This window comes from Poromitra crassiceps (genome assembly GCF_964638095.1).
Source record: "Poromitra crassiceps genome assembly, chromosome: 8".
NCBI lineage: Eukaryota > Metazoa > Chordata > Actinopteri > Beryciformes > Melamphaidae > Poromitra > Poromitra crassiceps.
Window position 1 is genome coordinate 58,090,767 of NC_139629.1, and position 72,089 is coordinate 58,162,855.

Here is a 72,089-nt window from a genome sequence, read left to right on the forward strand (position 1 = left end):
GACAGTCAGGTAGACAGGCAGTCAGTCTGAAAGACAGACAGACAGTGAGACAGTCAGGCAGACAGTGAGACAGACAGACAGTCGGTCAGTCAGTCAGTCAGGTAGACAGTCAGTCTGACAGAGAGTCAGTCAGTCAGTGACAGACAGACATCAGTCAGTCAGGTAGACAGACAGTGAAACACACAGTCAGTTCAGACACTGGCAGACAGTCAGGTAGACAGGCAGACAGTGAGACAGACAGACAGACAGACAGACGGTAGGTCAGGTAGACAGTCAGGTAGACAGGCAGTCAGTCTGAAAGACAGACAGACAGTGAGACAGTCAGGCAGACAGTGAGACAGACAGACAGGGTCAGTCAGTCAGGTAGACAGTCAGTCTGACAGAGAGTCAGTCAGTCAGTGACAGACAGACATCAGTCAGTCAGTCAGTCAGTCAGGTAGACAGACAGTGAAACACACAGTCAGTTCAGACACTGGCAGACAGTCAGGTAGACAGGCAGACAGTGAGACAGACAGACAGACAGACAGACGGTAGGTCAGGTAGACAGTCAGGTAGACAGGCAGTCAGTCTGAAAGACAGACAGACAGTGAGACAGTCAGGCAGACAGTGAGACAGACAGACAGTCGGTCAGTCAGTCAGTCAGGTAGACAGTCAGTCTGACAGAGAGTCAGTCAGTCAGTGACAGACAGACATCAGTCAGTCAGTCAGTCAGGTAGACAGACAGTGAAACACACAGTCAGTTCAGACACTGGCAGACAGTCAGGTAGACAGGCAGACAGTGAGACAGACAGAAAGACAGACAGACAGACAGACGGTAGGTCAGGTAGACAGGCAGTCAGTCTGAAAGACAGACAGACAGTGAGACAGTCAGGCAGACAGTGAGACAGACAGACAGTCGGTCAGTCAGTCAGGTAGACAGTCAGTCTGACAGAGAGTCAGTCAGTCAGTGACAGACAGACATCAGTCAGTCAGGTAGACAGACAGTGAAACACACAGTCAGTTCAGACACTGACAGACAGTCAGGTAGACAGGCAGACAGTGAGACAGACAGACAGACAGACGGTAGGTCAGGTAGACAGTCAGGTAGACAGGCAGTCAGTCTGAACGACAGACAGACAGTGAGAGAGGGATACTGTAGCCTACTTACGATCAGATTTTTTTTTTCACAAACCTTTGGCAGGTGCAAGCCCAGAAGAGGTCAACATTCAAACCGGTAAAACGTACCTTGGTCCCCCTCCTTCCCCTGGTGACAGACAGCTGAGAGAGAGCCTGCATGGCCCTGCTGGGGATAGTCACCCTGGCAGAGTTTAAAGAGCTCAGCCAGGCTCAGCTCTCCAGCACCAGGTGGAAAATAAGAATGTGCACACACAGATGTCTCAGATGAACAGGTCTGGCTGTCCTCTGTCCATACAGAATAGTTAATTGATGTTCAGATGTTTAGACAGACTGGCAGACAAGACAGGCAGACAGAAAGACAGACAGATGTCTATTTAGAATATTCATATGTTTACAATATACAATAGTTCACTTTTTGTTGTTCTTCTGTTGTATCAGTAATTGAAGCTAGCCCTTTCAAAGTTGCTGGACACGTAGGAGACAGTCTAAAGCCTACTCTCAGCAAAGGGTAGGCTAATCGGAGCTACGCTGAGCGAGCTGTGGTCCCGCAGAGTTGAAAAAAATCAGAAAACGCACGAAATTACGAAATCCAGCAAAATGTACATCTCTTTTTGGGCCAGGGACACAGTTCCACTCAACCTGGAGCCGTAATTTTGGGGTGACAGAGAAGAGGCAGAAGAGCACTGGCGCACTGAATAGGCCTGGTTTCAGAGAGAGACAGAGAAGGGTGACAGGGGAGAGGCAGAAGAGCACTGGCGCAGAATAGGCCTGGTTTTCAAAGGCGCAAAGCGCTAAATTTACGCCAGGTGCGAAGATATCAGTACGCCGAGATTTAAGGCCGACACGCCCACTTTGGCCCATTCTGGGACTGCGCCACGCCCATTCGGCCTAAAGCGCATTTGGCAGCGTAAAGCCATATTGATATCGTCCCAAAACAGGCGCAAGGCACGTTTTTTTGCGGTTAAGGCACGTTTTAGCGCCGAAGGCCTGTGGGAGAATAGGGGGCTCTACCTCCATGACACATTTCAGCCCTGTGCCCCTGCCATCCTATCCTGCTTTTCGAAAATTGCCCACCCCCCATGTGCCCTTCACACACACTTGACCTCCATGCCAAATTCCAGCCTCTAGGGTGAAAACTGTACCCGCTAAAGGGTGGTGAACTTTTTGTGGACCGACCAACTGACTCACAGCTAAAAAGGAAGCAGCCAAGTAAAATCCAGTTAAAGCAGCTACGAGCAACTTTTTCGATTGTTATTAAACAGTATAAATTTAATATCAATGCATCACATCTTACCTCTAATAGTCGACGAGACCAAAGCCGTGTGTATCGGAGATTGCTCCCTTGGATGATTATTAAGTCTGTGTCTGTCTAAACTCGCGTCAACAGGGGGCTCTCTCTCTCTCTCTCCTTACCGCCGGCCCGGCTACCCGGAAGTGAAACGCGGAAGTGAAACCCGGAAGTGAAACGCAACTGCCTGCCTACCCCGTTCGCGCTGCCTAGCAACGCAGCATAAACAATGTGAACGCCGCGCAGACTCTCGCGAACATCTCTCGTTATATTCTAACAGGTTTTTTGGAAGTTATTTTGTGGTTATGGCCGAAGTGGCTGCTGCAAACCGTTTCATTTCACTTCCTGATCTTCCCTGGCCACAGACAGACTACACTGGCCGATTCACTCGGGGTTCAAGCGAGACTACTCTGCGTTGGTCTCGTCGACTATTAGAGGTAAGATGTGATGCATTGATATTAAATTTATACTGTTTAATAACAATCGAAAAAGTTGCTCGTAGCTGCTTTAAAGAATTGTCTGTTAAAATCAGGCAACATTTTGCTTTCCCTATTTCATAAGGCTAAAATGCTGCTGACAAAAACAACAATACTGTGCCATTCAGCACTATAAACAGACTTAAATGGCCAACATATTTGGAACACCAGTATAAAAGAGCAGTCACATGTTTAAAAAACATACAGCCCCTGTTCTGAATCTGATTACACTGTTTTGTGACTGTCAATTCATGCACAGCTTTTACATTATAGCTTGAAGGAGCAAGGTGTAATACACACAGTGCAATGTGACCAGATCTGCCTCACCACATCTGGAAGTGTCTGGCTCACAGCCAACTCATATTTGTGAGGAAGCATCGCCATCTCCCCACAATTTGGAAAATGTCAATAGATCAATTATTTTTTACATCGGGTGTCATTGGTCCTACTTAAAGGGATAGTTTGGATTTCTTAACATGTTGTTGTATGAGGTACAAGTTTGTAGAAATGGAGAGCTGTCTGCTGAGTGAACAGGGTCATGGCAAAAACCTTTTTTTATTATTAATAATAATAGTGATAATAACAAAACAAAAAAATGCTTCCATACTGCTCACCTGGCGTACTCCAAGTCTCTGCAAGCCCTGAGATGCCAAGTTGACTTGAAAATACATCATTTTACACCTTGTTTTGAGCTCTGTAACCCAGGTGCTCAAGTAATAAGGAGAGCAGCTACTATAGCCTGCTACAATGCCAATTTCAGCTAAAACTGCGTGTAAATGATGTCTTTTCAAGTCAACTTGGCATCTCAGGGCTTTGGAGACTTGGATTACGCTAACTGAGCAGTATGGAAGCATTTTGTTTGTTTTGTTTTGTTTGACCTCTTTGCTCATGACCCTGTTCACACTCAGCAGACAGCTCTTACTTGCCTGCCGTGGCCTGTCTTCCAACTGGGACCGCACAGGCTGCATTAGTACACTGACTGTATGCAAGTACCTCATACAACCCAACATCAAAAAATCTGAACTATCCATTTAAAAAGGCAAGATGACTAAGATCTGAGATAAAACAAACATGTAAATGCAAAGAAAATTATTCAATGTCACCTGATTGACTTTTGGACTATTCATCTCACCAGGTGTGAATTTCACAATGCCCTTTTTTATTATGGTTAATATTATGGATCAAATTTTGTGATTACCAGTTCATGTTCAGAAATACATCTATTTACTGAATTATTCTGGAGCCCGGGAATGACATGCACATTCTTAAAATGAATAACATTTCCCTTTAAATATGCAGAAGGACTTACAGGCTTATGGTCAATGAAGGCCAACTTGGAGTCCTCAATGGTGTGCCGGTACACTTTTCTGCCAACTCTGTAAACAGTTGGTGGAAGCATTGTGGGTAGCTGTCTCAGGGCAAGTTCCCCCTTGGCATCTGTAGGAAAACAATTGTATATGTTGGCATATCTGTGATTTGGTCATTTAGTAGCCAAATATAATAAAACCTATGCTAATATTGACATTTGCAAACTCTGCTGGACAACAACAATTACCCAGTGTTAATCCGTCTAAAGGAAATGTGAGTTTCCCTTCCCGTCTCGCCAGGTGCAGGATCTTCTGTGCATATACAGGCAGCCATGTTTCAAAAAGTTTTGGTGCAGCCTCTCCATGCAAAGCCAGAAAGTCCTGTGCAATCTAAAGAATGGAAAACAAGTTTTAAAACACAAATTCCATATGGCAGTTGCCATACTAACAAAAGATGTTATAAATAATGCATCCTCATTATATGTGACCTGCTCTGACCAAATCAGTCGCTTGTCGCGCTGGCTGTTTGTCTAGAAAACGCGATTTTATCAGAAAATATTTATTTCTGTTGTTTTGGGGTTTCATCAGATTATAGTAAAATAAAGCCTTGGCTTTCATTCTCTGTAAAGATTATTGTGAAATTCGACCGCTAAATATACTTTTGAAGCTCTTGAAGGTAGTGACAAAACTGAAAGTAAACTGCGCTGCTCTGAGCCTGCTGCTCTCTGCTGCGCGTGCAGCCTCACGTTGCCAGTTAAACGGGTGTGTCAGTACTTGCAAATGGTAGGCTATATTATAGACTACTCTAGGATTTAAAACGCTGTTTCTAAAGTTTGTCAGGGTTGTATTGTGGAGTTCTGTTATTGGTTTGTTATTTTAGACTAGTTTAGGCTGTTTATGTAACGTTTTAACCTCTTAAAAATCTGCCTCTTCGGGGGTTATGATAACGAACATGGCAACCCGTCTGCAGTCTCTCTCTCGCTCTCTCTCTCTCCCCTTGCTCTCTCTCTCTCCCCGCTGCAACGGGAGAGGTAGTCTCGACGCCAGACCCATGAGAGTTCTTACGCTGATACACTACGTTACTGCATGCTGCAGATCTCTCTCTGGGTCTGGGACACTTTCCCTCAGAGGGCTGGTTATGGGAGGGAACCGTTCACTTGGCCAGTCATATGCCAGTGATGGCTTCAGTCCTCTCCAATCAGTAACGACTTTGCGATAAGACAACACGGGAGGCGCAGCCCATTTGCTCTCTCATCGGTGCTACGACCTGTCACTCATTCAATTTCAACCCGCCTTCAAAACCAGCAGTGGCTGTTAACTGGCACAGACTCACTTATGTAGTATGCGGAGCGCAGCGATTCAACGTAATATTTGAGTCTGGGGAGAGACTACGGGAGAGGGGGAGAGCAGCTGCGTAATTTCTGCATCCAGTGAAAGTCTGTCTGTCTGCCTGTCTGTCTGTCTGTCAGATTGATAGACTAATACTAGTCAGTAATCTGCGTGATAATGTTGCTTTACTTTTAAATTCAATTCACAGATGGCATTAGACTGAGCTAATTTCAGATTATTTGCCTCATAGCCTACTTTCAGCTGTCTGTCTCTCTGTCTCTACTCCAGAGCAGAAACGGGTCCGCTATAGATTCTTTGTTGCTGTTATTTGTAATAATTATTACAACAATTACAATTATTACTATTAATGTACAATTATTATCCTGCATGAATGTAGCCCTAATTACAAAAAATAATGTGGGTGGGGCGTCAGAGGATCTTCTGTCAGTTGGGTGTTACAGAACAGTTTGTATTGATAATAATAATACTAATAATAATAATAATAATAATAATAATAATAATAATTGATAGGACTTATATACCGCTTTTCTATGTAGCCTACTCAAATATGCTTATACATGAATATTTCCCTGGGGTTAAAGGCTGCATTACAGTAAAGTGATGCCATTTTCTGAATTTACCAGGCTGTTCTAGCTGGTCTATTAGTTGCCTTTACATAGGCTACTTTGTCATGATATCCACTGAGGTGTACTGATATGTTATGTGTACCTGTTCAACCAACAAAAGTATCTATCTATCTGTATATTCGAATAGAAGACCAGGGGCCAAATGTAGTGTTCATTTGGGCGTAGAGCTTTTTTGGGCTTACACAGATTTCTACACATACAGTACATGCACAGTTTTATACATTTGGCCCCAGAAGTGGTTTATAGGGAAAGTCTCATCAAATCTGGCAAATTTATTTTCTAATCTAATATTAGAAAGTCCAGTTTCCAGGATTTTCCAAGTGGTTTCCAGGACCTTACCATGACCTACCCCAGATCATAACACACCACCATGCAAATGTACAGCCCACTCCAACCGGAGGTGGTTTCCAGACTTTACAAGTAGTTTCCAGGACTTTCCAGGTGGTTTCCAGGACTTTCAAGGTGGTTTCCATGACCTTCCCATGACCTTACCTGCATCATAACACACTGCCATACAAATTTACAGCCAAATTTAACTTGGGGAAGTGGTTTCCAGGACTTTCCAGGACTTTCCAAGTAGTTTCCAGGACTCTCCAGGACTTTCAAGGTGGTTTCCATGACCTGCTCATGACCTTCCACGGATCATGACACACACTGCCATACAAATTTACAGCCAAATCCAACCTGGGGAGGTGGTTTCCAAGACTTTCCAGTGCTTTCCAGGTAGTTTCCAGGACTTTCCAGGTGGTTTAAAGGACTTTCCAGGTGGTTTCCATGACATTGCCATTACCTCCCCAGGATCATAACACAGTGCCATACAAAATTTCAGCCCAATCCCACCTGGTGTGTGGGCATGCACATGCAGACAACTTCAAGAAAAGATGTTTATGTCTCAGAATTAACGTCAAACTTTGAGGCCGTTTTTCTCAAAAACACAGTTTGGAAACAGTCGCGACATAAAGGGGTGTATCTCCCTCAATTGTTGGACTACAAAGATAATTTTGATATCCCCAGAAAGCTGAGAGTCTCCTCTTTCCAACGGTGTATACAACTCAAAATGTCTTTTGGGGTCAATGTGACTGATTTTGTCAGAGCAGGTCACATATGTAAAATTATATTCCACTAAACATACCATGCCCGGAGTGGTTAGATGTGGGAACTGTTCGAGGATCTCGTGTATATTAGAGTTATTTCCCCTTATCCACTTGGCCCTGTACACGACTGTATCCTGCATGTACGCCTCCACCTGGGTGCGGGGCTGAGAATTGAGTCTCAGCCATTCTTTTAGCTGTAACAGCACTTTCGGAGCTCACCCAGGCTAAGTATAGCCTAGCATAGCCTAGCACTCCGGAGACTGTCGGACAATGTGCCTCATATAAGCTGCTGTGATCATCTTCAAAGGATTGCCGTACTGGAAACAACAATATTTCATCTCTCAAAGAACTCACTGCCATCGAGTCAAATTGCACGGAATGTCACGAGCAACGTGAGTACACTATCATTAGCTCCCAGGGATGCTGACTCACTGCTACCGAGTCAAACTGCTATGGCTACTATCCTAGAGCTAGCTGATGCGGCTAGCCTGCCAGCTCCGGAGAAAGCCCTTGCTAACATCGCTAACCAAACTGCGAGCCCGAAGCATAAACAAAGACATATCCCAAAGAGATTAGTGATTTCCGAATCCACAATTACTCCACAAAGCCCAGAAATCAGCTCAGCAACAGGCTGGCCCTCCCTAAATTCCAACCTGCGGTGCTCGGCTCGGCAAGCTAACGACCGGACACGGGCTCTCCGCACGAGAGAGGAGGGTTGTCAACTGCTCAACCACAAACCCCAAAACGAGCGGTCATGGACTACTGTCACGAGAGGAGGAACAGCCCCCCCTCCTCCGCTAATGGAATTGCAACTTGAGAATCGTTTTGGCCTGCTTCGATCACCTCCAGCTGACATAGCTGCCCAGCCCCACCATGAGAAGGAAAATCAGGCTAGCGCTAGCACAAGGCCTCAGGGAAGAAACAGTGCCTCAAAGCCCAAGGACACTCAAGCCATAACAACCCTGATAGTAGGCGATTATACAGTGAAAAACATCAGGAGTTGGAGAAATTCCAAAACATACTGCTTCCCTCAAGACGCAATCTCTGACATAACAGGAAAAATCTCAGAGCTACTAACATCTCACAAAGCTGTGACCAAGCTGATCCTGCAGATTGGAACAAATGTTATTTATAAGCAAGAATCAGAGAAACTTAAATCTGACTTTGCCAATCTGCTGAATATGCTAGCCTCTCTAAACATTGAGGCTTTTATCAGTGGCCCTTTACCATCTCAGGGCACGAACCGCTCCCCACCCCAAAGACCCCCTCGCTTCATAGCCAGCACCCCCTGCTCCTCCCCACCCCAAAGACCCCCTCGCTCCTCCCCACCCCCAAGACCTCCTTGTTCCGACCCCCCACCCTCAAAACCACCTCCCCCTCCCACCCGCTCACCTTTCCCTCAATCTCCCTGCCCGCCCCAAAGGGGAAAACTGAAGAAAAAATAATTTCCTGCCCCAAAAACAAGGTCACACAGCATCATGAAACGATCAAATGTCTAGCTATCCCCACCCTGATTAGCTACAGAACAAACAAAGATTATCTCTCAGCACGTCCTGTTCCAGGATCAAGCCTAGTATCTGTTCTCCAGGGACACTCTGAAAAGCATTTACAAAATCAACCCAGCAATGCAACTATCAAGGCTGCACTGCTAAATATTAGGTCACTTGTAAGCAAGTCGCTTCTAATAAACGATCTGATTACGAGTCATAAACTGGACCTCATGTTCCTCACAGAGACCTGGCTTGATCTAAACAACAGGGAATATGTTCTTAATGAGTCAGCCCCACCTAACTTTAACTACATTGACGCCCCCAGAGTCGGTAAGAAGGGGGGAGGAGTAGCTATTCTTTTCTCTGATGTTTTTCAATGCAAGCAGGTATCGTTTGGCGACTTTTCATCGTTTGAATATCTGGCCGCTGTTCTGAAGTGCTCTCCCTCTATTTTACTACTGATTATATACAGACCACCTAAGTACTCTAGTAGTTTTTTCGATGAATTTTCAGAACTCCTTTCTATAATCTCCATAGAACATGACTGTTTAACTATTGCAGGAGATTTTAATATTCATATTGACAACCCCAATGATAATAATACCAAAGAATTGAATAACCTCCTTGACACTTTTGACCTGTTACAACATGTCTCTGGGCCCACTCACAATCGAGGCCATACCCTAGATTTATTTATCACCAAGGGCTTTGAGTCATCGTTTCTTTCAGCTAGTGATGTTGCTCTGTCTGACCATCTCTGTATTTTTCTTGAACTCAAGATCACCCCTATCGCTCTTACTCGGTCAAAAACCATCAAAAAGTGTCACATCAACGAGAGCACTAGCACACGGTTCATGGAGGCTTTCTCGCTGGCCCCTTCCCTCTCCTCAGCCTCTGTCAATGATCTCCTAGATAACTTCAATTCTAAAACCCTAAAGGCTATTGATGCTGTAGCTCCCATTAGATCTAAACTAATCTCCGGTAAGAAAAAAGCACCATGGAGAAACGCTCCCTCTGTAAATAACAAAAAAAGAGATTGTAGGAAAGCCGAGCGCAAATGGCGGAAAACTAAACTTCACATCGATTATGACATCTATAAAAATAGTCTTCACTCCTACAACCAGGAACTAAAAAATTCCAGAAAATTCTTCTTCTCCGACATTATCAGCAAAAACACCAATGACGCTCGCACTCTTTTTGCCACTGTTGACAGGCTGACAAACCCCCCCCCCACAAATTGCCCCTGATCTTCTATCCAATGTCAAATGCAATGAATTTGCGACCTTCTTTAGGGATAAAATTATAAACATCAGACTAACTATTTCCACATCAAGAACAAATGTGGCTCCGCCGCATCCACAGAAAAGGTGCTCAATTAACATGACTCAGTTCAATGTCATTGACCACAAGAAACTAGAAGAAACGATACGAGGCCTTAAATCCTCATCGTGTTTTCTAGACACCCTGCCAACAAGCTTTCTAAAAAATGTCTACAGTTGCCTGGCGACCGACATACTGAAGATAATTAATACCTCTCTTCTTACAGGCATTTTTCCAAAATCTCTAAAAACTGCAGTTGTTAAGCCCCTGCTAAAGAAGCGTAGCCTCGACGCCTCTATAATCAGCAACTACAGACCAATATCAAATCTTCCCTTTATTAGCAAAATACTCGAAAAAACTGTCTACCAACAACTCAATACCTTTCTATCCTCCAATGACCTCCTAGATCCCTTCCAATCAGGCTTCCGACCCCATCATAGCACCGAAACTGCGCTTATCAGAGTTATAAATGACATCCGAATGAACACTGATTCAGGTAAAATCTCAATCTTAGTGTTACTAGACCTCAGCGCTGCCTTTGATACGGTTGACCACAAAATTCTACTGGACAGACTGGAAAACTGGGTCGGGCTTTCCGGCACGGTCCTAGAGTGGTTCAGATCTTATCTGCAAGACAGGAACTACTTTGTCTCCATTGGCAAGTACACATCTGACCAAACCAAAATGACATGTGGGGTACCCCAAGGATCAATTTTAGGTCCTGTCCTATTTAACCTTTATATGCTCTCTCTAGGCCTATATATGCAAAAAAACAAAATAGCTTACCATAGCTATGCAGATGACACCCAACTTTACATAGCCCTCTCATCGGATGACTATGCCCCCATAGAGACACTGTGTCAGTGCCTTGCGCAAATTAATGATTGGATGTGCCAGAATTTTCTCCAACTTAATAAAGACAAAACAGAGATAATTGTCTTCGGCAAAAAAGAAGATAGGCTCAAAGTTACTGCTCACCTCGAATCCCTATCTTTGAAGCCAAAGGACCAGGTAAAAAATCTTGGCATTATTATTGACTCTGATCTAAATTTCAACTCCCACATCAAGCTTATAAGAAAATCTGCCTTCTATCATCTAAAAAATATAGCAAGGATTAGAGGCTATATGTCCAAACAAGATCTTGAAAAACTAATTCATGCTTTCATTTCTAGCAGGCTAGACTACTGCAACAGTCTTTTCAATGGTCTTCCCAAAAAAGCTATTAAACAACTACAGCTCATTCAGAATGCAGCTGCTAGAGTTCTAACAAGAACCAAGAAAGCTGAACACATTACACCAGTTCTCAAATCCCTGCATTGGCTGCCAGTAAATCTTAGAATAGACTTTAAAATTCTGCTAATAGTTTACAAATCTCTCAACAGGTCAGGCCCACACTACATCTCTGAAATGCTTCTACACTATGAACCATCCAGATCCCTGAGATCTTCAGGCACTGGTCTACTAATTGTCCCGAGGACCAAATCAAAACATGGTGAAGCCGCGTTCTCCCACTATGCCTCTCATAACTGGAACAAACTCCCTGAACACATTAGATCTGCCCCTACTCTGCCTATTTTTAAATCCAAGCTAAAGACCTTTATGTTTACTCTTGCCTTTAACTGCTACTAAACTACTGCCTCTCTCCAGCCCGGCAGAATAAACCTGTATTCGGCCTGTAATTTTTTTTTTTTTTTTTTTTTTTTTTTCCTGTACATTTCCAACAAATGGACTGTACATGTAATAATAATAATCTGAAATGTTTGCATGTTGTGGGTGTGTCAAAAATGACATGTGGATAATCAGTGGTAAAATTGTAGCCAGAACCAAGTTAGCCGATTGTAACTGGTAAAGCTATACCACTTTTGCAGCAGGACCAAGTTAGCCGATTGTAACTGGTAAAGCTCATTATGTTCAAAAGTAAGGTCCATGTTAGGCACATTGTAACAAGACCAAATTGGAGCAGAACCAAGTTAGCCGATTGTAACTGGTAAAGCTCAAAATGTTTGATGCATTTTTGAAATTCCCACAACATGTATTTGTGGGTGTGTCAAAAATGACATGTGGATAATCAGTGGTAAAATTGTAGCCAGAACCAAGTTAGCCGATTGTAACTGGTAAAGCTATACCACTTTTGCAGCAGGACCAAGTTAGCCGATTGTAACTGGTAAAGCTCATTATGTTCAAAAGTAAGGTCCATGTTAGGCACATTGTAACAAGACCAAATTGGAGCAGAACCAAGTTAGCCGATTGTAACTGGTAAAGCTCAAAATGTTTGATGCATTTTTGAAATTCCCACAACATGTAACAAACAAACAACCAAAAATAAGACTGAAGAATGCCTTGTAACTTATTTAAAACAGAAATAATGTTTCATGTTTGTTAATTTGAGTATATATTCTAACTAAAACTGTCGGCTGTGTTTTTTATATATGCATTGCTTTGCTGCTTGTTTTTTCAATTATTTTTTTTGTAAAGCACCTTGAATTGCCTTTGTGTATGAAAGGTGCTATATAAATAAATTTGACTTGACTTGACTTGTTCGGCTCGCTCTTCGGATATGGTAGATTCTATAAAAAGTACACATAAGAATATTGGCAATAACTACATTATATTGTAATGTAAACAGTGACTCACGTCATCGCACCGGCCGCAGCTGATGGGACTGATGAGCGTCAGGTGCGAGTGATTGGCAGCCGTGGGTCGCTGACAAAAGGAGAGAGCCTGACACTTGCTTGTGGTTCTGGGAGCGCGCGGATGTTCTGTGTGGGGCTGTGTTCAAAGCGGGTGGGGCATTCGCAGCTGTTTAGGGCTGCCGGTGCGAAGAAAGTATATGTCAGCGTGGGTCCAGTCTTGTCCATGTAGGAAGGAGAGGGTTAGTTAGGGCTCTTCTATAGGAACGTCAGCTCCACCGTCGCGCCCCAGCAATTGTTCCGCCTTCGGCCTGCCGCCGTTGGCGTCTGCTACGCTACCTGTGCAATCACAGACTTGATTGCTGCATCGCCCAGCGAAGCTGTTTCCTCCCGGGGAGTTGGACGGTGCCTACTGCCTTGACCCCGGGGGGGGGGGGGGGGTCTCGGTGACCACAAAAGTTACGTATCTGTTTTAACCTTTTGTGTATCGTCCATTCAATTAATGTCTTCATGAATGAACTCCATTGTATTTTCTATTGTATATTTATCCCATGCGTTTTATAGAGGGAATAGAGGGAAACTGAGTGGGGTTGAGGAGCTTGTGATAAAGGGGGGGGGCTATAAATTGTGCTCACTCTTATTTTCCCTACTAGATGTGTCATGTGAATGTGCTTTTACTAGCTGAGATGTGCTCTTATCCTGATGTGTTTGCATCCTTTGATGGTGGTGTGTACATTCTGTGACCAGTTCTGTGTTAAGGTTTACATATCGTATGTGTGCAGTGGCTTGTAGTGACATTCTCTTAAGCAGTGATATGCTCGTATTTGCAGTGGCGTGCTCCTACTCGCAGTGAGGTGTTCTTCAGCAGGAATGTGCTTTCACTAGCCGATATATGCTCTTATTCTGATGTGTTTTGCATCCTTTGATGGTGGTGTGTACATTATGTGACCGGTTCTGGGTCCCCCCCGGAAGACAGCAATTCTTTCTGCACTTAGTGACCCCCAAACTCCCTGTTTTAATGTGTGCCTTAAATAAAGATTGTTATATTGTACCTGTACTCCTGGTGGTTGCGTGGTTGTTTTCCAGTACTGACATTTTGATCCTCCAATCTCATTTTGGTATATCTGGTAGCCTTGGCCGGCTTAAAGCTAATCCAAACAAGTACTTCACTGGTGGCAGCTGTGGGATCTTTACAATAAAAATGTCATTACCTGGAGAAAACGTAATTCCCCCTGGTGAGGCGGGTACAAGTCAAAATGCCCCCTCCTTGAGTACCAACGGTGCAACTCCACGCCCAGTCTTTATGCCAGAAACCTTCACTGGCACTGGGAGGGAATGGTCGGACTGGTCTGAGCAGTTTGAGATGGCTGCTGATGTAAATAATTGGGACGGCTCGCTGAGGCTAAAATTTATGAGTCTCCTATTGTCTGGGCGTGCTCGTGAGGTGTATAGTGGGCTATCCGCCGCAGCTAAAGCTAACTATACCTTGTTGAAGGATGCTATGGGGAGGTGCTTAAATCCCTGTGATAGTGATGATTGGAGCCGGGCCAGCTTCTCCTCACGGAGGAGGCTCCATAATGAAACTGTCCGGGAGTTTGGTATATCTCTGCGCCGGCTGGTTACTACAGCCTACCCCTCTGCAGACCTTGATACACAGGACTTATTGGCAAAGGACCATTTTATCACTCATGTGGGCAGTGGAGATTTGCGTATTAGTCTCCGTAGTGCCAAGCCTGCATCGTTAGAGGCTGCAATTAATTTTGCTTCAGAACTTGAGCTCATTAGGGGCCTGGAAGATGGCCATTTGGCCCAAGATGCTAAAGTTCGGGGGGTCTCAGAACCGAAGCCTAAAGATGATGAGCGAATGGAAGCTTTACTTGGGGTGGTGGAAGGGTTGAGACAGGAGTTTAAATCTTTACGGGCTACTGTGCAGGATTTAAAAACAAACCCAGTACACTCCCCGGCAGCTGCACTTGGTCAGCTAACGCATACGACACTACAGCTAGACAGGAGGCTAGAGAACAGGGTGGTGGCTGTTGGGAGTGTGGATGTAACCGGCACATACGCCGTAACTGTCCGTACCTGCAGGGAAACTAGAGGGGGCGTGCACAGCGGATCCAATGCCCGCCCCCCTCTCATCAGTTTCTAGGGTCCCTGAAAGGTCCAAGGAGGCTCCGGATACCTCGCAGCCAAGATAGGTGGGTTTAGTTATCATGTGCTCGTAGATACTGGAGCATCACGCTCTGTCATACCTAAACAGACCTGGCTTTCAATCACCAAGGGGGGGTCAGATTTACAGGAGTATGTGGGGGAGGCAAGAGCAGCAAATGGGGGGGGCAATGCTAATTCTTGGAGGCTGGCAGACAGTGTGCCAGTTAGACTCATTGGCCTTGATTGTTGATTTTCTGGTGTCTGACATACCATCTGAAGAAATCCTGCTTGGCTTTGATTTTTTGTCCAAATATGGTGCTGTGGTTGATCTTGGGGCAAAGACATGCCGGATAATGGGGAAGACAGTCCCCTTAGTAGATCTTAACCCAACACTACAGCCTCAATCTGTTGTTGTTCGGTGTGATACGATAGTGCCACCACGGAGTGAGGCTATTGTTTCAGGCATGATTAAAAGTGCATGGGGGGACTACGCAGCGGGCATGTTAGAACCATCATCAGCTCTACCTAAGCATTGTGATTTATTGGTAGCCCGTGTCGTTTGTAAAGTAGACAAGGGGGCACTGCCAGTGCGGGTCATTAATGTGACTAACGATGCTTTGACATTAAAAAAGGGCATCAAAGTGGGCACACTCTTCACTGATATAGAGGTTGACGAGGTGGGAGAGAGCAGTGAAGGAGGGGAAGATGTCTTACAACCCTGGACCGTCGATAGCCTCATGAGTCACTTTGGGGTGGGGGAGAAGGGACTCTCTGCTGAACAAATGGAGGCAGCTAAACAGCTATTAAACCGGAGTCTCTCTGTCTTTAGCCGGGGCGAGACCGATTTGGGCAGGACTCATAGGACCCTGCACGAAATCGATACAGGTGATGCTAAGCCCATCAGAGTACCTCCACGGAGAGTTCCCCTCCACTTACAGCAGGAAGTAGCAGATAATCTGAAACAAATGCTCGATGGTGACATCATTCGGCCTTCTTGTAGTCCCTGGGCAGCCCCTGTAGTCCTGGTGCGTAAGAAAGGGGGCGGGCTCCGATTTTGTGTTGACTACCGGAAACTTACTGATGTCACTAGTAAGGATGCGTACCCCCTCCCAAGGATAGATGATGCACTTGATAGCCTCAACCATGCCCGTTGGTTTTCCACTCTCGATTTAGCTAGTGGTTACTGGCAGGTGGAAGTTGACCCCAAGGACCGCTGCAAAACTGCTTTTACCACACGCCAAGGGTTATATGAATTCAATGTTCTGAGCTTCGGCCTTTGCAATGCGCCCAGTACATTTCAAAGGTTAATGGATTTAATTCTTGCAGACTTACAGTGGGTAACCTGTCTGGTATATTTAGATGACATCATTGTGTTCGGGCGTACGTTTCAGGAACATCTGGCTCGTCTTGACGAAGTGCTTATGAAACTTCAACAGGCCAATTTGAAAGTAAAACCCTCTAAATGGAACTTGTTCTCTACTCGTGTCAATTATTTGGGGCATGTTATCTCCGCTGAGGGGGTGATGGCAGACCCTGCTAAGGTGGTTGCTGTGAGGGAGTGGCCTGAGCCAAGGAACCAGACTGAGGTTAAGAGCTTTATAGGACTAGCCTCTTACTATAGGCGCTTTGTGAAGGGTTTCGCAGACATCGCTCGCCCCTTACATCGGCTTTCAGAGGCAGGGAGGCGGTTTCAATGGAGTGAAGATTGCCAACAAGCATTCGATCAGCTTAAAAGCAGTCTTATTACTGCCCCTGTGTTGGCCTACCCAGACCCAACGAAGACATTTATTTTAGACACTGATGCCAGTAACCTTGGAATTGGGGCGGTCCTATCTCAGGAAGGGGGAGGTCATGAACAAGTCGTTGCATATGCCAGTAGGGCACTGACTAAAGAGGAGCGCAAATATGCTACCACAAAAAAGGAGCTTTTAAGCATGGTCGTATTCACAAAATATTTTAAACATTACCTGTTGGGTAAAGAGTTTGTGTTACGCACTGATCATAATTCTTTACGGTGGCTGCATAACTTCCAGGGGCTGGAGGGGCAGTTGGCCCGCTGGATTGAACAGCTGGCTAACTTCCAATATAAGATTGTACACCGCCCAGGCAAGCTACACGCAAATGCTGACGCTCTTTCGAGGTTGCCTGCCTGTTTTGATTGGGCGTCGCCAGCTGTTAAAAAGACAGGGCAAAACATCCCCAAAGTGTGTGTTGTGCAAGAGACGCCTCAGGTCCCCCCTAGCGAAGAGAGAGAGATGGATGAGCTTGCCCAAGCCCAAATGGATGACAGTGAATTACGGCAGTTAATAGAGTGTAAAAAGCGGACAGATGAGTGCCCTATGATAGAGGCTCCTGAATTACAGAAGTATGGCCCTGTGTGGAATCAGCTACACATACAGGGATCTAGGTTAGTGAGGTTTCCTCCTGCCCATTCAGATGCGGCATCTCAAATACAAGTAATCCTCCCTCGTTCTTTGGTATCCAAGGTTTTGGCACAGTTACATGATGATGCTACAGGCGGGCATTTGGGAGTGCAGAAGTTACAGGGGAAGGTAAAAGATCGTTTTTATTGGCCGGGGTGGTTTGGGGACGTTAAGCAATGGGTGAGGGAGTGTGCGGATTGTTCCTCTCGTAAAACCCAGGGTAAGGCCCCATGTGCTCCCTTGCAACCCTCAGTGACATCCAGACCTTTCGAAAGGGTGGCGCTGGACATACTAGGCCCCCTCCCAGAAACCCCTGGGAAGAACAAGTACATCTTAGTGATTGGCGATTATTTTTCAAAGTGGACCGAGGCTTTTCCCCTCCCCAACCAAGAAGCTGGTACCATTGCTAAAGTGTTGACAGAGGAGTGGGTGTGTCGTTTTGGGGTCCCCCGTAGTCTTCATTCAGATCAAGGCCGAAATTTTGAGTCTACACTGTTTAAGGAGTTGTGCAGGCTCTTGCATATTCATAAGTCTCGTACAACCCCTTACCACCCCCAGTCAGATGGACTTATAGAGCGCTTCAACCGTACTCTGTTGTCCATGTTGTCATTGTTCATAGAAGACAACCAGCTGAATTGGGACACTCTGCTGCCCTATGTGATGTTGGCATATAGGAGTAGCGTTCATGCCAGTACCGCATTTACCCCCTACAAAGTTTTATTTGGTAGGGAAGTTGTTCTGCCGGTAGACATCATGTTAAACCTAGAAACACAGGAGCACTTTTCTTCAGTGAATGATTGTGTTCAAGCTTGGCGAGACACTGTCTACAGTTGTAGGGGCAGTCAAAATACATCAAGCCAAGGCATCAGAGAGACAGAAGAACTTGTATGACTTTAGGGCCAATTTCCAGTTCTACTCCGAGGGAGAGTTAGTTTGGGTGCGGAATAAGGCTAGGAAACGAGGACTTTCCCCCAAGCTACAAAGACGTTATAAAGGTCCCTTTAGGGTGGTCGAGAGAGTAACAGATGTCCTCTATAGACTGGTGTTGGTAGAGGGAGGCCCTGAGTGTGTGGTGCACTTTAATAGACTTAAGCCCTATAACTCTCCCTTGGCAGTGCAAAGTGAGCCAGTGTCCAGGAGGGCTGACGATGACCAGTGGGAGTCTCAGCCAGCCAGACCCTCTGGACGACAGCAGCCGGAGACCCCGTTTGGTGCAGGCTGGGTCCATCATCGCCGCTCAGCTGACCTGGGGATGTCAGGAGGGGAGAGGTTACCACCGGGAGGCGTTGTGACCCAGGGCCCCGTGTCTTCAGGAGCCAGGGGAGCAGAGAGGACTCCACCCAGAGACCGTCACGACAACCACCAGGGTCATGTGTCTTCAGGAACCAGAGGAGCAGAGAGGACTTCATCCGGAGATCATCACGACAACAATCAGGGCCCCGTGTCTTCAGGAGCCAGAGGAGCAGAGAGGACTTCACCCAGAGGTCACCACAACAACCACCAGAGTCATGTGTCTTCAGGAACCAGAGGAGCAGAGAGGACTTCATCCGGAGATCATCACGACAACCACCAGGCCCTCCTGTCTTCAGGGGCCAGAGGAGGTCATCCTGAGTCCCTTGCATCAGTGAATCCTCCCACTGAGGATGCATTTGCGGGCTACTCCAGGCAAGAAAGGAGGGCAGCGCTCCATGATCGGAGTGACTCCAGTGGTCAGCCCCTACGTCATCGGAGGCCACCTGCTTGGTCTCGTGATTTCCAGATGTCATGGGAGTGACTCGAGGGCGAGTCTTCCATATGGGAGGGGGGAGTGTAATGTAAACAGTGACTCACGTCATCGCACCGGCCGCAGCTGATGGGACTGATGAGCGTCAGGTGCGAGTGATTGGCAGCCGTGGGTCGCTGACAAAATGAGAGAGCCTGACACTTGCTTGTGGTTCTGGGAGCGCGCGGATGTTCTGTGTGGGGCTGTGTTCAAAGCGGGTGGGGCATTCGCAGCTGTTTAGGGCTGCCGGTGCGAAGAAAGTATATGTCAGCGTGGGTCCAGTCTTGTCCATGTAGGAAGGAGAGGGTTAGTTAAGGCTCTTCTATAGGAACGTCAGCTCCACCGTCGCGCCCCAGCAATTGTTCCACCTTCGGCCTGCCGCCGTTGGCGTCTGCTACGCTACCTGTGCAATCACAGACTTGATTGCTGCATCGCCCAGCGAAGCTGTTTCCTCCCGGGGAGTTGGACGGTGCCTACTGCCTTGACCCCGGGAGGGGGGGTCTCGGTGACCACAAAAGTTACGTATCTGTTTTAACCTTTTGTGTATCGTCCATTCAATTAATGTCTTCATGAATGAACTCCATTGTATTTTCTATTGTATATTTATCCCATGCGTTTTATAGAGGGAATAGAGGGAAACTGAGTGGGGTTGAGGAGCTTGTGATAAAGGGGGGGGGGCTATAAATTGTGCTCACTCTTATTTTCCCTACTAGATGTGTCATGTGATGTGACCCTCTGTGTGTAGTGTGACAGGGTTTACATATCGATGTGTGCAGTGGCTTGCAGTGACGTTATCTTAAGCAGTGATATGCTCATATTTGCAGTGGCGTGCTCTTACTCGCAGTGAGGTGGTTTTCAGCAGGAATGTGCTTTTACTAGCTGAGATGTGCTCTTATCCTGATGTGTTTGCATCCTTTGATGGTGGTGTGTACATTATGTGACCAGTTCTGTGTTAAGGTTTACATATCGTATGTGTGCAGTGGCTTGTAGTGACGTTCTCTTAAGCAGTGATATGCTCGTATTTGCAGTGGCGTGCTCCTACTCGCAGTGAGGTGTTCTTCAGCAGGAATGTGCTTTCACTAGCCGATATATGCTCTTATTCTGATGTGTTTTGCATCCTTTGATGGTGGTGTGTACATTATGTGACCGGTTCTGGGTCCCCCCCGGAAGACAGCAATTCTTTCTGCACTTAGTGACCCCCAAACTCCCTGTTTTAATTTGTGCCTTAAATAAAGATTGTTATATTGTACCTGTACTCCTGGTGGTTGCGTGGTTGTTTTCCAGTACTGACATTTTGATCCTCCAATCTCATTTTGGTATATCTGGTAGCCTTGGCCGGCTTAAAGCTAATCCAAACAAGTACTTCAATATTGATATTTTGCTTCACCAACTTATTTTTCAGTTCAACCATTACCTGGTATGTATGCCCTTTCACGAGCGTCTCCTTGGCGCTGCGGTGGTCTCTGTGGCATGCTCTGCGGCGTGCTCTGTGACCTGCTCACGGATCTCAGCCTCTTTCTAGTGTTCCAAAGCCTCTCTTCAAGGAATCCAGTGGCTGGACGGTGGTTCCGGCCTTGAGTGTACCATATTTCCTGGCAAGAAATGAAAATCTTTGGTGAATAGAGATGAGGCACATTCTGATTTCGACAGCGTGGCCACAGGGTGTGGCTAAGCCATCTAGAACAGGGTTTGTCTGTACGTCTATCTGTCTGTCCCCAGAAAAGTAGACCAATTACAACTCCCACTGCTTGGTGCATGACAACAGCATCAAACAGCATGGAAGTCAAAGGAGGCACTCACAATTTTCAGTCCACCAGAAATGTTAATATCTGCACAAATATGAAAGAATGACAAAAAGTCAACTCGGACACTCATGGACGCCGCGGCTCATTTCCCGGCTGGCCGTCGGCTCTCACTCCCCAGCTGGGATGCGGTTGTCGAGATGGTTCGCTACTCTGGGGCTGGGACTTGTGTGTCTGTAACTGACAGTTTCAGATTTATCCAGTAAAATAAATTCTTTATGACAATTTGCACACGTTAATCCCACGTGCCCGACGTACAGCCAATCACAATGCGTGCGCGATCTGATCTGGTAGGCGAGCAGATCTTACACCCACACCGGATGCGATGTAGACGTGTAGTAGAATCGTTGATTTTAAGAAGTGACCAATGAAATGCATCGTGATTCACTGAAATATACGTGGGGAAGGCGAAATATATTGTGGGTTTCATAGGATTTTCTTTTAGCCTGGACAGTGTAGTTTTCAAAGTTGAACTTCAGACATGGCTGACGAGGCTAGTGAAGCAAGTGCCATTCGTCCCGAGCACGACAGCTATTTAGACTGAGGATGAAAATAATGACTTCAATTCAGATTTATTTATCTCGTGTTTCAATCTGCTAAGCCTCAAGGTTTTAGTGAATGTTGGCAGTTCTGCCACGTTTCAGACAGTAAAATAGCTGACGAGCTGAATGGAGTATGAGTTACTTGAGGACGAAGACATCAATGGAAAAGACTATTCAGACCCAGATGATGTGACTGTTGGCATGCTAGCAAAGGCTCTGAGTGACAGTTTTGGCGAATTTGCCGTTGTATTTCAAGATGACTGCAAAACGGGGATCGCTAAACATTACTGGGGCTACAGTAATTGTCAACGTTCACTAAAACCTACATTTCTCAGCCTCTATAGTAGCTAGAAACATGAAATAAAAGGCATTTGAGAGCTCTGGCAAATATAATCATTTCTAATGAAAAGGCCCATGTCAGAATCTCATTTCAGGTATTCAAAGATTTTTGTTTTACATGAGTGATTGTAATGTGTAGATGAAACACCAGGTTATGTTGAAAATCAAGCACTTTTCAAGGAGGATATTCAAATTCAAGCATATTCCTAACCTTGAAAACATGACTGTTAAAATCAAGCATTTTCCAAACTTTCAAGACTTTCTACGAACGCTGAAACAAAGGTTTTAGGGAACGCCGACCTTTCCGTCAAATTGTTCACAAACCTCAGGGATAGAGGGGGTGGTTTCAAACATGCATTAGGTTTAGAATGCCGTTCCAGAGCGCGCGCTTGGGTATCAATGGGTTAAGCTCCTTGACACCATGGAACAACAAGCCTCTTTTTGTCTTTTCCATTTTCTACTTTACACAAAATATCTGATAAGCCCCAGCACTTTAAAATGACTATAAAGGTCACTAATAATTGCATTTATCAAACACATTCACGTGTTCTTCAAAAAACAAATGTTTTTCTATTTAACATCATTATGAGGTTTATCAAAAACTACTCACACTGCCACTGCCTGATGAGTCTTTCAAGCAGGGAAATCCCTGAATCAAAGCTGAAGCCATGGCCTTTTTGGTCTCAGAGGTAGGACTGTAAACATAGAAAAACACAATGACATACATCTAGGGCTGTCCCTGACTCGGCGGTTAGTCGAAGGCATCGACTACGTAAATACGGCGACTTGCATAACGTGCGTAGGTATTAAGTGAAGAAAAGATCATTAATACACTAGATAGCTCAGTTCCAATATCAGATTTCAAAATAAAAGTTTTTAATGGCTTCTGTGTTAGTCTTGTGTGGTATGGCTTTTCGGGGGAAATCTGACCGGAAGTCATATTGTTATTGTTGTCGCTAGCGGAAGCCAGCCGGCTAACGTTAGGTAGAGAAGATGGCTGCGCCCGTTAAAGCATGGATTGTTTATTCCCAAGCGAATGGACAAGCTGCAGCTACAAAACATCGCCCACGATCATCTAAAGCAATGGTTCTCAACTGGTCTAGCCTCACGACCCACATTTTTCCTCAGTCAGTAAAACGACAAGCTAGCATGGCATGTTGGTACCAATGGATGCCTTAGGTCTTCTAGCTTCATATGGTACCAGTATCTTCACTCTGGATTTAAAAATGAGCCCGCTACAGCCTCTGAAAGACAGTAATGTTGTCCGCGGGCGCCATCGTCCTCAATGAGTAGAAGAACTTTTTTTCTCATGCACTTTTGGGTCCCGACGCACCAGTTGAGAAACACTGATCTAAAGTTAATCGACTAATCGAAAAAATAGTCATTCGATTAATCGAGAAGAAAATAATCATTTGGGACAGCCCATACATCGCGCAAGTAAACAGTCAAACTAGATTTAAAGTAGTACAAAAACAGTATACACTGCACAAGTTTGTGTCAGACCCCAGTAAGAATAGCTGTAGCATTTTCTGCAGCTAGTGGAGATCCAAATAAACTAAACACTACTGAACGTGTGTTGATGCGTGTAGGTTTAAGTTGGTGGCCTGTCTTTAAAGAGGACATGAAACATTTGATCATATGACTAGTTCATTTGCATTTCACCTCAGACAAGACAGGACACTGCTTTCAAGTCTGAAATGTATGAGATTTGCTAGAAAAATGAACATTTCAGCTTTTCACCAATTATGGCGCTGCTTGATGATGTCACTACACTACCTTTACAGTACAGTATAAGGATTTTGATTTTTTTTTTTTTTTAATACCAACACTTAAATAGCCGGTACTCCACTACTGCACTCTACTGTACTGTACAGTCAACCTAGTGACATCAAGCAACGCCCGGCGAAATGTTGTTCATCTTTCTAGCAAATCTATGTAAATGTCAGACTTGAAAGTTGTGTCCTGTATTGTCTGAAGTGAAATGCAAATTAACTAGTCATATGATCAAATGTTTCATGTACTCTTTAAAGGAGAATTTTTGTATTTTCCTACAGAGTTCATACACCTTTCCAACATCAAATTCAAGCAAAAAACAATCTGTTTTTAAATACCCGTCTCCAAACTTCTCCATGAGGTGTGACACCAAGATTCGGACGAGGCAACGTCTCTGCTTAATTGTGATGATACTATCCTCATCAAGGCTCTCAAGAATCAGCTTGCCGTCAGGTGAGACTGTGAGAATCTGGCGGATATCCTGAGAAAATGACAAGAAGAGACAGCATTGCAGATACGTTTGTTATTCTTTAGTGTTGAAAAAAAAAGTGAACCTCAAGTCTTAAAAAGTGGAACTTACAAATTGGGGAATTATATGTATAGTTTGTGGCATCATCCGGTCCACTGGCGCCATTTGTTCCTCCGTGGGGAGTGGAGGTGTGGGAGCTGGTGGGACATCAGGGCTTGTAGGTGGGGGAGTGGGTGGCACACCAGGTCCAATCTATGCAGAAAAGCCAAGTTAATGACAGAGGCAGTTACCTAGAATTGCAGGCTGACCTGTGACAGGGACCATTCACCATCAGGAATGTAAACTCATGGATAGTGAACAAGGTGACACAAACTATATTTAGAAATATGTGTATACCCCAAAAAGCTCTAAATAAATGTCACCCAAATTCACAGTTGAATTATCCTTTTTTGCAACACCACACTAGTGGACTCAGAAGACTGCATACTGCAGACTGCATGGTGTGAGAGATGTATACCAGGACGCACATTCTCACAGCCCAAAGATTTATAAATTGGGAAACCTGTGTGGAAAGTGGTGCAGCGCACTTTTCGTGTGTACACACGGTTTATACATTTGGCCTCTCAGATATAAAACCACTTAGAAACCCTTCACCCAAGTGTCCTATTTTTTTTTATGAAAAAGGTGACTGTCACCTAAAGGTAACTAGTTTGCAATCTCTGGACCCCATGCAGATCTGTGGCAAATTAAAAAAGACAAAACAGAAACGTAACTACTCAACTTAACATAACTGTGGCTGTGGCTAAGACTATATATTGAGCATATAGACACTTTAAGAGATTAAACCAAAATTAAGTACTTACAGTATAATTTATCGCATCCCTGTAGTCCGGTAGTTCATCCCATCCCAGTCGTCATTTATAGAACATCCCAGTAGTCACTTAGTTCATCCCATCCCGGTAGTCATTTATCGAACAAATAGTGATCATCATCGTGCGTTGGAGGCAAAGATACTTTTTATGGAGCATTAATGGCTAACTACTAAAGAAATTAGGGAAAAAGTGTGTCTTGTCAAGCTAGAACCTTTCATCAATATAAACCTACTGTATGTCAAAATACTATTTACAAGTGTCATACACCCATTTGGTGACAGTCAGCTGATTGTCTAAAAAGGTCTATAGCGCAGGGAAATGTAGAAACTGTCAAGTCAAGTCAAGTCAAGTTTATTTATATAGCCCTAATTCACAAGCATGTCTCAGAGGGCTTCACAGAAAGTATGTCTAGCTAATTCTAGCTGACACAACAGTAGCAAGAATATACAGAATAAAGATAACATTTGAACAATTGATGGAGAAATATATAAAATATAGAAATGAAGAGAGAGCAGAGGAGAGAGAAGGGAGAAGAGCAGGGGGAATGTGAGAGAGTGATGGGGTGGGGAGGGAATGGGAGATGTTGGAGGGTATAGGAGGTGGGGAAGGAGCAAGAGGAGAGGGCAGGAGAGGGGAAAGGGGGGGAGGGGGGGTGTGGGGGAGAAGAGAGCAGGGGGAGGGAGGAGGTGGGGAGAGAATGGGAGATGTGGGGGAGGAGAGAGCGTAAGGAAGAGTATGGGAGTATAGAGGAGTATGGGAGACTATATGGAGAGAACAGGGAAGGGAGGGCTAACTGACACAACATTAACAAATTACAATAGTAATAATAACATATCGAGCAATTATATGATAGAGAAATATAGACACACATCTTGCAAACGGACATATGTCAATTTCTTAGCAAACAAACTATGCCTAATTTAATTGGCTGCAAGCCTTTAGTAGTGAGTCCCTTTGCCAAATAAACACATGTTCACATATAGAGCTTATGGGTGCCTCGCTTTAGGGGAGAATGGGTGCCATGCTTTAAATGGTGGCGAAATATTGGAGGGGTTAGAGTGGGTGCCATGCTTTGGAGTAGAATGTGTACTATGCTTTAGAGTAGTGGGGGAGGGGGGAAGAGAAGAAAGCAGGAGAGTGGAGGAGGGAGGGAGAGCGGGGGGATGTGGGGGAGGAGAGGGAGGAGGTGGGGTGAACATGGGAAATGTGGAGTAGGAGAGAACAGAGAAGGAGAGGTGGGTGGGTGCAGGGGAGGGAGAGCGGTGCCGCGTCTATGTGCCGACAGGCCGCAGTGCCGACAGGTCGCAATGCCGATAGCCCACAAGCAGAACCAGCTGAGCGAGGCGGCGTGCAGCGTGTCGGTGGAGCTATACCTCTCCCAGCCCCCACGCCAAACTTAACCTCCCCCCATGCCTAAACCTAACCTCCCCCAGACCCTAATCCAAAACCTAACCTCTCCCAGCCCCCACGCCAAACCTAACCTCCCCCCATGCCATGCCTAAACCTAACCTCCCCCAGACCCTAACCCAAAACCTAACCTCTCCCACCCCCACGCCCAAACCTAAGGTCGGCATTGCGGGTGGTCGGCATAGCAGGTGGTCGGCATAGCGGGTGGACCCCGGGAGAGCAGGGGGAATGTGAGAGAGGGGAGAGCAGGAAGTGGCAGGGATTCGGGAAAAATAGGGGAGAAGGAGAAGGAGCAGAGGGGAGAAAGAGGAGAGAGCAGGAGAAGGGAGGGGGGGAGCGGTGGGATGAGGGGGAGGAAAGAGCATGGAAAAAGAGGAGGTGGGGGGGAATGGGAAATGTGGGAGAGGGGAGAACAGGAAGGGGGAGGAAGGGAAGGAGCGGGGGAAGGGGGAAAGAGAAATCATGCTCTCTGTATGACTTGACTGCATGCAGCGGATGATGATCAAGCAGCTCTCTCACATCAACAGCTGTCAAACCTTGAGTGGGAATCACACTGTATGCAAACAAATGCCTCTCAAACCATTTTGTTTCCCACTTCTGTACAACAAGCTTTATTGTTGGTGTGTGTGCTGTTTGCTCCAGAACTAAAATGGATTTGATGAGAGCAAACTGGGGCTCTCCATCTGGGTTGTAGGACAGGAATACAGTCATGCCTGCTCGATATGCAGTGCCCTTAAAGGTAACCCAAGCCGGCACATACAATTCGCTGAAAAGGGGAATACCTGTTAGACCACTTTGGATGTCTTTAACTCCCTCAAAGTTGGCCAGAAAGGTAGTGTGCCCTGGACCAACTTCTGCATTGTGGCTCAACACAGTTCCACACAGCAAATTGTAGCACTGCATTATCTGATGGCGAAATGCCATGGTTTTGCAAATGTTTCGGAAGTTGCATGTTACGTGGCTGACCCTTTTGAAAAATCCATGTTTAGCCTCAAATCTCATTGCCCAGAACTGCATCAAGGGTCCGAGTTTTCGAATCGCTCTTGGGTAATGGAGCATGAAGTGGTGTTTTGGCCGCAAATGTAGGTGAGGGTAGAGCTCCAGGAAGAGGGAGCGATGCTCTTCAATGATTTTCCTCAAGTACAGTGTTGCTGCAACAGTAAGAGAAGGAGAGAAGATGAACTCCATGCACAAGAGTAAGAGTAGGAGAAGTTTCCATTCCTTGTTTTCCATGGGGATCAGGTCACCTATCATTGTCGGCAGTAACCTAAGTAGGCACCACATTTGAGCTCCTGACTGTCGCATGGACCCATCAATGTTTCTGAGATCATTCTTACTTATCACAGATGGTTTGTTGCCCTTATCACAAAATCTGTAGTCGAAGCTTGTGATTCTGTAGTTGAGCTTGTCAAGTGTGAGATGCTTTTGCTCGATCAGCGAATTCAACACAAGTTTGACTTCATATGGCCCCACCCCTTCCAGGATATCATGCATGATGTCAGGGGCTACATTGTCCATCACATGATAAAAAGACAAGTCATTCAGGACACTGTCTCTCTTCAGGCCTGTCTGGGAGGGGTTGGCTGTACGCAAATCTGCCTCATGACTATGGACATCACGTAATAGTGCAGGATCTTCCAGTGTCAGAAACCTCAGGACATCTCTATGTGCTCTGCACATCCGACACACATAATTTCCAGTGAAGCTTTCAGTGTAGCCAAGAATGGCATTCAAGCCCAAATTGTCTCCCACTACCTGGACCACTGTGAACTTAACAACACCTTGACAGTTGGGGGTATTAACAGTGATGCCATCCCTCTCAAGACACCTGATCTCTTCCACGATAGGGCGCAGCACTGCATCAAGGCCATAGGTCTTCGCGTCATCGGATTTGTACACTGCTAAAAGGAAGTGCGACTGCAAACTTGATAGCAGGTCTGGTGGCAAGCTCTTCAATATGAAATATATAAATCCTAACTTGTGAATCCCGGTCTCGACCCAAGCGGATTGACAGCCTCCACGTCATCCTGGTAGATCAGAACTGGGATCGAAACCTCTTTCAAGAACAGTGGGTGTGTTTTACAAAACTCCCCATCAAAGACATCCTGAAGTGCATCACCCTCTCTCTGCTGCCATTCTCGCATGGACTGTAAAATCCCAGGAATTTCAAGTATCTTGGCTAGAAGGCGATGTAGCGGAATACGCTGATATGAATCAGGAACTGCGACTTGCCGGACAGTGCCGGTGGCAGAGTCCCTTTGCTGAACATAGGAAACCCCAGGCAAAAACTCCTCAACTGGCTGAATGAAGTTTCCAGATTTAGCAAAATACTGCAGCTGTTTATAATCGGTATCCAGTCCTTTGAAAGGCTCAGCTGCTTCCAAGAACTCCAGCTCGAGCTCTTCTACCTGTGGGCTTTGACCAAGACCAAACTGACGAAATAAAGACATAGTCTTTGATTGCAGTCTGCTCACAATATCGCCAATTAAACTAGAGGTCTGTTGAACCACAAAGTTTATGTTAGAGAATGTCTGGGAAGATTTAGATCTGAGATGAGCTAAAAAAAGGGCTACCCGGTTGGTAATGCCCTCTTGCTGTAGTTCATCCCATTCATCCTCAGCTTCCTCATCTTCCTGTACTGGCTCCTCTTCAGCATTCTGTACGTCAACAGGCGGGGCCGGACCTTCAAGGGGCCCATCAAGAGTCTGTTCAACTTGGTTTTCATGCTCCTTTACTACGTGTCTTCTGTAAGACCTGATGTAAGAAAATGTTCTACCACAACCACTTTCACTACATTGGAAATATGTTGACGAATGGTTTACATGGTGTATTGCGCGTAAATGTTTAAAGAGATTCTTAGCCTCCCCTGGAATTTGCCTTTTGCATTTAAAGCAAACATACGCCATCTGCCCTAAGAAATTTTAACAAATGATCAGCAGGAATAATTGTGTGTGTGAGGGGGAAGGAGTTTAAAAAATGAATCCTCTCACGTCTGCAGTGATCTTAACTACTTACAAGTTCTCTAAATTTTTTGAGGAACTTGAGCCTTGGGCCAGCTTTTGGGATCACTTGGTTGATGGTCGCCTCATCTAAAAGAAGAAAACTCTCCTCATCGATTCCCTCATCTGAGAGACAAAAAGACAAAACGCAAAGACATAATTTTTACAACAGTAAAATCCCAATGACCAGGGTCTGAAATTAACACTTGCTAGCAGCAGCTAGAGGTTGGGGGCTATGGGTAGGGGCGGGGTTGGAGGAGTGGCTAGTGGTAGGGGTGGGGCTAGGGGGAGTGGCTACCGGTAGAGGTGGGGGAGTGGCTAGGGAATGGGGCAGGGCTAGTGTAGGAGCGGAACTATAGGTAGTGGCTAGGGGTTGCGGGAGTGGATCATCATCAGTATATAAAAGGGTGTCTGTTTCTCTATCTGTCCCACTGATGACATCATCAGTGATGTCATAAATTCTAGAGCCCGACCGATACTGGATTTGTTAGGCCGATGCTGATACCGATATTGGGGAGTAAAAAAATTCCGATATCGATATATCGGCCGATATTCTTTTTCCCCCCAGATTTTTTATATAATTTGTATCCCCCATTAGTGCTAATTTTTTATTTGTTTATCTAGGTTGCTGCTCCACCCTCTGCCGATCTGGGGAGAGCCGAAAACTGGCTCCACGCTTCCTCCGAGACATGGGCAGTTAGCCAGCCGCTTCTTTTCACCTGACAGGGGAAGCTTCACCGGTAGGACATAGCACGTGGGAGGATCATGCTATTCCAACCAGTTCCCCTCCCTCCGAACAGGCGCCCTTAACTCATTGAGTGCCAATGACGACTTTAGTCGTCAATTGCTTTAGTGACGTAAAGTGCCAAATTGCGTTTTTTGACGGTGGGACGTGGATCTAAGCCTCTTACATCGCCTCTTACAATATGGGAGCTATTGAATGTGTGTAACCTATTTTACAGAACCCTTAGGTGGCGACAGTGCTCTCCAGATTACAGAAAGGCGATGAAAAAACAAAGAAGAAGTCGTTGGGGAAACGGAAATCGCATCGCATCCGTATGCATCCATATGCATGAAGCATACTGTAACGTTAGCTGTGCCTGCAGCAGCCAATCTGCTGCCACAATTGAGCCCCATCCGTGTCCGCTGCGATAGCCCATCCATATGATTTAGTTGCCGACACGGCGACACCAGCGTCTTTCTGAAAAGTTACATTATTCTCAACTGGCGACACGCTGTAAAAAAGCAGGGGGATGCAGCGCACTTTTCAGTGCAGATCAAACTCAGAGCAAACCGCAGCAGAGACACTCCTCCCACCACGGAGGAGGAGGAGGAGGGGGGTGGGGCACGCAGGGCACTACAGCATACAACCATTGACAGTACACACAGACCCAGGCAGCAGGCTCGATGCATAGAGAGCAAACAAGCTAGAATAGGCTATCTGATGCCCACCAGCAGTAAATCAAGACCAGCAAGAAGGTGTAGGGTCTGCGCACGCAGGGGCCAGCGCTGCTGGTTGCAGCTAAAAAATATTATTTGGCCAAACAAAATTCCTTTGTTTTCACTCTTTTATTGAAGGAAATTATTTTTGAGGTGTCATTATATCAGAAAATATTAGCTTCAGAGTCAATGATGTGCTTGAATGTTTAATTTCACAAAAGGCTCATTATCTCAGCTTCTAGAAAAAAAATGCTGTTTTTGGTTAAAGCAAGCTATCTTCTCCGGCTCATAACTAAAGAACGGAAAATGGGATCAATAAACTTTTTTTTGCAGATGATAGAAGAGAGTCTCCTCGTTCTTTGTGCGTGTTCGGTGTTTACATAGTAATATCACACAATATTCTGTGGGCCTCGAGAAATCACTGAAAACGCTCTGAAACTCTGGCACTGGGAGCGTCCGTTCTCCAAAAGTGGCTGGCACTCAATTAGTTAACGACCAGAGGAGGCACCACATCAGCAACCAGAATATTGCATGTTTTGGTGAAAGGGTTCCTATATGAAGGAGGCACGGGGAAAACATCAAAACTCCACACAGAAAGGCTTTTTTGACGACCCCACCCGGGCGGTGGGCACTCGAGAACATGTGGACGGGCACGCATTCTTTCAGCATTCACAGCGTCCCAGGTGGGAATCGAACCCAAGACCTTCGAGCTGTGAGACGACAGCGCTTACCACTGCACCACCGTACCCCCATCGGCTGATATTCTTACATTCTTACATTATATTACACGATTTTTTTGCAATGATCCCTCAAATATCAAACACTTGACAAAGATATGAGTTGACATGAATTGAGATATGTAATGTAGGCAGGATATTTTACAGCTTATTAATAAACTTTATTGTCCAAAATGACATCAATGCAATGAAACAGTAAACTTAACTGGGAATTTAATAATTATAAATAACTAGAAATACAAAAACACAATAGAACAAATAGTTAAGAAAAAAGATCAAATATACACAACATGCTGTCTATAACTTTTTTTTTAAACGGCAACATCGGCCAAAACGATATATCGGTGATCGGCCGATAACATTGGCGAACCGATATATCGGTCGGGCTCTAATAAATTCACTCACAAACACAAAGTCCCAGTGATGACATCATCAGTGATGTCATAAATTGTGACATCATCAGTGAGGTCAGAGGCATTGTGACATCTGCAATGCACACGCTAAATTTATAGCTAACCTGTTCGGATCTATGTTCGCAATGGCATCCCAAGTATCATCATACTATTATGGGATGCGATGCGAACAGTTGTATTATGGGATGTGCGTTTCCCAGGCAACGACACAGGTTGCTCCTAAAAGCAATATGCTTATTGTTTTAAATGATTTGGCATCTTCTATTATTGTCAACACTGTCAACACCAGTATTGTTGTATTGTAATAATATGCCATAAAGGTTTATTGAGATCCTAAAAAACAAAAAACAAACAAAAAAACTACTTTTTTTTCTGTATAATGGTAGCGGAAACACTGCATCAATGATGATTTCATCGGTCTGAGGCTCACGAGAGAGACTGAGGCAACAACCATTTTTAACAAATTTTTCCTCCTAATTTGGATTATTTATCTATTATACATAATGGGCCCTATTCTCCCACAAGCCTTCGCCGCTAAAACGGGCCTTAAACGCAAAAAAATGTGCCTTGCGCCTGTTTTGGGACGATATCAATATGGCTTTACGCTGCCAAATGCGCTTTAGGCGGAATGGGCGTGGTGCAGTCCCAGAATGGGCCAAAGTGGGCGTGTCGGCGCTAAATACCGGCGTACTGCTATCTTCCGACCTGGCGTACATTTAGCGCTTTGCGCTTTTGAAAACCAGGCCTATTCAGAGTGCGCCAGTTGCGCGGAGCGCTCCCCTCTGGCTCTCTCCCTCCCCTCTGGCTCTCTCCTCTGTCACCCTTCTCTGTGTCACTCTCTCCCTCTCTCCTCAGTCTGCCAGGCACAATACCGACTGTCTCTGACTCCCTCGCACAGAGTCCCATAGAAAAAATAAGCTGTAAATTCACTGCAATGTGAATGTCCCAACATGCATTGTGTTTCTCCATTTCGCTACTAAATAGCAACCAAATGAGCCGAAAACCTATATTAAGGGAGGATCTAAATAATGTGTAATGGTAAGACAACCTCCAATTGTAGAACATTTCAATATTGGACCAAATAAAACATCGAAATGAAAACACCACCCTATGTGAAACATATATGTCCTACTGGGGCTATAAATATCCCTTGTCGATTTAACGTGATTTAGATAAGTGACAGCGGAACGCGCTTCGGAAGCTTCTACTGTCATCTGCTATACTGTGATGTCCGCTCCAATAACTTGGCCCTACTCCACATTTAGTTTTACAATAAAAACACATTTATGCAATGACTTTACATAATGTAGGCAATATTTATGTGCATCATCCTTCCTGCAGCAGGCGAGAGAAAATGATATCTTTCTGGACAAACTTTCACCAATCTAATAGGCTATATTTTTCTAGCTGATGCATTTAGAACATTATTTTCACTTTGATCTTGCTATAGTGTAGCGTATTTACATGCTTGCAGTATTTAAACTGCAGTTAGATTGGTTTGAGAAGCATAATAATATGGAATAATAGCCTATAATGGAGACAGACAAGACTGGATGAAGGGAGGGGGGGGGGGGGGGGGCAGAGCGCTTGGCTTTCGTCTGGTTTTGCGGGACCAGTGGAATTGGAGCTAAAAAGGCAAGCGTGCGATTCGTTTATTGCAGTTATCCAATGAGCATGACGGTGCATAATTTTACGCTTAAAAGGCGTGGTTGTAATGCTTTAGGCTGCGTGTAGCGCCAGCACGACGATATCAAGTGCGCTGGTCCACGCCCACTGATTTGCGCTGCGCCAGGCGCTCGGCCTAGAAACAGTGCCGATGCAACGATAGGGGGCAATATGTACAACAGTGATGTTCCCTTAGATTGGGTTGTTGTATACAGAATAGACACATAATTTGGATCATTAAATTGAATGTGGCAAATGTATGTTTCTCCATATTTTGTGTAAAGCCATACATGGAATGCATGATAGGGAGAACAGAGTTTATAATAACGTTTCATTTGGACCAAAACTAAAAAATAAATAAAATTTAGCATTTTTATTTTTGACCAGAGTGAAATGGTATATGTTCTCTGATTCTAAATATAGCTGAATCACTTGGTTTGACCAAGTAAAACAATCCTTACAAGCATTTTACGAACTGTCGATGGGAAAATGAATGGCAGATGAAATCCCTTGGTTCGTATGCCTGGAGAGGGAATGACTTTGGCTCCACTCCGTTCTCTTCTGAAACAGAGAACGTGAAGTGCAGTGGGCTGCACTCTTTACAGTGAGTGTGATATGGTATACTTTCAGCGCAATGCACAGAGTTGGAGGCAGTCAAGCAGAAGACAGACTTGTTTTTATGCCATTTGATGTGCAATCTGAAAAATAGACTGGGTTCCCATATTGTTTGATGTGTAATGAGTGAACGGTGCCTGGCTGATATTAGCTGTCTTTAACCTGGTCACACACGCAGCCCTGCTCCCCAGTGCTTCACAGACTGCTGTTTTGTCAGTCTGACGACCGCTGCCAATGCAGCGAGGTGTTTTTGAAGCAGATGCGACGAGAAGCTGTGATGTGTATTTCCTGGCTGCCGGACAGCGGACTTTATGAGCCTCCCCACAATGAATCACGATGCATTTAATCGATCACGTGTCTTGAAAACGACATCTGACCCGTCCTACTCTGCCTCTGATTGGCCCTTATAGCGATCATCACTCGGGTAGTTTGAGAGAGAGAGAGACCGACCAATGTGGAGTTTGGAGGGGGAACTACGTCAACATCTGTTGTGGCGGTGCGCCATAAATGTATTATGAATGGGAAACACTGATGTGATGTCATCAGTGATGATGTCATAAGTACGGCAACCATTTTAGGGCATCCTCGTCCGTCAGAGTATAGGCTATCGTTCCTCAGTCTAAGCGTTGACAACTGACAACGCTTAGACTGAGGAACGATAGCCTATACTCTGATGGACGAGGATGCCCTAAAATGGTTGCCGTACATAAGGGCGCACACACACACACAAGGAGGCATTGTGACAAGACTGATCAGTGATGTCACACACACACACAAGGAGGCATTGTGACAAGACTGATCAGTGATGTCATAGGGGGCACACACACTGATGATTAGGGCTGCAACAACTAATTATTGATAAAATTATTTTTCATGGGCTAATTGTTTAGACAGCTCTTGTCCATTAAAGCAGCACTTTTGTGCACTAATAGTCAATTTGGGACATTTGTTTTTTTTATAAAATCAGCGCATTTATTTTGATCCGATTAAATCGATTAACCAAAGAAATAATAGACAGATTATCAAAATAATCGTTAGTTGCAGCCTTACTGATGATGTAATCACTGATATAATGAGGCACACAAACACATACACATGGAGGCATTGTGACATCACTGATGCAATAACATTTAGTGAGAGCAACACACACACGGGCGTGCCAATAGGGCAGGCGAGGCCGAGCTTGGGCTAAAGAAATAACAATTTTCCATAAGAATATTTATAAAAAATAAAATAGAAACCTTACCTTTAAAACTATCTATCAGGTGTTGGAGTTGCCACTCCGCCAATGTGCCCCTGACAAAAACGTCCATTGGCCCAACCTGAAACAAACAAAGGGAGCTACAGTACAACAATAAAATAGCTATTTGAATGCCTGTTATGATGCTGATACGAGGGATTTTTAAGCTGATACCTATAACAGACAAATATCTTGTTTTTTGGAGCCACTGACCAAAACAAAACCTGGACGCTTTATTTTGGGTAAAGCATGGGTTTTTATATGGATAAAGTGCTTTGAATGCGGTGATGTTTGGTCACAACAAGCTTGACTGGCTGAGCTAACGTTTTCCAGCAACAGCTAAACAGTCCGCCATGTACTGTGTGCACCAACATAATAAACACCGGCCCGCAAACCGTTCTCCCATATTATAAATTACAAAGTGTATGCCCTGCCACCCAGGCTAACTAACGTTAGCTTACAGCTATGCCAAACAAATATTGGCTAGCCGTAAGCAGACAGTAGGCATTGACATAGCCAGCCTAACTAGCGTTAGCTAACAGAGAAACAATGGCATGTTAGGCTACTACTGGTACGCTAGTTATCTTAGCCGTTCCCTCGCAAAACAGCCAACACGTCTAACGTTAGTTGCATGATATAAGAGACTTTAATTTGTCTTTAAAACTAACGTTAAGCCCGCACGAGCCTTTAGCTGAAATGTAAATAGCTAGCTACGTTAACCAAACAAAACGAGGGAAAATAAATAACGCTAACACTAGTTATCTCAGCCGTTCCCTCGCAAAACAGCCTATACGTCTAACGTTAGTTGCATATGCTAGAAGAAACTTTAATTTGTCTTTAAATCTAACGTTAAGCCCGCACGAGCCTTTAGCTGAAATGTAAATAGATGGCTACGTTAACCAAACCAGCTAACGCTAACTAGCCTTGATAAAAAGGAGGGGAAAAACAGGCTACTTGATATTAGGTAATATTAGCTAACGTTACACAGACAATGATAGTTCGCCCGTATGGGAATTAGCAATGTAGGTCTAAAAGTGTACACAAACCTTTTATTTGATATTATCCTGCTTCCTCGAGGATCACGACGACATGCAGCCAAGTCAGCCAGTCTGGACTCTGGGTGAGCAGCATGTTCCAACTGTCTGTGTCTCTCTCTGTGCCCTGGGCAGTGTTGCCAGATGCAGCGTTTGGTTTCCAGCCCACAGAGCCTCATACACTGTTCAAAAACAGCCAAAACTCACGCCCAAACTGGCAACGCTAGGTAGTGGGTAAACCACACTGAAATAATCAACACAGTGGGTAGATGAGGGAGGGGAGGTCTTGTCTGTGACGTCAAAATCGTCATGAGGGCTGTCCAATATTTTGATTCAGCGCATGGGTTGCACAAATATGACAAATTCCATGTATAATAACTCATAAAGGGTAAAAAATTGCATAACCACATAGTTGGGTATAATAATAACTAATTTGTTCTTAGAGTGTAAGGTAGGCTTTTTGTGATTAATTACAGTTGTTAATTACAGCTACAGTGCTGCGTGTTTTGGTTTCGTGCGCGCGTGGGTGTGTGTGAGACAGAGAGAGAGAGAGAAAGAAAAAGAGAGAGTTTTAGTGATGGGGCAGGGAGAGAGACCCGAGGGTACCCTCGCGGGCCCCTCGGGCCTGGCCAATACGGGCTGGAAACTGGCTTTTTTTTTAAATGAATTGCTCCGAGCTGCCGGGGCCGGGCTGGGTTCGGGCCGTTTCAATAATAAAATAAAATTAAGATGTATTACTCGCTTCATTTTACACAGCAGAGTGAGACCAAGAGGAGGAGGAGCGCACAGACATGCACACACCGTCTCCACACACACACCCTCACCGTGACGTTAGTCTGCCACTCCAGTCCACAATCCACCTCATGACATGTTTCAGTCAGCATGCTGTCACTGTCAGCGTAAAAACCAACAACAAAACAAGCCGCGTGTGTCCGTGTCGTGAGAGAGAAATAAGATGGCCTGCATGTCACGGGCCCGCGCAGCTCTAACAGCTGCGGGCGCTGTGACTGACGCTCTCAGAGCCGAGTGCTGTCACACTATCAAACAGTGAAATCTGGGTCAAATATTTTAGTCCTCATGATTTTGGAAAACTGGCTATACACTATCATTTGCCTTCAATATGTTTACATTATGCGATCGCATCTGGGAGGAGTTTTTCTGTCTCATTTGGTGTGTGATCCTAGCTGGTGGCAGTCACACTTAGTTGACTGCCTCAGGCTATCTATCGGACGTTAACTAATCGATTTGTGTGATTCATGTCTACATAATCAATATTACCTGTGTCTGGGTATTTGCGTTTCAACCATCTCCACCAACATCTTCCCTCGAGATAGTGCCATGATTGGATCCAGGATCAGTTTGCTGTTAAATTGTGCGTTTCCGTGACATCTGAGTGTGCAGCTTTTCCCGGGACTTCTGATAATCACAGTAACTTTGAGGCGCGAAAAATAGAGTGATGCAAAATAAAGGGCACCGGACAGTAACTAAATTTCAGCACAGCTAAATAAAAGAGGAGTACAGTGATATTGGCCTTGGTTTCACTAGGGCTTTTTTGAGTTACTGCAAATACGACCCCTTATTTTCTCCAAAACACAACACATTTGAGACAAGATATTTTTCCACATGACAAAGGATGTCTTTAATGTCACAAAAATGATAATAACTCATTTTTGACAAAAAATGAGTTACTGGCTTTCTCCTTTGTAGGGCAGTATATAATTAAGTATAATTAGTTACTATATTATTATTATTATAGTTTAATCTGTCCCACTATCTTGTCCCCCCTTTTTTTGACTTGATTGTGTTTTTATTTAGTTTTGTTTATTTATTTAATTATTTACTAAATTACCATTATTGTAATTATTGTAATAATTGTAATTATTCTATTATTATTATTGTTTAATCTGTCCCACTATCTTGCCCCCCTTTTTGACTGAATTGGTTTATTTTTGTTTGTTTGACTGTTTAATTTATCCCATGTTTTGTTTATTTATTATTATTATTATTTACCAAATTACCATTATTATATTGACCTATTTCCAGTCCTGAACTATTATTACTGTTATATGATTACTATTTTCATTACTATTATTATTATAAGTATAACTATGGTTATTATCATTATCATTATTATTACTGACATTTCTATCATGATTGATTACCTATGATTACGGCTTCCATTATTATTATTATGATTTGTTTAGGTACGGTTATTATATTATTATTATTATTATTATTATTATTATTATTATTATTATCATTATTATTGTTTAATATGTCCCATTATCTCCCCCCCCCCTTTTGACTGGATTGGTTTATTTTTGATTGACTGTTGCACGTGTACATATTGAATATCAAACATAGGCCTACATATTAAAAATAAAATAATGCTTTTATGATGATTTTGAACGTCGGTTCTCCTTTGCGCTGTTTTCCTCCCTCCGCTTGTGCTCCGCTTATAACCCATATTATATAAATGAAAGCCCTAATGAAAAAATAAAAAAATTAGTGAAAGCCCAGGTCGTTATATTGGTCGCGCAAGGGCAGCGTGTTGGGACGGTGGAGCAGTTGCCTTGAGCGTCAAAGATTACTTCTATGGGTTTACATTAGCCACACCCTAAGTCGTTATATCTGTCGCACAAGGGCAGTGTGTTGGGACGGTGGAGCAGTTGCCTTGAGCGTCAAAGATTACTTCTATGGGTTTACATTAGCCAAACCCTAAGTCGTTACATCTGTCGCACAAGGGCAGCGTGTTGGGACGGTGGAGCAGTTGCCTTGAGCGTCAAAGATGACTTCTATGGGTTTACATTAGCCAAACCCTAAGTCGTTATATCCGTCGCACAAGGGCAGTGTGTTGGGACGGTGGAGCAGTTGCCTTGAGCGTCAAAGATTACTTCTATGGGTTTACATTGGAGTTTAGTTGGAAAGCCCAAGTCGTTTCATGGGTCGCTCAAGGGTACCGTGTTAGTAAACAAGCACACAAGGGGCGTGACAAAGCGTCAATATGCTGCGCGCTCGGAGTGAGAACGGGTTGGTTATGTTGTTATGTTATGTTCTTGATATGTTGTCAGTCATTTTGTTACTGTAATAAATTGTGTTCTGTTTCTCAAAGTGAACTTGTATGTGTGTTTTATTTCTAGAACAAAATAAGGTAATAGAAGGTAAAAAGTAATATGAGTAATAAAAACAATTGCCATTTTTACATTGACTAATATTTCTCTTGCTAAGAAAATACACTTTGCATTCATGGAAAGGGTGGATCACATTTAGTTTTTTTATACTTTGAGGAGTAAATGTAACTCCCAGCAAAGGGGCTGGGACACCACACCAGAATAGCCTGGTGTGATGACGTAATAACATGATGATATGAGGAGGTGTGAGAAGTTGCGTTCTTACCTGTCAGTTGTGATCGAGAAACGGTTTGTGAACATAAAAAAAAGCGTTTGTTTGTGAACATGCCATGGGATCTGTTAGAAGGCCTACACGCATGCGCAACTGGGGCACTACCCGGATGTTGAGTGAACGTCATGATCGAGTTTTGACATCCGGGCATCCGGGCTGGTACACGCCATCCATGATCTAGGGAAGAGAGGCCAAAAATAGACGCATGCCTGAGCAGCTGCGCACCAGGCTGATTAGCCGAGAAATAGCCTCTTTTCCTGGCAACGGATTTACTGTGCGTCGGTGATTACCCATACTGCAAACTATGTCCCAGAAAAGGCCGGTAGAAGCCAGCATCATGACCATGTTAGAAATCTAGACTCAGTTTTTGACGGGGATTCCAGCCATGCCAGGCGCAAGTCTCTACAATGAACGGTCGCAGAGATACGACTTCATTTCAAAGAAGGTAAATTTGACGAAAAAAAAAATGAAAACTGCCAATATTAGACTCCCAACTAATTTTCACCAAAAACACAACATAGCTTTATTCATCCATCAATCTCGGTCTAAAGGCTTCAAATCAGTAGTTTGCACTGGAAAATCCGGGTTCCCAGGTCATGTGACATGTTGCTATGACGATCACTGTAGTGTATATTTCATATCAAACTGCATGCAATTGGCTGCTATGCCAGCACTGATCAAATAGTGGGGCGGGGGCAAAAACAATAGAAGCTACAAATTTGATGTCTTGACTCGAGCTGAGAGGTGTAAGATCAGAAAAATAATTATTTTTGGGGAAAGTAGCTGGGAGTCGGATTTTTTTTTTTTTTTTTTCTAAATTAACATTGAAATCAATGGGAAAACTATGCAATGGATTTTGAAGGCTTGTAACTCCACCAAATGTTCAACCAACTCCAAGGTTAGATATTAAGGTCAAATTTAAAGGTATTTGGTCCAGGATGCCCGCTGAAAAAAAAAAAGAATTAATTTTGTAAAAATTTCCTGGAGGTCTCAAAAAAGTGGTTTTAATGGTTTTAATACACTAGCTGCTGGACCTTAGGGGGAACAACGTGATTATAGCACTTTCTGGGTGCCAGGAACACTTTTTTAGGGTGGCGGAAGGTTGAATTACCATAATAAACCAAAAAAAATGATGGGGAAAATTTCAGGCCTGAATTCCCAAGACTTAACAGAAGAGAGAGAAAAAAAACACGAAACACCCCTTAAGATCCAGCTGCTGGACCAGGGGGGTTCAAGGGTGGTAATCCATAAATTGCATTTATTTTATATATACTTAAATCCACTTTAATTGTACTTGTATTTAGATTGCTTGAATAATACTATAAACAAATATTTTAGTATACTTTCTGGAAGCAACATTTAGCATATTGTAATTAAATACATTGAAATACAGTTAAAGTTGTGATGGATTAATATACTCATTTATAGTATATTAATTATATACTTTTCTGTTAAAACAAATAAAATACACTTTATCTAAGTATATTAAAAATCCTTTTTTAAGGTAATCCATAAATTGTTCTTATTTTAAATACATTAAAATCTACTTAAGTCGTACTTATTGCTTGAAGTATACTAAAAACAAATAGACTTCCAGTAAACTTTCAAGTGTTAATCATTAATATACTTAAAAGTAATATATTAAATTACAATTCAAGTTACATTGCATATCAGTATACTTGTTTTAAATACACTCAAGTACTACTTTTTAAAGATGCACTTTAAAATAGCACATTAAAACACAAAATTAATACACTTTTCCTGTACTGAAATTTAGTACAAAAAGTACTAATGTAGTTTTGATGTACTTATTGCTAATCGAGTATACTTTTAATACATTTAAGTATGCTTATTTTTTACCTGGGTGTAGATTAGCTAGATCCCCTGTGTCCTAGTTAGTTCTGGTTAATGTCTAGAGTAGTCAGTTTGTCTGATCCCCCCCCCCCTCTATTTCTCTTCCCCCCTTCTCATGCTCTTTCCCCACTTCCCCCTTCCTGTTCTCTCCTCTCCCACATTTCCTATTCCATCCCCACCTCCTCTCTTTCCATGCTCTCTCCTCCCCCACATCCCACTGCTCTCCCCCCTCCCTTCTCCTGCTCTCTCCTCTTTCTCCCCTCCCCTGCTCCTTCCCCTCCTCTTCTCCTCCCCAATTTTCCCCATTCCCTGCCACTTCCCGCTCTCTCCTCTCTCACATTCCCCCTGCTCTCCCTCCCCTGCACCCTCCCACCTCTCCTTCTCCGTTCTCTCCTCCCCCACATTTCCCATTCTCTCCCCACCTCCTCCCTCTCCATGCTCTCTTCTCCCCCACACCCTCCCTGCTCTCCCTCCCCCCTCCCCTCTCCTGCTCTCTTCTCTTTCCTCCTTCCCCTGCTCCTTCCCCACCTCCTACTCTCCAACATTTCCCATTCCCTCCCCACCCCATCACTCTCTCACATTCCCCCTTCTCTGTGAAGCCCTCTGGGACATGCTTGTGAATTAGGGCTATACAAATAAACTTGACTTGACTTGACTTGAATGCTGCGTATATATTGGACATTTAAAGCTGATACACAATTGTTTTGAGGTAATTCCGCAACACTCAATTAAAAATATAACGTGTAACACTTGACACAATCAAATGTAACTTTTTCACAGCAATACTGTACTGTCCAGCCCACCATGGTATGGGAAAGGAACCATTGTTTGAATTATATCGAGATATATTTGCATGGTGTAACATGTAATGCAGTCTGTTAAGATACTGTAAAGCTAGATACTCTGTGACACAGAAAGGCAGACAAGCTAGCAGCAGGGATCTTGTCACACTGATTCCAATAAACTCATCTGTCTAGCCAGCTAGACAATATTACTGTACCATAATACCACAAGCTAAAGGCAGCATATGCCAATGGAAGGCTGGGTAGCATTAGCTAACGTCATCCAGGCTATAGAGTAACGTTAGGCTATTATAAAGTTATGAAACGCTGATTCGACCGACTAGCCTCCTCAACTGATTCCCCTCCTGTCCTCGGGGCCTCTACACCCATCCCCCACAACCTTCAACAGCCATCGGAGACGCCTCCCTCCCAGGATGAAACGATGGATGAAAATGCCCCTTCCTCCACCTCTTTGCTCCTCCACCTCTCCCCACCCCCCTCCCCCATTCCATTCTCCAGCAGGTTGAACGAACTGATAAGCGTTGGACTGTCTATGATCCCCCAGTCCCCCTGTCCATCTAAGCCCCCTTGTTCTACCCCTCCGGCCCCAAACCTGCCCCCTCGACTGTCCCCTCCCTCACATGCCCTCCAGCCCTCTCCCATACTGCCATTTGATTCCAGTCTTGATTTCATACAGACATTAATACTTTCTCCCAACACGATCGGTCTCTAAATCAGACATAATCTCCATTCCCCTTGTAAAGCAAACGATACAAGTTCCAGGCTCTAAAAATATTAAAGCCACGCTCCTTAATGTTAGGTCGCTGTCAAATAAATCTCTCCTCATCAGTGATCTGATTACCAGTCATAATCTGGATTTAATGTTCCTCACCGAAACCTGGCTCGATATGAATAACAGAGTGGCTGTTCTGTCCGAATCAGCACCGCCTAATTATAGCTTCATTGACACTCCCAGACCTGATAAGAGGGGGGGGGAGTAGCGATTGTCTTTTCTGATATGTTTCAATGTAAGCAGGTAACATTTGGAGACTTCTCATCGTTTGAATACCTTGCTGCTATTCTGAAATGCTCTGTGCTACTGTGCTACTGTGCTCTGTGCTACTGCTGAATATCTATAGACCACCAAAATACTCAGGCAGCTTTCTCGTTGAATTTGCTGATCTACTCTCCTTAATTTTCATGGAACATGACTGTATATCTATTGCTGGGGATTTCAATATTCATATTGATAACCCGAATGATAATTTTGCCAAAGAACTGAATATCTTACTTGATACTTTTGATCTGTCTCAACATGTTTCAGGGCCTACTCACAACCGAGGCCATACCCTGGATTTAGTTATTACTAGGGGCTTTAAGTCCTCTTCTGTGTTGACTATTGATGTTGCGTTGTCTGACCATCTTTGCATCTTTTTTGAAATGGAAATCTCCCCTGAGATCATTAATAGGTCACAAACCGTTAAAAGACGAGACATTAATGCAGGCACCAGCACGCTGTTTATGGAGACATTTTCTTTATCTCCTCCCACATCAGCTTCTGTCAATGACATTCTCGATAACTTCAATTCAACAATTCTGAATGCTATTGATAGTGTGGCGCCTGTTAGGTTAAAAATGCTGTCTGGCAAGATTAAAGCACCCTGGCGAAATTCTGCATCCGTTAGATGCAAAAAGAAAGATTGCAGGAAAGCTGAGCGTAAATGGCGGAAAACCAATCTTCACATTCACTATGTCCAATCAGGCCCATCACAGCACAGAAACCGCGCTTACTAAAGTCATAAATGACATCAGAATGAACACAGACTCAGGCAAAAATTCGATTCTACTGCTACTGGATCTTAGCGCTGCATTTGACACTGTTGATGACTCAATTTTATTGGACAGACTGGAAAACTGGGTTGGGCTATCGGGTACGGTCCTCCAGTGGTTCAAGTCCTATCTTCAAGACAGGAAGTACTTTGTCTCCATTGGCAATTACACATCTGACCTAACTAGGATGACTTGTGGGGTGCCTCAAGGATCCATTATGGGGCCTGTTCTCTTCAACCTTTATATGCTCCCTCTAGGCCTAATTATGCAAAAAAAACAAAGTAGCCTATCATAACTACGCAGACGACACTCAGTTGTATATAACTCTTTCCTCAGCTGACTATGCCCCCATAGAATCATTGTGCCAGTGCATTGATCAAATAAATAACTGGATGTGCCAGAATTTCCTACAGCTAAACAAAGACAAAACAGAGGTGATCGTCTTTGGCCCCAAAGAACAAAGGCTTAAAATCACTGCACGCCTTGAGTCTCCATCCCTGAAGCCTAAGGATCAAGTCAAAAATCTTGGCGTTATTATTGATTCCGATCTCAACTTTAACTCCCACATTAAGTCAATCAGAAAATCAGCTTTTTATCATCTTAAAAATATAGCAAGAATTAGGGGATACATGTCCAGACAGGATCTAGAAAAACTAATTCACGCCTTCATGTATAGTAGGTTGGACTACTGCAATAGCCTTTTTTCTGGTCTCTCCAAAAAAGAACTTAGGCAACTTCAACTCATTCAGAATGCTGCTGCTAGAGTTCTAACGAAGACTAAGAAAGCTGATTATCACTCCAGTTCTTAAGTCCTTACACTGGTTGCCAGTGTGTCATAGAATAGATTTTAAAATACTGTTATTAGTCTATAAAAATACATAGCTGAATTGCTCCCACACAAACCGTCTAGAACTCTTAGGTCAACAGGGTCCAGCGTATTAACTGTCCCTAGGATCAAATCAAATCATGGGAAGGCTGCATTTACCCACTATGCTTCTGCTAGCTGGAACAAATTGCCTGAAGACCTCAGATCTGCCCCAACCTTACTTACTTTTAAAAATAGATTAAAGACTTTTATGTTTACCGTCGCTTTTAACTGCTGACAGCTACTATGCAAACCCAATGAGTCCTCTATAAGTTTTTAGCTATTTTTGCAACTGCTGCGCCTGTTGCTTAATGCACTTTTTATACTCTTTTTTTAAAGTTTTGTTGTGATGCTTTTAAATGTCCATTTTATTCTCTTCTTTTCTTTCCTTTTCCTGTCAACCATTTTATGTGAAGCACTTTGAATTGCCTCTGTGTATGAAATGTGCTATACAAATAAACTTGACTTGACTTGACTTGATTCAGATGTTACAATAATATGAAACAATATGAGCCAGTTACCCTAGCTAGAGAGAGTAATTTCAGACCACCAGATATCACCATATTTAATTTCAATAAATATAAAGCATTCATTGATTGAAGCAGACTTTAAGAATGTGATTGAATGAGATACTGGATAAACCAACAATGATCCACATTGAAATGGAATTAACGTGAGCTTGCATGCTGCATGAATGAAGCCTGCTGCTGAGGCAGTTTTTAAGAATGCAATTTAATCTCAATAAAGGAACAATGATCCACATCATACTGCGATTAGCATGTGCCTTGCGAATGCTGTATTTATACTACCTGACTGGAGATACGGCTCGAAGCGGAGCAATTAATTGCATTTCCCAGCATGCTTGGTGCTGCTCTGGACGTCTCTGGGTGATCACGACGCGCCTTCAACGTTACCTGGAAATACCAAGCTGCGGTGTTTTGATGTGGAATTCATGTGAAAAGTTAGAATAACTTGCTTCTGCGTGAAGAAAACTTCATTTCGGGGAATGCTGGATTAGACAGAGCAAGGAGTTTGAAAGACTGCTACTGCCGACTGGATTTTCAGTGACCGGGAGGAATCTCCCTGCTTTAGTCCTGAGTGAAATGGCAGGACTAACGCGAACCAGTGTTCAGCAGGATAATCTTCACACATGAGGGCCACTTTTATGAGTTTTGAAACTTTTAAAAGGGCGGCTAGCTAGCAAACGGCTAAATGAGACACTGTCGACGGGGATATTATACGTCATCACACCAAAGGACGAACATTAAATTATCTTTCCCTCACCTGGTTCAGTCCGGGTTCAGTCGGTTCAGTCACACAGCTATTGCCCACTCTCTCTTTCAAACTGTATTAGTAAAACACGCGCAATATCAGTGCACAGCAGCGCACACACTGACACACACAAACTCCTGTCACCTAACCTCACGTCACCAGGCTCTCAGAGGAGACTCAGGAGACCCCAACACTCAGTCCCGCCCAGCCGCCCCGCCCCATTAGCCAATAGCATTTTAGAGAAACGTGAAGTACCTCTAGACTGACCAATCAGAAGCAGTTAAAGACGAGCAATACTAGCAAGTTAGTTTGTCACACGCGTGGAGCTGTTTGACAGTGTTACCAATGGAGTGGACAGTGTTGCAATGGTCCCACACACTGCTCTCTGTCAGCTCACAGTAACAACACTCTAACACTAAAGGTTGAATTTGGCTGTGGTGACGTGTGCGACACTGTGTGTAGTTCTGGAATAGCTTGGCATGAGCTTACGCTTAAAAACTCATGTGGTCCTTATGTGTGAAGATTATCCCGCTGAACACAGGTTCACGTTTGAATAAGCTTGCGTTGCCTACAGACCTTATTTGAAGCATTGCGCCAAAAACTCATTCAAAAATCCCATAGGCAGAAACAGTGAAGAACTCGGAAGTCCGGGACTTGCGTGTTCCGACTACAAAAATACATCATCCCTGCGGTACTCTATGGTGTGATGTCATCCTGGGCGAGGCTATTAAAGGTTTTGTGATGATGTCATCAGGGATGATGTCATCAGTCAGTGATGATGTCATTGTCACCAGTGATGAAGTCATCAGGGATTGCTAGCGTGGGCTCTGTTCTCTGTCTGTCTGTTCTCTGTCTGTCCTCTGTTCTCTCTTTCAATGTTTGTGCCGGCCACAGCTATGTCAGTCAGGGATGATGTCATCAGTCAGTGATGATGTCACCAGTGATGATTTCACCAATTATGTGATCATGCCTGATGTTCATCCTTCCTGGGTGAGGCTATTATAAGCTCTGTGATGATGTCACCAGTCATAATGTCACCAGTGATGATGTCATCAGTGAGGGATCCTTGGGTAAGTCTATTATAAGTTATTTGATGATGTCATCGGGGATGATGTCATCAGTGATGTCATCAGTCTAAGGCTATATATTATGAATATATTTATATTATGAATGTAACCCCATAGTTTGAATGTTATTTGAACACATATCGTGACTCTGGTGCGAATGAAAGCAACACTGGTATGTGAGCGTCACTGAGCAGACTGGGCCGGGGCCATCTACCAAGTTACATAGGTAAGAGAGCCTCTTTACCCACAAGCGATAGCTGCTGGCGAGCCTGTGCAGAGCTTTTTTCCCCAAAATTTTCGTAAAGCTGCCGAATTATTAATATACACCCCTGGTTACCCACCTCAAATGTGACGTTCCATCAAAATGAGTCAGATGTCGCGCTAATGTGTTTCTCTTGAAATGCGATTTTATGAGGACATGTTTACTTTGGCCGTTTTCGTGTTTTACCTGATTCTAGTAAAAGAAAGCCTTGGCTTTCATTCTGTGTAAAGATTATTGTGAAAGTTGAACGATAAATATAGTTTTTAAGATCTTAAAGGAAGAGTGAGAATGTGAAAGTACACCGCTCTCTGCCCCGCTCTCTGTGATTGCAGGCTGCCTGCAGCCTCGCATTCCTTTCTTGTTGCCAGATAAACTGGCTTATAAGTACTTGTAAAATGGTAGGCTTATAATAGGCTACTGTAGGATTTAAAACGCTGTTTATAAAGTTAGTCAGGGTTGTATTGGAGTTATTGGTTTGTTATTTTAGACTAGTTTGAGTAGTTTGTATAACGTTAAACCTCTTCAAAATCTGCCGCCGGGCGGACTAATCCAAAATGGCCTGGCAACCCGTCTCCCCGTGCCTCTCTGTCTCCCTCTCCTATACACGAATCCTGCGAAGTCGCAGATGTAAACAAGCTGCCATTACTGCGGTGACCTACTGCGGTGGCTCCAGGGGGAAAATACATGGCGCGCGCGTTTGAATGCCTTATATTTTTCTACATTTACATTTTTATTCAACGTTACTTTTGACAACGATGCCTAGGAAATCGGGAAGAAGCTGTGCCGTTATCAGCTGCCCCAACAGTAGTGGCAAACTTCAACTTTGGAAGAGAATAGAATGTGAAATAGCGTTACACAAGCCTTTACTAGCATTAGCTAGGCTACATGAAGAGTGCCCCTGTCTGAAATCATAACGTTACATCCCTGGACGTGCAGAGGACCGAGCTGTTCGCCAGAGATGGATCAAGAATATTAACAGAAAGGACTTTGTTCCCAATAACAACAGCACGGTAGGCTTTGGTTAACAGTCGTAAATCGCTAACGTTATTTCACCTCATAATGAGTAGCATGCAGCTGCCAGCTGCCTAGCCTAAGCTAACAGTGATTATGACATGGGTTATGTCAACATTATGATGGTTGTTGATGGACTGTGAATATCGGTCCTTTCAGAATGATGTGTTCATCATCTGGTACAGTGTGCAATATTTGGCCAATCCATCCCGAGCTCAGGTCATTTTGACCCTCTATGAGAGACCTGTAGTTGGCATTATGTTGCTCATCACAAGCCAGGCGATTAATAAAATACCCTTGAATGCCTATAAAAACACAAATTCGTATAGCTTTTTAAATTTTTACTAATGTAATTGGTGTGCAATGATTACATGCAACTTGATTGTTTATGCTAGCTAGCTAGTCAGTAACGTTAACATTAGCATGTTTACACAATAACGTCACTTGAAATGCGGCTCATTGAGTGCCAAGGACGTCGATCGACGTCAAAGTAAATAGTGACGTAGAGTGCCAACGACGTCGATCGACGTCAAATGCGTTTTTTGACGGTGGGACGTGGATCAAAACCTCCTGCATCTCCTGTACAAATATTGTAGCTATTGAAGGTGTATAACCTATTTTACGGACTCATTAGGTGGCGACAGTGCTCTCCAGATTAGAGAAAGGTCAGGAAAACAGCAGGAAAAAGCCGTGATGAAAGAGAAACCGCTCATGCTGCAGCCAGAGCCATATAGATTGCTCTGGCTGCAGCTGACGTTGGCTGCGAACAGCAGTCAATCCGCTCCCACAACTGAGCCCCTCTGCCTCTGTCTGTCTGTTTGCATAGTTTCTCCACACGATTAGCCGCCAGAAAAGCAGCACCCGACACTGAAAAGCCAAACCATTCTCAGCAGTCCGGTTTGGCTTTTCCGTGTGCGCTGGGAGCCGGCGCACAAAAACGGAGCACTCCGAAAATAGACGCTGGGTGCGTGAGGCTGTGTGTTCGTGTGGGGAGGAGTTTGCAGCTGAGGGGGGGGAGAGGGGGGTGGGGCACGCAGGGCACCACACAACTACACCACGTCACTACATCAGAAAATATTAGCTAGAGTCAGTGAATGTGCTTGAAATGCTTCATTTCACAAAAGGCTGAATATCTCAGCTTATAATTTGAAACGCATGAAAACGCTGAAAACAACCTATCTTCTCCGGCTCATAACTAAAGAACGGAAAATGGTATCAATAAACTTTTTTTTGCTGATGATACAATAGAGTCTCCTTGTTCTTTGTGCGTGTTCGGTGTTTACATAGTAATATCACACAATATTCTGTGGGCCTCGAGAAATCACTGAAAACGCTCTGAAACTCTGGCACTGGGAGCGTGGCGGGCACTCAATGAGTTAAGTGGTATTTTTTCCGCTATTTACAATTTGAATAATTACTATCCCATCCATAATAAGGTCGTACCTTCATCAGTAACTTTTGAGCCCCTGTCATTCAGAGGCTGTTGCATCATCCTACCTGTGCAGTGGTGCAGAAGAAAAGGTAGCGAGAGAAAACGATATCATTCTGACCAAACTTTCACCAATCTAATCTCATCATGACATCCAGGGATAGGCTATATTTTTCTAGCCGATGCGTTTAGAACGTTCTTTTCCCTTTGATCTTGCTATAGTGTAGTGTATTTACATGCTTGCTGTATTTAAACTGCAATGAGATTTGTTTGAGAGCATAATATGGAATAATATAGGCTATATGGAGACAGACGGGGATGAAAGAGGCTACAGTATATGGAGACAGACGGGGATGAAAGAGGGAGGGGAGGGAGCTCAGAGCGCCGGCTCCCCTACCAAAGCCATGTGAAATCTCCCAGCATGCATTGAGGCTAATACATTTCGACAAGAAATAGCCACCAAATCTGATTAGAAATAATGTTTATGTTAACATAACATGCAATTGTAGAAAATTTCAATATTGGACAAAATAAAACATAGAAATCCAAACACAACCCTATTGCTCTTGTGCCAGGACCTCGAATGTCACTTTTTTACTTTTTGTCATATTTTTATTTATTTGTTTATTTGGACGGGACAGTGCAAAATTAATGAACACAGAAACCATAGAACAGATAATAAAACCTGGAACATAGTAAAAGTGTAAAAATTGCCGGATTTAGCACGAGGCTAATTTCCATCCGTTGTCCCCATAAAACATAAAAACACAATAAACATAAAACGTAAAACATAATAAAACATACATAGAACAAAGGTAGCAGCAGTACACTCTAAAACTATGTAAAACATAAGTAGCAGCAATACACTCTAAAATACATGGCAGCAATTTGACGACGTTTGGTTCAGTATTTTAAGAGCAAACAGGTTCCTTCCTGAAAAGTTGCTGTTTTGGAGATTCGAGGTCGACGATATATGTAATCCAGGTGGCATATATATATCTGTTGCAAATTTAACATAATATAGATGAGTGACAGCCTTAACACGGTTCCACTGTGATGTCCTACTGTGATGTCCGCTCCAATAAGACTTGGCTTACTTCACATTTACTTTTACAATAAAAACACATTTATGCAATGACTTTACATAATGTAGGCTATATTTATGTGCATCATTTAGCCTGTGCAGCAGGTAGTCTACAAGTTATAAAACTACCTGCCCTGAATGAGCCGAGTGGGGGTGCTTGTTCACTATTGTGAAAGTTATGTTTACAACACAAAGATCATGGAATTGGATGGTATCAGGAATGTCACCGGTAGGCTACAGGGAGACCGCATCAGCCCTGCTGAAGATCTGTATTTGCCTGGCTGTAGGTTGAATCGTTTTATTCAGGCTATGATCTGTGATGCGCTCTGAGATATCCAAATTGGCAGAAATGACAGCATAAAGCTGCAACCCGTGGACTGGATCGAGTGGATCGGAGCTTCGAAAGGAAGAATGTCATTGAGTAACTGCAGTTCAGAAATGAGCTTAAAAGGCATGGTTATAATGGTTAAGGCCGCGTATACACCGACACGAGAATAGTAGAGCCCGTTCTCTGCATAGCAACAGCTTGACCAGCTGTCATCATGTCCATGTATGGATGTATGGATTTCTCTGGCGTGTTTTAGAAAAAGGAAAATAAAAGAAGCGAGTAGAAACCGCGCCTCAGCTGACGATCCACGCCAGACCGATACCTTTCGTATCTGCCTTTCAGAAGAGGGACTGAGTAGTCAACACGTGAAAAAAGTAATCTGGCGCACACGGTCAAAGTTTAGGCAATTTAATAGGTGCAGCAAGCAGACTAACGTTTCGACACGCAAAGTGTCTTCCTCAGAGTCAAAAAAAGAAAAGGAGAAAAAGCGAGTGTTTGTCATGTGTCAGTTTTGGCAGGCTGTGAAGTCCAGTGACAGGTGACTGATAAAGTAACCATGAATTTGCGCAATGAAGACATTGCTCGTCTTTTAAATTCAATTCCTGTTAGAGGTGCAACCAGACAGCAATTGGACAGCTAATTTCAGATTATTCCACCACTCCATTAGCTGCTGATGATGAGGGAGGAGAGGTGACTGGTGCGCGACTCTGACAGCGGCTCCATCTCGCAGTCGGGCTGTCCGGGGGCTAGCTCCAATGAAGGTGATGATGATGATGATGTTGATGAGCGGGCAGGAAGATACCACTCGTTTCTGACCCGATGGCGAGATGCAATATCTCAGATTACACAGAGACAGCACGGGAGTAGCCTACAAGTGTGACTGCAAACTTTACAACAACAGCCCTTGTTACATTCCCTTCACCCCGGACGGGATGGTGAGAAGAGCAACAAAAATAAAGAAATTAGTAATGCTATAGACTACATACTTAATTAATTAATGTATTTATTTGTTTGTAAAGGCTATAGTATTGGAGACACAAAAATGTGAGGAAATAATTTCTTAGGTTAACAAAATAGTAGCCTATAGCCTAATGAAAGTTTGTAGGGTTGTAAATCCATCTGATACCACATGGTGAATGTTATGTTCTGAAGATGGGGCATATGATAATGGTATGTCATTTAGTAGCCGAAAAATATTTGGTTCTGCAGTTGGGAAGATCAGCTTCCGTATGAACCTGACCCTCCCCCGGATCATAACACCACCATACAGATTTTTAGCCCAATCCGACCTGGGGGGGTGGTTTCCAGGACTTTCCAGGCAGGAAACCACCTGGAAATTCCTGATAACCACCTGGACCTTCCACATGACCTTCCCCAGATCATAACACACCGCCATACACATTTTCAGCCCATTCAGACCTGGGGGAGGTGGTTTCAAAGACTTTCAAGGTGGTTTCCAGGATCTTCCAGGAAATCACCTGGAATGTCTTGGAAACCAACTGGACATTCTGGGCAGGTCAGAGTTGACTCGCTGTTATGGTTGTGTTAGCAGCTTATCATATAGATATGATCTGATGATTATGGACGATTCAATTCAATTGCCGCTCGTATGGAGTAAGGCGATATTGATTACAAACAGCAGCGGGAGATAAAGCGGGAGGTGTTATCTATGTGACGGACACTCAGACAGTAAACAGAGCAGGCTGTCAGCAGCATGGGAGGTTAGTTAGATAGCTAATTCATGCTCACATAATTCTATAACAAACACAATGAACCGCCATGTGACAGAAAAGGTGTTATTTACAGAGTGCATTCAGCATGCCCCGTTTGCGCCCATTATAGCCTGTTTGAGGAGTGTACTCGGACCTGGAAATCTTCTGTGGGCATCCGAATGAAACCAAAGTTATTTGGGCGAGTAAAACATAATATTTTAAGCTGGAAATAAGGTCTGGGGTGTAAAAAAACTGAATTCTCCTTTAAGTCTCAGCCAAAACAATCTCAACACATTAACACCTCATTTTCTCTTTCTTTATTATCTCACTCCCCCTTTCTCTTGTTCAGTGACATAACAGAAATGAGTTCTAGTTCTCTGTCTGTCTCTCTATATGAGAAGTGATTGGGCCAGCCCAGACAAAGAGGGGGGGGAGCTGGGCCTAGTGAGATGTGATTGGGCCGGCCCAGTCACTCAGTATACTTCTACTGGGCCGGTCGCTGGAAGATGGGGCGGCCGCATGGTCGCAGTGCCTGATGTTTGGGGTGCGCTCACTATGGCGACAACCCGCAATGCTGAAAATTCCGCTATGCCGATAGCCCGGTAGGGATAGGAGTTAGGATTAGGGCGCACTAAAGGCATCGGATTAGCAGGCTATTGGCATTGTGGTTTGTCGGCATTGCAGGTTGTCCGTTTCAGTTTTTTTACATAATTTTTGTTTTTGGACTTCAAAAAGTGCATGGGTCCAATACTGCTGTGGTAAGATACTCCAAAATTAGGTAGAAGGAGTGGTTTAGTAAACTCCTCCTTTGTATGTTAATATAGTCTCCACCTCCTCCCTCTTGGGGGATTAAATACAGTGAACACGCCTGTAACAGGGAGTATGACAGCTACGAGATTTGGGATGTAGTGGATGCTTCAGTAATAAATCATGGATTATTTTAAGCAAATAGAGTTGGTTATTTAGTAAGTAAGGTAATTCTTACAGCAGTTTGGTGCGGAAACCCGGTTCGGAGGAGGGACGTGGTCTGTGAAGCCTCTTTGCCGCCTGGGAGCAGTGAAAAAAACACAGTCGACAAAGGGGCCTATTTTGGGGCCTTCTCACTGCTTCGAGGAGACCGACGGACAGAAATGGACAAAATTAACGGGTAAGTTACCTATTTGCTTTTAAAAGTCTGCGGTTGATTGTGAAAGAAGATATCTAGGATGTAATTTCAGTCTAATTGTTTTGTGTGAGCTATTTGTGTTTGTAAGCCTCAGGGAATTATTATTAAGTATTTGGGATACAAAGTAAGGAAGCATTTGGGATGTGATTATTTTGATGAGAACTTTGGGAGTTAGGATTAATTTGATGAAAACTTTGGGAGTAAGATGATCAATACATTGATAGCCTGTATTGAAGCCTGGAAATTAAAAAAAGAAGTTGTTGATTGCCCGGCCGCCAGGAGTGGAAATGCACGCGATATAAATAAATGAATCAGACGCTGACCTAAGTAACTCGAAGAGTACTGAGGAAGAAGCGGATGAGGATGCCTGGAAAAGGACCCAGCAGAGACGGAGAGATTTTGGAAAATGCACACTCTGATAAGATATTCACATTCGATCCAAAATTGAATCAGGTGGAGGCAGACAGACGACTGAACGTACATAATTCGAACAAAAGTTCTGAATCATTTTTGAGAAATGGTCAGTCTTGGGTATGAAAGTCTGAGAGCCTAAATAAATGTGCACATTGATCTGAGGGAATGCATGAAAAGGAAATAAACATTTGGGATGTAGATATAAACATTTGGGATGTAGATGAAAATATTGATTAAATTTGATTGAGAGGCAACTTAGGGAGTTTTATAATGCTCACAATAGGATTATTGTTGATATAGGGAATAGCATATTAGTATAAGTGCACGTGTGTATCAGGACTGTCCATGAATGTGTGGTGTTTGCAAACTGTCTGAGTGTGAAATCTGTTTGACTAAATGATTCAGAATTAATAGTGTGCTTGTTCCAGACAAACGGAGAGAAATATAATTTAAAAGGGAGAAAGTCTCACTTTTGCATTGAGAGATGGGAGCTAAGCTCAGCCGTAGAGCATCCAACAAGACAAAGGAGGATGCAGGTAAGCCGCTGAGTGGGGGTGGGGCAATAGCCATAACTTCAGAGGATGCTTGCCGGAATGAGTTAGACAAATTAACTTTAGATAATTGACAACAAAACTGTCATAGACCATGGAAAGCTGCTGAGTTACATAGCATAGTTATCAACTTCCCTTCACCTGATAAAAATCCCACTTCATTTATGGCAAAATTGCAAAGTATTTGCCATTGTTATAATCCCACTCCGGACGATTTACAACAGGCTGTAGTCGCAGTGGTACATCCCAATAGTCGGTCTGCACCACAGGTTCCAACTCAAACTCGGATGCAGGTACCAGAGGGGGCACAGCAGTTTGGACCAAACTCAATAGGGTACCCGTGGCCATTTGGGGCTCCACAGCCGTGGAGGGGGAGAGGAAAAGGGCACAGGAGGGGTCCAGCAAGCAGCAAAAGGAAGGACTGTTAGGACTGTTGTTTTGTCTGCGGGAGGGGGGGACACTGGGCGCGTGATTGTTTAAATGACATTAGGCAGAGGCAGACAGCTGTCCCTCCTAGGGGGAACATGGGATCGAAGGGTGAAGGGCGTGGAACTAACAAATGATGCAATAAAGTTTACATAGACTACGGCCCCTATCGTTGCATCGGCGTAGTTTCTAGGCCGAGCGCCTGGCGCAGCGCTGATCAGTGGGCGTGGACCAGCAGTAGTTAGTTATGATACCTACACCACCCACACTTGAGAAAAAAACGCAAAAATCGAGGGGGCGGAGTTTAGGGCACCTACGTCATCAAAGGGGCGTGGCTTCTTTTTTTTGAAAAGTCATTTTTTCACTAGTTCCTCAAAGGGCACCTCTATTTTTAAACCATTATGTGAAAAAAACCTTTATTCCACTTCTTCCGCAAAGGGCACTTCTGTTTTTAAATCCCTTTCATGTCGAAAGTCCATTTTTCAGTAGTTCCTCAAAGGGCACTTCTCCATTTCGCCCTGTGCTTAAAGCCATTTTGAGCAAAAATGCTTTATTTCAGTAGTTCTCCAAAGGGCACTTCTCCATTTCCTCATATCAGTTAGACCATCTTGTGGGTGTTGCAATGTTGTGCGCATCACACAGACATCCTGACAGCGTGTATAAAGCCAATGTGTCAGCCAGAGCAAAGTTTTGATCTCGGCCAAAATGCATTTGGCCCATTCGAGGAACTACTAAACTAGCCTACAGATTCCTCTGCTCACTGGTGTTTCACAATCTCACCCCACCACTAACGACAGACTCCTCTGCTTGTTGATGTTTTTCTCTGACTCACCCATAGAGGCCACACAGGTTCCCCCTCCCACCCCATCCCACCCCATCCCCACACGTTTTATTTGTCTATTACCATGGCCGGTGTTCTGTCGATTTCACAATCACCTCCGTTTATAATAAACTTGTTTGTTTTTGACCGTCAGGTGGGGCGTTCCCGACAGCACGTAACGCCCCTTGAAAGCTACGAATAGCGGCGAGATCAGGTGGGCGTTCCCGACAACACGTAACACGCCCTGAAAGCTACGAATAGCGGCGAGATCAGGGGGCGTTCCCGGCAGCACGTAACGCCCCTTGAAAAGCTATGATTAGCAGCGAGTGAACACACAGTTTTTTCCTCCCATGCCCCCTTATATCCTTTGCGTGCCTGTCAAGGCCATCTTATACCAATGTATCCACCATTCAAATATTCCATAATTGCATGTTGTGCATGCAAATATTCCATAATTGCATGTTGAGCAGGCTATCTTAGCTAGTATAGCCTACTAATGTATAGCCTACTAATGTATTCCCAAGGCTATTCTGTAGATTCCATTAGTTATGTTATATGGCAGTAAAATGCCACTGAATGACCAAATTGATTTATCTTGATTTTTTATTTAACACCAGCGTTAGTTTGTTGTTTATGCGTATGCAATAACGGATGCGTTATTGTATTTACTGGAATACATACACACGCCAACCTATGTGCCCTATCAGAGTTCGTTACGTTATTGTACAGTACAATAAACAAAACAACATGATAGCATCAGCTGCATCACTATACGTGTGAGCGTAAGTATTAATGGTTTGCAACTTGTTTGTGTTGTACAGCATTTGGTTCAAACATATGGTAACATTGAATCAGTGTTAGCTTAGCGCTAGCTAGCTAGCATACACTACGATCTGTGAATAGAATTGGCCTGGTCTTGGTCGATATGACCAAAAATTGATATAACGTTACAGTAGCATGGACCCCTCTCGTTTTTTTATTACAGTTGAAGATTTCACAATCTCAACCACTCTCAATCTTGTTACAACCCAGACCCCGGATATCCGTGACCTACGGGTATTATTTCAAAATATGGATTGAATATGAATCTTGGAACGTGAACAAACATCTTAGCAACCCAACAAACCCATTGTTTTTATTTTTCGTATTTTTATATGATTATTTTAATAGTTACTAACTATTAATAGTAACTAACTAGTCCTCCACACAGAATTGGTTAATTTACTGTGAGACTTTATCTTTCTCACTACACTTTCCAAACGTTAACACACATCAAACACAACAACTCTTTCTCACTACACTTTTCAAACATTAACACATGTCAAACACAACAACTCTTTCTCACTACACTTTCCAAACGTTAACACACATCAAACACAACAACTCTTTCTCACTACACTTTTCACATGTCAAACACAACAACTCTTTCTCACTACACTTTCCAAACGTTAACACGCGTCAAAGACAACAACTCTTTCAAACATTAACACACGTCAAACACAACAACTCTTTCAAACATTAACACACGTCAAACACAACAACTCTTTCTCACTACACTTTCAAACATTAACACACGTCAAACACAACAACTCTTTCTCACTACACTTTCCAAACATTAACACATGTCAAACACAACAACTCTTTCTCACTACACTTTCCAAATGTTAACACACGTCAAACACAACAACTCTTTCTCACTACACTTTCCAAACATTAACACACATCAAACACAACAACTCTTTCTCACTACACTTTCCAAACATTAACACACATCAAACACAACAACTCTTTCTTACTACACTTTCCAAACATTAACACACATCAAACACAACAACTCTTTCCCACTACACTTTCCAAACATTAACACACATCAAACACAACAACTCTTTCTCACTACACTTTCCAAACATTAACACACATCAAACACAACAACTCTTTCTTACTACACTTTCCAAACATTAACACACATCAAACACAACAACTCTTTCCCACTACACTTTCCAAACATTAACACACATCAAACACAACAACTCTTTCTCACTACACTTTCCAAACATTAACACACATCAAACACAACAACTCTTTCTCACTACACTTTCCAAATGTTAACACACATCAAACACAACAACTCTTTCTCACTACACTTTCCAAACATTAACACACATCAAACACAACTCTTTCTTACTACACTTTCCAAACATTAACACACATCAAACACAACAACTCTTTCTCACTACACTTTCCAAACATTAACACACATCAAACACAACAACTCTTTCCCACTACACTTTCCAAACATTAGGCGTTTCTAAGATGTGGGGTCAATATCAATCTAGAATCTAGATTGATTTGATTCATTAATTTGGCGTTCTCTCATGCAAAATATCCAAGATCCAATATCCAGAAGTAGTGATTACTACACAGAAGTAACTTTAGTTCCACCATTTGCTATTTGCTTCAAACATAATTTGGATCAGTTGTAACTTTGGCCATTTCTAACAATTTCTAGACAGTGAATTTACACAAGCACTTGAGTGAAATTCATAGTACCTATAGGGACTGTGATTGAATGAACGCAGATTGTCAGATTTGTCTACCAAACCCTTATCCTGGTGCCTGCAAGGGTCGGCTGTACCACTAATGTCAGCCACTATGTGTTACAATATTGGGCTGGTTTCATAGACCTGGCCCAAAAGTACATACATCACATATATGTATGCTGCATATATCCATATATGCCTCTACCGTATGGGTTAGTCATAATAGTCAAACATGGTTTTTCATGTTCTGACTTGCTGAAATGTGTGCTGCATATATCCATATATGCCTCTACCGTATAGGTTTCTCATAATAGTCAAACATGGTTTTTCATGTTCTGACTTGCTGAAATGTGTGCTGCATATATACATATTAGTTACACATAATAGTCAAACAGGGGTTTTCATGTTCTGATGTGCTGAAATGTTTTACACGTCACGTAAAACAGTTTTTAAAACAGTTAATTGGCCTACACAATGTGTAATTTCAGGTTATTGTAAGTTATTGCATAGTTGCAATCTTTCATACTTGCATACTTACAAGTGGGTTGTTTTTAATGGCATGTGATTTGCGGTTCTAATTACCCAATGTGTAATTTCAGGTGATTGTAAGTGTGTCATACATACAAGCCTTCATATCAGTTGGCTGTGTCAATGATTTTCTGTACCTCTTGGTGCGTCATCATTGTCTTTGTCAGGCTTAGAAGCAATGTCTAAACAGTAAACAGTTTATGACAAGTGGTAGCAGCATGCTATGCTACTACACAAGACGTGTTATGGTACATAAATAATATGTAGCGTGTAATAATCTGTAGAACTCTGTCAGAGTTCTACTCTGTCATTATTTTTACATTTGACTTTGAGAACTATGATGAACTGTTAGTCAGTACTCTGTACTGATGTACAAAAGTAACAAGATTGAGGTTGTGAAATCTTCAACCGGAATAAAAAACTGGATATAATATAACTGAATCAGTTAGGCCAAACTATTATCAGTCAGGTCGGTAATGACCGGGGGAAATTATATGATTATTGTCCATTGTGTGTATGATACAACTTTGTTTATCATTCTGTGCCACACACTATACAGTCTGTTTTTAACTCAACACACTGTACCTGCCCCTTGACCTCGGAGGGGAAGAAAGGATATTGTCAAGGATAGTGTCATAAGCTGATAGCAAGGTATGGTGATCACAAGCATTGTAATAAATATTGTGGTAAATGAAATTGGTAAATTGGTTAAGCAAAGCAAGTAATGCTTTTGCAATGAAGTTTGTAAGATGTATTTTACAAGATATTTTCTGAGATTTGGTTATATTAACTTATTATTTATATTATTATTCTATTATTATTATTCTAATTATTATCTACTATTATTCTAATTATTATCTACTATTATTCTAATTATTATATTATTATATTATTATTATTATTAGGGGTTATTATGTATATTAACTATACATATTAAAGTATAGATGATTGTTTTGCCCACCTTATTTGGTTGTCTTATCAAAACAAATGTATAGCATGTTAAAGTTTTAAATAAAGTCAAGTCAAGTCAAATCCAACAGGTCTTAATGTCAATTAATTGTAGCTTTAACGTGTTTTGTGAAACACACACACACCCACACATTCACCCCTCTCATATATACGTAACTGCCTATAACTGTACATATATTCCTTTCACACACACTTTTCAAAATAGACACTCTTTCATATTGTGATTCATAGTGATTCTTGTTTGTTTTATGTGATCCCGGTTTTTAAGCAAACCGGATCCAGTTTCCTTGTATGTGTACATCCTGTACAAGGTACATCCTGTACAAGGTACATACTACATTGGACTCAATGATCCACAGATGTATCAAACAAATGTATGTTTTACTGATACAAATGACCAAATTACCACAAATTCAACATGTAATGCCATTTTCTCAATCATTTTGGTCAAAACATTTGGTGTGACCCAGATCAGTCCTTGTAACGAGGACCTTGTTATCACTGGTGTATAGCCAGACTTGGCACATCTGGGGTGTCTTAGGTCAGTCCTTGTAATGAGGACCTTGTTATCACTGGTGTATAGCCAGACTTGGCACATTGGATGTGGCCCAAGATCAGACATTGTAATGAGGACCTTGTTATCACTGGCGTATAGCCAGACTTGGCACATTGGATGTGGCCCAAGATCAGTCCTTGTAATGACTTGATCAAAAATATTACAGACAATATATATATATATATATATATATATAGTAAATATAATTGTATAATATATTCAAAGTATTGTTAATTGTTAATTATTATTATTATTCAAAACCTGGAAATACTGTAAATACTGTAAATAAACTAAACTAAAACTAAAACTTGGAACTTGTACTGTGTGTTAATTTAATGTGTTTTGAAAACACACAACCACATATAAAATCTCAAGTGAGATTTTGAGAAAGAAAAAAGAGAAAAGAAAAAAAGTTTAAAGTATATAAACCCCCTCCTAGATATGTGATTATGCCTGACACCTAGAGGCGAAACGTGGTATTGAATTGGCTATCCAAATAGCACGTGGTAAACTAAGTACTTATCAAAGCAACGTATCAAACTCTTCATAACACCCTGACCAATGTAATAGTAGTAATACTGACAGGCTACAATTAGTCCAATTAGTTCAATTAGTTTAACTAAAACCAAGAAGAGAGGTCACATAACTTTACATCACATAAATTTCACTGTTTTACTGATTTTCACTGATTTACCTTTGTTTATTCTTCATGTGTAAAACGCTTTGAGCTGCATTTTATGTATGAAAGGTGCTATACAAATACAAGTTTATTATTATTATAAACAAGCTATTTTGTGCTGGTCTCTATAAAACTTTAACTTTAAAAGTACACTTTGCGTGGAAAACAACTCTTCTCGAGCAGTTTGTGTAATTGTAATTGCATTTGCCAACACTGTCCCACAATCAAACCTCTGAAAAATCCTGTCCCACCCTAAACACTAAACCCTAAACCCTAACCATGCTTGGTGGAGTCCATTGACGTATATATTAATGGACCAAAAGGAGCTCATTGACTTTGACAGAGCAAAATGAAGCTCACTTCCGGATATTATTTCATTTCGTTTGATGGGTTGAATGAATTAAATTGAATGAAATGCGGTCCCCAGCGGGTGCCGGGGGAGTTTCCGAATTTGCCCTGTCTCCCTTATCGCCGTAATGCATTATGGGTAGTCAGATACTACCGGTACTTTGGCTAATGTAGCGGCTAACGCTACTTACTTTGCATTACAGCATTGCATTACATTGATTTAACTTGATTTTTTGATCTAACCCCAGCGCTGGTTAGCTGTTTATAACGTGGCTATATTTATAACGCTATAACATACTCTGGTTTCTGGGCTGAATCCAATGGTCTGAATACAGAGTTAAATCTGAATACGTTAAATGGTCCACCATGTTATGGACGTTAGATGTGTGGTATATATATATATATAGTGACGTGTGTCTACTAACATAAGATAACATATGATAATTTGCTCGAGTATTACTTGCTACCTGATGCCTTGCGGTGTTCTTATTCTTACTGTTCTTATTATCCGATGTTTGTCGTCAATTTTACTCGAAATGGGGAGGGGCCCGTTGACAGAAGAGGCCCTTTGGCTGATGGGGAGGAGTTTGACTGTGAATAAATAGCCATGCCCCTATACGATTTCTGCACGTTACTAAGCATGGCATGCGTGGAAGGACACGGATGTAACTATGAAAAACGCCACATGCATAGTTTCTACGTTAGGAAGCAGAATAACGTCAAAACGTGGGGACATTCGTGCGGAAAACCCTGTACCATCGAGAAATCGATACAGCAGCTGAGAGTCGGCGCCAATCCCTCTGGGTTGTATCCTCTGATTACCAGAGAGGATGGAAGCATGCTAGCGCCACATGCTCCTTGTGGTGTAGTCAATGTTGACGAAACGCTCACCATCAAGCTGATTAAGTTCGATGACATACCAAAGCATTCTGACAAGCTGCTGTACCCCGACGAGCCGTTGGATAGTTACGTCACATTCTTTGTGAATGTAACGTGGAAAGACAAGGGGCGCCATATGCTAAACAGCAAGGTGCTGAGGAAGATGTCCCAGCGGGAAAAGCTGACTCTGCAAGTGTATGCGCTAAAGGGAGAAAAGCTTCGAGAGGCATTGAATCGGGATGGCCGGTTCACCGACCAGGTGAACCATACCGGGTGTTATCTGAGGGAGGAGCGAGGAGACTGTTCAATATCCCTTTGGGAGTTGGGGTGTTTTGTCGACTTTTCCCAGGACCGGCACTACCAATTCTATTACGAGGGGGAAAATATAAAAATAAAAGAGAAAAAAGCAAAAAAAAAAAGAAAAAGAAAAGAGCTGACGCAGGCTGACGCAGGCTCTGTGACGACGGCGACCGATGAGCAAGGAGGAGAAGCTCAGCATAACTGTACGATTATGCCCATGGTGTATTTGGTGATGTAGGTTTGCACCTGTGGTGGTAATATTTTTATATGCAATATGTTTATTGTATACTGTCCCTGTTCAAATAAACAATAAAGATAATAAAAAGAAATAACTCTTTTTCTGCGTTGTTTTGCCGTCGATACCCCAAACCTCTGGAAATCCCTGACCCTGATCCTGACTCTAACCCTAACCCGTGACCACTTCCCATGGGTAAAGGGAGTCGGTGTATGTACAATGGTGAACAATGAGAGTCTGCAACTTATATATTAGAGGAGCAATATCTAGATATTTAGAGGAATATTTAATTTTAAATTAACATTAGGATTATATTATGTGATAATGTTATTCATTATTTCATTACAACAGACATTTGTACAATATTATTATTATTATTATGGAAAAACCAGATTATGATGAGAATCAATTTTATTTTTATTGGTACAGTATACAAGTTACATACGATGAATTTGTATTTATATTTCCCTCAGTTAATGCAGAAAAGCTTCCGAGGCATCCAGCACTCTTGAAGGGGTAACATCGATGCCTTGAGATTCCAAAACACGTATGACCCCTGGAAGAAAGTGTTCGTTCCACAATTCTTTCAACAATTCTTTGAATTCGATGGAGACATGGTCATTCTTAGCCGGGTACCGACAAGGGGGGTTACTAAGGCATCCGTTACACTCCGCCTTCTGCATCCGCAATATCACTTCACCGAGTAGAGTGCTGCTGCAGGCTTTTATAATGTTTAGAAAAGTAAAACTGAGCAGTCCATCTGGTTGATCCAGAGTCAGGGGTGAGATCAGAGGAGAAGGAAGGTCTTTCGGTGAGGAAGGATGTGAGGAAGGAGTCGAGGTAGGTGGGGTAATGAAGAACATTGGTGACGACGACGGGGACCATCCGTACATCAGACGGTGCAACTCTTCTTCTTCATCCCCCGAATCAGAGTGGCTGTGAGTTGTAATGAAGGACAATGGTGACGACGACGGGGTCTCCATGATGATATCTGTCTTTTTTATTGTGTAAAATGGTATGAGTCTCTTTTGAACCCGTCTCTTTTATCCTTATGTTGTGAGGAGGAGGAGGAGCTAGATCTAGGGAGGGCGTGTCGTAGGGCTATGGGAGGAGATCATCAAAAATGGCGCTGACCGGAATTTGTTAGAGAACAAATGTGAACAAAAAGTAAGATGGAGGGCGTGGCTTTTTAAAAATTGGGTCCTGTTTTTTCTTTTCTCTTTTTTCTTTCTCAAAATCTCACTTGAGATTTTATATGTGGTTGTGTGTTTTCAAAACACATTAAATTAACACACAGTACAAGTTCCAAGTTTTAGTTTTAGTTTAGTTTATTTACAGTATTTACAGTATTTCCAGGTTTTGAATAATAATAATAATTAACAATTAACAATACTTTGAATATATTATACAATTATATTTACTATATATATATATATATATATATTGTCTGTAATATTTTTGATCAAGTCATTACAAGGACTGATCTTGGGCCACATCCAATGTGCCAAGTCTGGCTATACGCCAGTGATAACAAGGTCCTCATTACAATGTCTGATCTTGGGCCACATCCAATGTGCCAAGTCTGGCTATACACCAGTGATAACAAGGTCCTCATTACAAGGACTGACCTAAGACACCCCAGATGTGCCAAGTCTGGCTATACACCAGTGATAACAAGGTCCTCGTTACAAGGACTGATCTGGGTCACACCAAATGTTTTGACCAAAATGATTGAGAAAATGGCATTACATGTTGAATTTGTGGTAATTTGGTCATTTGTATCAGTAAAACATACATTTGTTTGATACATCTGTGGATCATTGAGTCCAATGTAGTATGTACCTTGTACAGGATGTACCTTGTACAGGATGTACACATACAAGGAAACTGGATCCGGTTTGCTTAAAAACCGGGATCACATAAAACAAACAAGAATCACTATGAATCACAATATGAAAGAGTGTCTATTTTGAAAAGTGTGTGTGAAAGGAATATATGTACAGTTATAGGCAGTTACGTATATATGAGAGGGGTGAATGTGTGGGTGTGTGTGTGTTTCACAAAACACGTTAAAGCTACAATTAATTGACATTAAGACCTGTTGGATTTGACTTGACTTGACTTTATTTAAAACTTTAACATGCTATACATTTGTTTTGATAAGACAACCAAATAAGGTGGGCAAAACAATCATCTATACTTTAATATGTATAGTTAATATACATAATAACCCCTAATAATAATAATAATATAATAATATAATAATTAGAATAATAGTAGATAATAATTAGAATAATAGTAGATAATAATTAGAATAATAATAATAGAATAATAATATAAATAATAAGTTAATATAACCAAATCTCAGAAAATATCTTGTAAAATACATCTTACAAACTTCATTGCAAAAGCATTACTTGCTTTGCTTAACCAATTTACCAATTTCATTTACCACAATATTTATTACAATGCTTGTGATCACCATACCTTGCTATCAGCTTATGACACTATCCTTGACAATATCCTTTCTTCCCCTCCGAGGTCAAGGGGCAGGTACAGTGTGTTGAGTTAAAAACAGACTGTATAGTGTGTGGCACAGAATGATAAACAAAGTTGTATCATACACACAATGGACAATAATCATATAATTTCCCCCGGTCATTACCGACCTGACTGATAATAGTTTGGCCTAACTGATTCAGTTATATTATATCCAGTTTTTTATTCCGGTTGAAGATTTCACAACCTCAATCTTGTTACTTTTGTACATCAGTACAGAGTACTGACTAACAGTTCATCATAGTTCTCAAAGTCAAATGTAAAAATAATGACAGAGTAGAACTCTGACAGAGTTCTACAGATTATTACACGCTACATATTATTTATGTACCATAACACGTCTTGTGTAGTAGCATAGCATGCTGCTACCACTTGTCATAAACTGTTTACTGTTTAGACATTGCTTCTAAGCCTGACAAAGACAATGATGACGCACCAAGAGGTACAGAAAATCATTGACACAGCCAACTGATATGAAGGCTTGTATGTATGACACACTTACAATCACCTGAAATTACACATTGGGTAATTAGAACCGCAAATCACATGCCATTAAAAACAACCCACTTGTAAGTATGCAAGTATGAAAGATTGCAACTATGCAATAACTTACAATAACCTGAAATTACACATTGTGTAGGCCAATTAACTGTTTTAAAAACTGTTTTACGTGACGTGTAAAACATTTCAGCACATCAGAACATGAAAACCCCTGTTTGACTATTATGTGTAACTAATATGTATATATGCAGCACACATTTCAGCAAGTCAGAACATGAAAAACCATGTTTGACTATTATGAGAAACCTATACGGTAGAGGCATATATGGATATATGCAGCACACATTTCAGCAAGTCAGAACATGAAAAACCATGTTTGACTATTATGACTAACCCATACGGTAGAGGCATATATGGATATATGCAGCATACATATATGTGATGTATGTACTTTTGGGCCAGGTCTATGAAACCAGCCCAATATTTTAACACATAGTGGCTGACATTAGTGGTACAGCCGACCCTTGCAGGCACCAGGATAAGGGTTTGGTAGACAAATCTGACAATCTGCGTTCATTCAATCACAGTCCCTATAGGTACTATGAATTTCACTCAAGTGCTTGTGTAAATTCACTGTCTAGAAATTGTTAGAAATGGCCAAAGTTACAACTGATCCAAATTATGTTTGAAGCAAATAGCAAATGGTGGAACTAAAGTTACTTCTGTGTAGTAATCACTACTTCTGGATATTGGATCTTGGATATTTTGCATGAGAGAACGCCAAATTAATGAATCAAATCAATCTAGATTCTAGATTGATATTGACCCCACATCTTAGAAACGCCTAATGTTTGGAAAGTGTAGTGGGAAAGAGTTGTTGTGTTTGATGTGTGTTAATGTTTGGAAAGTGTAGTGAGAAAGAGTTGTTGTGTTTGATGTGTGTTAATGTTTGGAAAGTGTAGTAAGAAAGAGTTGTGTTTGATGTGTGTTAATGTTTGGAAAGTGTAGTGAGAAAGAGTTGTTGTGTTTGATGTGTGTTAACATTTGGAAAGTGTAGTGAGAAAGAGTTGTTGTGTTTGATGTGTGTTAATGTTTGGAAAGTGTAGTGAGAAAGAGTTGTTGTGTTTGATGTGTGTTAATGTTTGGAAAGTGTAGTGGGAAAGAGTTGTTGTGTTTGATGTGTGTTAATGTTTGGAAAGTGTAGTAAGAAAGAGTTGTTGTGTTTGATGTGTGTTAATGTTTGGAAAGTGTAGTGAGAAAGAGTTGTTGTGTTTGATGTGTGTTAATGTTTGGAAAGTGTAGTGGGAAAGAGTTGTTGTGTTTGATGTGTGTTAATGTTTGGAAAGTGTAGTAAGAAAGAGTTGTTGTGTTTGATGTGTGTTAATGTTTGGAAAGTGTAGTGAGAAAGAGTTGTTGTGTTTGATGTGTGTTAATGTTTGGAAAGTGTAGTGAGAAAGAGTTGTTGTGTTTGACGTGTGTTAACATTTGGAAAGTGTAGTGAGAAAGAGTTGTTGTGTTTGACGTGTGTTAATGTTTGAAAGTGTAGTGAGAAAGAGTTGTTGTGTTTGACGTGTGTTAATGTTTGAAAGAGTTGTTGTGTTTGACGTGTGTTAATGTTTGAAAAGTGTAGTGAGAAAGAGTTGTTGTGTTTGATGTGTGTTAACGTTTGGAAAGTGTAGTGAGAAAGAGTTGTTGTGTTTGACATGTGTTAACGTTTGGAAAGTGTAGTGAGAAAGAGTTGTTGTGTTTGACATGTGTTAATGTTTGAAAAGTGTAGTGAGAAAGAGTTGTTGTGTTTGATGTGTGTTAACGTTTGGAAAGTGTAGTGAGAAAGAGTTGTTGTGTTTGACATGTGTTAATGTTTGGAAAGTGTAGTGAGAAAGAGTTGTTGTGTTTGACATGTGTTAATGTTTGAAAAGTGTAGTGAGAAAGAGTTGTTGTGTTTGATGTGTGTTAACGTTTGGAAAGTGTAGTGAGAAAGATAAAGTCTCACAGTAAATTAACCAATTCTGTGTGGAGGACTAGTTAGTTACTATTAATAGTTAGTAACTATTAAAATAATCATATAAAAATACGAAAAATAAAAACAATGGGTTTGTTGGGTTGCTAAGATGTTTGTTCACGTTCCAAGATTCATATTCAATCCATATTTTGAAATAATACCCGTAGGTCACGGATATCCGGGGTCTGGGTTGTAACAAGATTGAGAGTGGTTGAGATTGTGAAATCTTCAACTGTAATAAAACAACGAGAGGGGTCCATGCTACTGTAACGTTATATCAATTTTTGGTCATATCGACCAAGACCAGGCCAATTCTATTCACAGATCGTAGTGTATGCTAGCTAGCTAGCGCTAAGCTAACACTGATTCAATGTTACCATATGTTTGAACCAAATGCTGTACAACACAAACAAGTTGCAAACCATTAATACTTACGCTCACACGTATAGTGATGCAGCTGATGCTATCATGTTGTTTTGTTTATTGTACTGTACAATAACGTAACGAACTCTGATAGGGCACATAGGTTGGCGTGTGTATGTATTCCAGTAAATATAATAACGCATCCGTTATTGCATACGCATAAACAACAAACTAACGCTGGTGTTAAATAAAAAATCAAGATAAATCAATTTGGTCATTCAGTGGCATTTTACTGCCATATAACATAACTAATGGAATCTACAGAATAGCCTTGGGAATACATTAGTAGGCTATACATTAGTAGGCTATACTAGCTAAGATAGCCTGCTCAACATGCAATTATGGAATATTTGCATGCACAACATGCAATTATGGAATATTTGAATGGTGGATACATTGGTATAAGATGGCCTTGACAGGCACGCAAAGGATATAAGGGGGCATGGGAGGAAAAAACTGTGTGTTCACTCGCTGCTAATCATAGCTTTTCAAGGGGCGTTACGTGCTGCCGGGAACGCCCCCTGATCTCGCCGCTATTCGTAGCTTTCAGGGCGTGTTACGTGTTGTCGGGAACGCCCACCTGATCTCGCCGCTATTCGTAGCTTTCAAGGGGCGTTACGTGCTGTCGGGAACGCCCCACCTGACGGTCAAAAACAAACAAGTTTATTATAAACGGAGGTGATTGTGAAATCGACAGAACACCGGCCATGGTAATAGACAAATAAAACGTGTGGGGATGGGGTGGGATGGGGTGGGAGGGGGAACCTGTGTGGCCTCTATGGGTGAGTCAGAGAAAAACATCAACAAGCAGAGGAGTCTGTCGTTAGTGGTGGGGTGAGATTGTGAAACACCAGTGAGCAGAGGAATCTGTAGGCTAGTTTAGTAGTTCCTCGAATGGGCCAAATGCATTTTGGCCGAGATCAAAACTTTGCTCTGGCTGACACATTGGCTTTATACACGCTGTCAGGATGTCTGTGTGATGCGCACAACATTGCAACACCCACAAGATGGTCTAACTGATATGAGGAAATGGAGAAGTGCCCTTTGGAGAACTACTGAAATAAAGCATTTTTGCTCAAAATGGCTTTAAGCACAGGGCGAAATGGAGAAGTGCCCTTTGAGGAACTACAGTAGTAGTGTAGGGTTAGCACCCCTTGAAAAGAAAAATAATTTTATTTTTTTAGAACTTCCTCAAAAGGGTTACTTCCGCTTTTTTGAAAAGGGGAAGTGATTTCTTTTGGGTAAAAATCAATTTCTCAGTACTTCTGCAAAGTGTACTTCTCCATTTTTTTTTGTCTTGTGCTTAAAAAACACTTTTCTTGTGGAAAGTGGTTATTTCAATAGTTCTGCAAAGTGTACTTCTCCATTTTTTTGCCTTGTGCTTTTAAATCACTTTTCTTGTGGAAAGTGGTTATTTCAAAAGGCCTCCAAAGGCCACTTCCCCATTTTACCCCATACCACAGCTCACGACAAAATAGCAGCGTTTTTTTTTGATCTCGGGGGAAATACATTTGAGCAATCATTATGCAAACCCAGCTGGATCATTTTACATAGTGGGTAATATCTCTTTTGCTCGCTGTTGTTATGGACGCTGTTTGTGAAACACCAGCATTTTCTATCTCGGCCAAATACATTTGGCCCATTTTAGGAGCTACTAAACTAGCCTACAGATTCATCTATCTCAGGCCCCTCACCAAGACAGATTCCTCTGCTTGTTGATGTTTTCTCTGACTCAACCGGCCCCCAGGTTCCCCTTTCCACCCCCTCCCCCACGTGACGTTGTCTATTACCACGGCCGGTGTTCTGTCGATTTCACAATCTCTGACTCACCCAGGCTTCCCCTGCCACCCCATCCCACCCCATCCCCCACATGACATTGTCTATTACCACGGCCGGTGTTCTGTCGATTTCGCAATCACTTCCGTTTTAAATAAACTTGTTTGTTTTTGACCGTCAGGTGGGGGGCGTACCCGGCAACACGTAACACCCCTTGAAAGCTACGAATAGCGGCGAGATCAAGTGGGCGTTCCCAGCAACACGTAACGCCCCTTGAAAGCTACGAATAGCGGCGAGATCAAGTGGGCGTTCCCAGCAACACGTAACGCCCCCTTGAAAGCTATGAATAGCTGCTTGCTCACGTATTTCTCTGACTCACCCATAGAGCCCCCACAGTTTTTTCCTCCCATGCCCCACTTATATGTATGTACAATACAATGTACAATGTATCCACCATTCAAATATTCCATAATTGCATATTGTGCATGCAAATATTCCATAATTGCATGATGTACAGGCTATCTTAGTTAGTATAGCCTACTAATGTATAGCAAAGCATTCTGGGTATTCCCAAGGCTATTCTGTAGATTCCCTACGCGCAACACACACACACACACACACACACACACACACACACACACACACACACCCACCCACCCACCCACCCACTCACACACATATTCACAGCCAGCCACAAACACACGCACCCACAAATTCACAGGTAAACATGACACACTGAAACATTCCAGTCAACTTCATCATTCATGTGTGATATTATGTATTTTCCCATGTTTTTCCCACTCCGGATCCAATTGTGACATCACCATGATGATTTTTGATAGGCTATAAGCCTATTAAGCTTTGAACTAAATTTGATTAATACAGATTGAGGTTTCAATTTCAGGTTTGAATTGAAAACGATTGAATACAGACTATGGTGTATGACTATGCCGTTTGCCCTGTCTCCCTTATCGCCGTAATGCATTATGGGTAGTCAGATACTACCGGTACTTTGGCTAATGTATCAGCTAACGCTACTTACTTTGCATTACAGTAAAACGCCACTGAATGACCAAATTGATGCATTGATAAAAGTTAGTTTGTTGTTTATGCGTATGCAATAACGGATGCGTTATTATA

At 42.7% G+C, this 72,089-nt stretch overlaps 1 protein-coding gene across 1 annotated transcript; it reads right to left on the reverse strand.

Annotated features, from left to right (window-relative positions):
- Positions 1-22,311: 22,311 nt before the first annotated feature.
- On the reverse strand, positions 22,312-35,424 carry LOC310780818 (uncharacterized protein; the record flags this gene model as incomplete). Its single annotated transcript, XM_083641317.1, has 5 exons — positions 35,353-35,424; positions 29,253-29,362; positions 24,070-24,210; positions 23,828-23,970; positions 22,312-22,411 (listed from the first exon to the last, which is right to left on the reverse strand). Exons 1-5 carry the CDS (start codon positions 35,417-35,419, stop codon positions 22,312-22,314), a joined length of 561 nt encoding a protein of 186 aa, XP_083497443.1. The 5' UTR covers positions 35,420-35,424.
- Positions 35,425-72,089: the final 36,665 nt, after the last annotated feature.